Source organism: Polypterus senegalus, chromosome 5 (genome assembly GCF_016835505.1).
Source record: "Polypterus senegalus isolate Bchr_013 chromosome 5, ASM1683550v1, whole genome shotgun sequence".
In the NCBI taxonomy this organism is placed as follows: Eukaryota; Metazoa; Chordata; class Cladistia; order Polypteriformes; family Polypteridae; genus Polypterus; species Polypterus senegalus.
In genome coordinates, this window is record NC_053158.1 from 127,702,611 (window position 1) to 127,773,262 (window position 70,652).

A 70,652-nucleotide genomic window follows, 5' to 3' on the forward strand; every position below is an offset into this window, starting at 1 on the left:
GTGTAAGAAAGGACAGAGCCGACTATACTTCCTTAGAAGACTGGCGTCCTTCAACATCTGCAATAAGATGCTGCAGATGTTCTATCAGAAAGTTGTGGTGAGCGCCCTCTTCTATGCGGTGGTGTGCTGAGGAGGCAGCATAAAGAAGAGGGAAACTGGACAAACTGGTGAGGAAGGCAGGCTCTATTGTAGGCACGAAGCTGGACAGTTTGACATCCGTGGCAGAGCGACAGGTGCTGAGATGGCTCCTGTCAATCACTGAGAATCCACTGTATCCACTAAACAGTATCATCTCCAGACAGAGCAGCAGCTTCAGCGACAGACTGCTGTCACTGTCCTGCTCCACTGACAGACTGAGGAGATTGTTCCTCCCCCACACTATGTGACTCTTCAATTCCACCCGGGAGGGGTAAAGGTTAACATTATTATACAATGATATTGATTGTTATACCTGCCTTGCACTCTCCACCTTGCATTTTTTTTAACTTGCACTGCATTTTTATTTAATTAATATTGTTTGTTATCAGTATGCTGCTGCTGGAGTATGTGAATTTCCCCTTGGGAATTAATAAAGTATCTATCTATCTATCTATCTATCTATCTATCTATCTATCTATCTATCTATCTATCTATCTATCTATCTATCTATCTATCTATCTATCTATCTATCTATCTATCTATCTATCTATCTATCTATCTATCTATCTATCTAAGCTTATTTCTTTATGTGGTCATGGCTGCCTATTGTTGCTAGACTGATAATTCATGCATAAGCTTCAGTCAGAGAGAATATTGAACAGGTGTATAGCATATAATCAAGTGACAAGAACTAAACAGAAATGCATCCACACATCTACTTAACCTGCTTATACATGGCAGGGTTGCAGAGCATTTTGGAGCCTATCACAGGAAGCACTGAAGGCAAGACAGGAATAATCCCAGGATGTGGTGCCCATCCATTGCAGGGTGAACACACACAGACTCACGGGCCACTTTAACATTGCCAATCCACCAAATCTAAATGTGTTTGGACTGTGGGGAGAACATGCAAACTCCAGTCTCCTTCATTGTGCCAACTTGTTGCCCAATAAAATTATTATTATTATTTAAATAGAATAGTGTGCATCCAATGGTATGACCTCTTGACAAGCAGTCAGTGGCAAAGGAAGCCTTGCACCTCAGCCTACAGGGAAATTAGCCACATGGGCACATAAAGAAATGCTGGCCCAAACACTTGAGGGATCATATGCCCAAAATCAATGTCACTACATGAAAATGTCTTGGATCAGAACATGTGAAAAGCAATGTACTGAAAAGCAGATTCTGCATTACCACAGGATAAACAATAGGAAGAAGATGAATGTATTCATATATTTTCAGTAATAATATTAATGATGATAATAATCCACTCATTTTTCTTACCTGCTGTGACAGACGGCCGGGATGCCCTTCTGAGGAGAGGACTCGGGGAGAGGACATGTCATCAGCAGTACCTCCCCCAGGGCATGAGAAGGCAACTCCCCAAGTTGCATCAGCAGCTTAGAAGCTCAACCCTGCTGGCTCCTGTGGGCCCCCGACATGGGGTGCTTGGACAGCTCTGGAGCCTTGGCTGGCAGCACTTCCGCCGCATCCGGAAGTGCTGCCGGAAGTTGATCAGAAAGCACCTGGAGCACTTCCGGGTGCAATATAAAGGAGGCCGCCTCACTCCACTCAGGAAGACAGAACTTGCGAGGAGAGGAGTGGAGAAGGCAAAGAAGAAGAAAAGAGAGAGGACTGTGAGCTATTTGTGGTGTCCACACACAAACTTGGGACACTTCACAAGCACCATTTCACTATTATATTGAGTACACATCTGTCTCTTGTTACATGCCATGGCAGAACATAACTTTTGTAGAAACAGAATTGCAGAAGCAAAAGTAGGACAAGAAGAGAACAGAGCTTGGCGCTGGGGTCTTGTTGGGTCGGCACAACTCCATCCACAGTGGAGGCTGGGAGCAGACAAGTGAACAGGAAATGTATTCTTACCTCAAGAAAAAATGTTCAGAAAATCTGTGATAAAATAATTATTTCAGGTTTTCTTTATTTATCACAAAGATGCTTCATAAACACGGAAAGCTTGTTTCCTTAAATCAACACCTTTGCTACTTCAAAGTGGACGTATTTGGTAAGTTAAGGCTTTTTCATTCACCTCTTCACCCGTGTACCCTTCAGCCTTGTTGTAAGCTGCAAGAGCAGACAAGGTATTTTTAAAATGTACAAAAAGATGCTTCACTTCAGAAGACAATTTAATGTGGCAAATGGTGTTTTATGCCATGATTATGAAGAAATAACATTGACTTGAAAAATACAGAATTTATCCTTTAAGGCAAGATGGATTATTTATCACCTTAGTTGATTATTAACATATTTTCATGACATGTGGTCTTAAAAACTTTTAATGAAAAAATGGCATTTATTTGAATTTTATTTTAGTAACATAATGTATCCATTAGAGTGGGTCAGGTTCCACCAGCCACACCCATTGACTCTACTCATGACACACATATTCTAGGGATATCAAAACATTTTTTTCTCATTGATAACTCAAAGCTTATTTCATGGAGCAAAAAAAAAAAACTTTATACAGTAAGTAGAATCAGAAAATTAAAAGTTAATTAAAAAAAATCAGAAAATATGTCCTAGGAAATTGTGGAATCTGTAAAAGTAAATCACAGTTCACATGATGAAAACTGCACATATGCCACAATTCTCTGTAATGTTGGGATAGATTCACCCAATATAAAGTATAATATACTAAAAAATAATGTAGGTGCAATAAGTGCCTTGGAGTGTACTGTAATGGTAAATGTTCACTACAGCTGAGACTAAGTAGGGCAATATTCAGTGGACTAATAAGAATACAGGACGGAATGATGGCTCTGTCCTGGGTATGACATCAATCTGCATCCAGATCCTCCAACATGCAAGAAAACATAAGGGGTTGGTGGCAAGATTGGCACTGCAGCCACTGTAAAAAAACTCACACTGTTCATTGTGTGTCACCTATTGCATGGCTGCACTCGGATCTCAATCTGGGTGGTGGGGTGGATGCGGAAACCTGCTGTAATTGGAGCATGCTCCCAACCAAATAAGAGTATAGATCAGTACTAAGCACTATGTTTGGCACTAATATAATACAAAACATACATCTTGAGAGCACAAGCCCTTCCTTCTTTTTTTCTCTCTCTTCTTCGCCTCCACTCCTCCTCGCAAGCTTTGTCCTCCACCTCCCGACTCTGGTTCTCCAACGAGTGGTGAGGCGGCTCCTAATAGTGCACCCAGAAGTGCTCCAGGTATTTCTTGAACTTCTTTTGGCTGCATTTCCAGGTGTGATGGAAGTGGCGCTACAAAGGGCTCAGCTGTAGCTGCAGCACACCCAGGTGGTGCTCACAGAGTTCAACAGGGCTGATTCAAACTACAGTTCTCAACATGCCCTGCGGGGATCTCTGGAACAGTAGCAACCCAGGGCAACTTCCCTAACATGCAGGTTATGATTATTACAATATCTTTTTTAACTCAAAAGAACGTCACAATGGCACAGTGCATTTAGGTACAATCTTGTAAGTACTCAAATTACTAGCCTCACATTCTCACAGCTGTAAGCCTACTTTTACCCACCTTGGTGTATAAACACAGTTGAAGTGAGAAGTTATAGCTACAATCGAAGGACAAAGAATTCTGGGAAGCTGAGGTGCAGAGCCCCACCCATTGACCCTCACTATTTGCATGTTGAGAACCTGAAAATGAAAATGCAATGTGTAAAATGAAAATTCAATGAGCAGCTGGTGATAACTAAGCCACAGGGGAAGCACAAACCAGTGCATTTCTTTTGTGCCTGTCCCAAGCCCAGATAAATGGGGAGAGTTACATCAGGAAGGGTTTCTGGTGTAAAATTTTGCCAAATCAATATGCGGACAACAATACAAATTTCCGTACCAGATTGGTCGAGCCCCGGATTAACAACGACCACCACCAGTACTGTTAGCCAACAGGGTGCTAGCAGAAATTGGGCTACTGTTGGCCAAAGAAGGAGAAGAAGAGTGGGGAGACGTGTCTGGAAGCAGGAGGAGAGGAGGAAAGTAAAGAGAGTGGAACTGAGGGTAGAAACTTTGAATGTTGGCAGTATGACTGGTAAGGGAAGAGTGTTAGCAGATATGATGGAGAGAAGGGTTGATATACAGTATTGTGCGTGCAAGAGACTAAATGGAAGGGGAATAAGGTCAGGTTAATCGGAGGTGGATTCAAATTGTCCTATCATGGTGTGGATGGGAGGAGAAATGGGGTAGGGGTTATTCTGAAGGAACAGTATGTCAAGAGTGTTTTGGAGGTGAAAAGAGTGTCAGAAAAAGTAATGATTATGAAGCTGGAAATTGGAGATGTGATGATGAATGTTGTTAGTGAATATGCCCCGCAAGTTGGGTGTGCAATGGAGAAGAAAGAAGATTATTGGAGTGAGTTGGATGAAGTGGTGAACAGTGTACCCAAGGGACAGAAAGTGGTGATTGGAGCGGATTTCAACATGTTGGTGAAGGTAACAGAGGAGACGAGGAGGTGATGGGTAAGTATGGTGTAATGGGGAGGAATGAAGAAAGTCAGATGACAGTGGATTCTGCCAAAAGGATGGACATGGCTGTGGTGAATACGTATTTTAAGAAGAGAGAGAAACATAGAGTTATGTACAAGAGTGGAGGAAGATGCGCACAGGTAGATTACATCCTATGCAGAAGAGTCAATCTGAAGGAGATTGAAGACTGCAAAGTGGTGGCAGGGGAAAGTGTAGTTAAGCAGCATAGGATGGTGGTCTGTAGGATGACGTTGGAGATCAAGAAGAGAAAGAGAGTGAGAGCAGAACCAAGGATCAAGTGGTGGAATTTGGAAAAGGAAGACTGCAAGGCTGAGTTTAAGGAGAAGGTAAGACATGCACTGGGTGGTACTGAAGAGTTACCAGACAGTGGAGAGAATATAGCAGAAGTAGTAAGGATGACAGCAGTGCTTGGCGTGACATCTGGACAGAGGAAGGAGGAAAAGGAATCTTGGTGGTGGAATGGGGAAGTACAGGAGAGTATACAGAGGAAGAGGATAGCAATGAAGAAATTGTATTATCAAAGAGATGCAGAAAGTAGACAAGAGTACAAGGAGATAATGCACAAGGTGAAGAGAGAGGTGGCGAAGGCTAAAGAAAAGGCGTATGATGAGTTGTATGAAAGGTTGGACAATAAGGAGGGAGAAAAGGACCTGTACCGATTTGCTAGACAGATGAACCAAGCTGGGAAAGATGTGCAGCAGGTTAGGGTGATAAAAGATAAAGATAGAAACATACTCTCAAGCGAGGATGGTGCGTTGAGCTGATGGAAAGAGTACTTTGAGAGGCTGATGAACGAAGAGAATGAGAGAGAGAAGCAGTTGGATGATGTGGAGGTAGTGAATCAGGAAGTGCAACGGATTAGCAAGGAGGAAGTAAAGACAGCTATGAAGAGGATGAAAAATGAAAAGGCCTTTGGTCCAGATGACATACCTGTGGAAGCATGGAAGTGTTTAGTAGAGTGGAGTGGAGTTTTTAACCAGATTGTTCAATGGAATCTTGGAAAGTGAGAGGTTGCCTGAGGATTGGAGAAGAAGTGTACTGATGCCGATATTTAAGAATAAGGGGGAAGTGCAGGACTGAAATAACTACAGGAGAATAAAATTGATGAACCACAGCATGAAGTTATGGGAAAGAGTAATGGAAGCTAGGTTAAGAAGTGAGGCGATGAGTACTGAGCAGCAGTATGGTTTCATGCCAAGAAAGAGCACAACAGATGCGGTTTGCTCTGAGAATGATGATGGAGAAGTATAGAGAAGGCCAGAAGGAGTTGCATTGCGTCTTTGTGGACCTGGAGAAAGTATATAACAGGTGCCTTGAGAGGAGCTGTGATATTGTATGAGGAAGTCAGGAGTGGCAGAGAAGTATGTAAGAGTTGTACAGGATATGTACGAGGGAAGTGTGACAATTGTGAAGTCTGCGGTAGGAGTGACAGATGCATTCAAGGTGGAGGTGGGATTACATCAAGGATTGGCTCTGAGCCCTTTCTTATTTGCAATGGTGATGGACAGGTTGACAGACAAGATTAGACAGGAGTCTCCGTGGACTATGATGTTTGCTGATGACATTGTGATCTGTAGCGATAGTAGGGAACAGGTTGGGAAGACCCTGGAGAGGTAGAGATATTCTGTAGAGAGGAGTGGAATAAATGTCAGTAAGAACAAAACAGAATACATGTGTGTGAATGAGAGGGATTTCAATGGAATGGTGAGGATGCAAGGGGTAGATTTGGCGAGGGTGAATGAGTTTAAATACTTGGGATCAATAGTACAGAGTAATGGGGATTGTGGAAGAGAGATGAAAAGCAGGCTGGGTGGAATGGGTAGAGAAGAGTGTCAGGAATGATTTGTGACAGACTGGTATCAGCAAGAGTGAAAGGGAAGATCTACAAGATGATACTGAGACCAGCTATGTTATATGGGGCTGGAAACAGTGACACTGACCAGAAAGCAGGAAACAGAGCTGGAGGTAGCAGAGTTAAAGATGTTAAGATTTGCATTGGGTGTGACAAGGATGGATATGATTAGAAATGAGTACATTAGAGGGTTAGCTCAAGATGGACGGTTGGGAGACAAAGTCAGAACGGTGAGATTGTGTTGGCAGAGGAGAGCATATTGGAAGAAGGATGCTAAGGATAGAGCTGACAAGCAAGAGAAAACAGAAAGGCCTAAGAGAAGGTGTATGGATGTGGTGAGATAATCCACTGTGGCAACCCCTAACGGGATCAGCCGAAAGAAGAAGAAGAAGTTACAGTTTTGATTTTAGTTGTTATTAACTACAATAACCTTGCTCCCAACTGCTCCATGTGCTCTCAATATTTACTTTATTGGGTAAAGCTGAATGAAGAAGAAGAAGAAGAAGAAGAAGAATTAGCAACAGGTGGCGCTAGTGCTTATTTGAGTTTTAGGTTTCATTTTTGCAGCTTCACTGCTGTTCAGGCTGAAAATGAAATTGCAAATGCTGTTCTTTCATTTTATTTTTAATTTTTCCAGCATTCTTGAGCGTAGACTTTGTAATGAGTCTATTGTTGTCAGGAAAGAATACTATTTAGAGAAGGCACTTTAATACAAAGTAATCTAATATTCATAGACATAAAGTGCAATGGCTAGTAATGATCTATAAAGGCAGATGAGGTATTCTGGTTCTAAGCAGGAAAAAGCTACATGAGCCTTCCTCCATATAGCTTGGATTTTCGGACAAAAGAGAAAACGTTCACTGACTCAGAGACTGTTAAAAAATGCATGTTAGCTATTATAGAGGAGGTAGTGACAGGCAATAAAATGACGGACATCACAACTTCATCCATTCAGAAAATACCAATGTTCAATACTCCAGCCGTGAAAGGAGCTGAAGTACTAGCAAGTGATATTTTTCGAAATCCTTTTAGAAAGACTGAAAAAGGCCAGTGTAGTGTCACTTCTATCGACGAATCCACAGATGGAGGTCACAATTATGTCTGTGTGCAAGATCTTTTGATGAGGAGTTCTTTCACAAGTACTTGCTTAATCTAATTCTACTGGAGGTACAGACAACAGAGGAAATCACTTTTCAAATTGTTTTTTATTTTTTAACGAAAATAGATTAGATATGCAATGAGTAAACCTGCTAGTAACATTTGGTGTCCCTTCTGTTCCAACACTGCCACTTTCCCCAGGAAAGTAAACTGAGTCAGTGCCAGGTCTCCTTTCAATGTAATAGGAACCAAAGCATAGAGAGGTGTGTACATATTAACAGGTACACATGTTGTAAATGTAGGAAGGACGGTCCTTGCGTGTGTGTGAACTGTTAACATTTGAATTTGAGGATTGCATAATGCGCTAAACTGACCTTTCTGTACTATTCTTTCCTCTGCATGTCCTGGAGTACAAAAGAAACAGCCCCATACAGCAACATGTGGAGACTGCAAGATCAGGGGAAAAGAAAACATGCGGTCACTAATTACAACCGCAAGATGTCATGCGAATGAATATGAATAAAATGAATAATGTTGCATCCATGCCACAGTTTTTTCCGAAATGTTCTATACAGGTTAAAAAAAGAATAATTCCAAATATCATATATACCTGTGTCTCTGTTTTTGTTTTTGTCAGTAAGGCTTTGACATCATGGACCATAAGGCACATACTAATTCAGCGTTAGCAGGAACATTCAATAAAACTGAATAAAAAAAAAATCAAGTGACAGTGAGATAAAAAGAAGGCAGGCAGATTCACCGGCGTTTGTGTGTCAGCTTTTATCCATCTAGATCAGGGAATGTCCAGTTCCATTGTCTCAAAACACCACTCACATCTACAGTTATTCCCAGTTTCAAATAAAAACTAACAGCATACCCCCTGGGGGGTAGTATATATCGTGATTGTGACTGAGAGAATAAAAGTTAAAAAAAAAATGCTTACTTTTACAAGTACTATAAATGTACACTGGATGTTACAGACGCAAACCAAATGTATGTGTTTATTGTATAATATCTATACTAATAAAAGGCAAAGCACTGACTGACTCACTCACTCACTCACTCACTCACTCACTCACTCACTCACTCACTGACTTATCACTAATTATTCAACTTCCCGTGTAGGTAGAAGGCTGAAATTTGGCTGGCTCATTTCTTGCAGTTTACTGGGCAGGTTTCATTTCGAAATTCTAAGCGTAATAGTCATACCTGGAACCTATTTTTTCGTCCATATACTATAATAGACTTCTGCTCGATGGCTGTGGGAGGCAGAGTTACGCCTCCCACGTAATTTAGTGCCTGCCCATATAAGGCCGTCCGTCAGCGGCAATCCAATAGAAACACTGCCGCTAAATATTCACGGGTGAAGGACTGTGCTTATGCAGACGAAGATGAGATGGTCAGGGTGGTGTTTGGCACAAACTCAGCAAAACTGCGAGAGAAACTTTTAAGTGGCAGGTCTTAGCTAACATTAAATACAGCCGTGGACATCGCACGAGATGGCACCAGCACAGCTGGAAACCTTCGATGCATGTACACCGAGCAGCTCACGTGAACTGACGCAGTGCACAGACAAAAAGCAACAGTTCCAAAGAGTGCTGAACAAAAACCGAATTACACAATTGAGAAGGCAGCAAAAAAATATGAAGCGTCTGACACATACAAGCATATTCATAAGTGCAGCTACTGCGGAAACAAAGCACACGGTGGAAAAAGTCAATGTCCCGCTAAAGGAAGACAGTGTTAAAAAAAAACCTGTGCATGCAGTGTGTCAGGTCTCAGATAAAAAGGAAGACAAGCTGTTTATTGATGCAGTAAGAAACGAATCGATGAATGAAACCTGTTATCTTTACAATGATTGACAAACACGGAATGTAACTTGAACACATCCTACAAATACGAACCTGATTGAAAGAAATAATGATAATCAAATCCTTGATGACAGCAACACTCATAACACTCACAAAACAAATACTGTATATCGACAGTCATGTTACGTTATTTTTAAAATGTTCCCTTTTCTTTTCATAACTTCTTTAACACACTCCTTCTCCGCTGCGAAGCACGGGTATATATAGCGACGACGTCCGATCCCCTAGAGGGGGTGCAGTGAGTGTGTACGCCTGATGACCCCAAAATTAGGTTGAAACACATGTTGCGTACTCTTTGCATTATTTCACAGTAAAAATATTTCGATATATATATATATATATATATATACATACATATATATACACACACACACATACATATATATCAGCGTTTCCCGATTCATTTTACCCTCGCACCCCCTTGGTTTGAGAGTATGAAAAAATATGCGGTTAACGCAGAACGACAGATCACCAATTGAAGCTTTATGAATAATGGTTACTTTATTCGCCATCAATGATTGTTTTGGTAAAGCCATACTCAGTGTAATCATTAGATGAACGGTAAAAAAGTAAGAGCGAGGGGAGGGTGACTTATTGAGGCATGCAGGCGAAAGCACAATAGCACACGGACTCGATGAGTTAGTGCGCGTCAACTCGATCTGAATTACGCGATCACATTCGAAAAAATATATCTTTTCAAGTTCTATTTGGTCGACACAAATATCTTTGGTTGGAATGTAAGGCGAATTTACTCTTTACATTTCTATGGTGAAGAAAAATTTATGCAATGATGCCTACATTTAACTTACATTCCTACCAAAGATATTTCTGTCGACTAAATAAAAATTCCTTCTATTTAAAATTTAAATAGAACTTGAACAGATACGATAGTTCATAATATCCACGCAGACTTGCACGTAAAAGCGGGAGTCATCTGTTTTAACAAACAGCGTATTGCACTGATATGAAATAGCCTGCCCATTTAATTATTTAGAAATGGATAGATAAATTAAGATTTTGCACAAATAATGTTTTTGATTTTTCTTCCTTGATGGATTCTGGCACCCCCAGCAACAGTTGCTCGCATCCCAAAGAGTGTATATATATATGTGTGTGTATATGTATATATGTAGATATGTATGTATATGTATATATATGTTTATATATGTGTGTGTATGTGTGTATGTATATGTATGTGTGTATATGTAGATATGCATATATATGTACTAGCAAAATACCCGGCTTCGCAGGAGAAGTAGTGTGTTAAAGAAGCAATGAAAAAGAAAAGGAAACATTTTGAAAATAACGTAACCTGATTGTCAATGTAATTGTTTTGTCACTGTTGTAAGTGATGAGTGTTGTTGTCATATATATATACTGTATATATATATTTACACACACACACATAAACATATATATATACATATCTATACATATACACATATATCCATATATATATATACTACATATATACACACACATACATACATACACACACACATATATAAACATATATATACATATACATACATATCTACATATATACACACACAGCTATTTCGTATCAGTGCAATACGCTGTTTGTTAAAACGGTTGACTCCCGCTCTTACGTGCAATAACAAATCAAATCATTCAGTTGTCTTTGCTCATATGTCATTTTAGAGCTGGACGCCTGGCATCTTTTTTTGGCCACAAGTTCATTTATGTTTGGTGTGAGGTTTTGTGTTGTGGAGATTCTCAGGATGGATTGCAGGTGCTCATCAGTGAGGCGACTCCTGTGTGCTGTTTTGTTAGTCTTTATCACTGAGAAGAGCTTCTCACACAGATATGTGCTACCAAACATGCACAAGGTTCGAGCCGCATGTAGACGGACTTTTTTTGTTCTTCAAAGTCACCAAAGCGCCGTGCAAACTGCGCAATAACTATAGCTTCGCAATAACTTGTAAGTGTTCGGCAAGGCAGCTGAAGCGCTGCATTATGGGATCTGTAGTTTATTGTGTTACCAGCGCTTCATATACCCGGGCCATTAATAACAATAATACAGTATATAAAATGATCTCGGGGCGGATATAATTACACGCCGGGCGGATGTGACCCTGCCCTTGAGTTTGACACATATGGACTAAATAGAACTTGAAAAGATATATTTTTCAAATGTGATCGCAATTCAGATAGAGTTGACGCAAGACTACAGCCTGCATGCCTCAATGAGTCATCCTCCCTCGCTCTTACTTTTTTACCGTTCATCTAATGAATACACTGAGTATGGCTTTACCAAAACAATCATTGATGGCGAATAAAGTATCCATTATTCGAGTATGTAGAGCGGGATATATATATATACATATATATATATACTGTATATATACCCGCGTATCGCAGCGGAGAAGTAGTGTGTTAAAAAAGGTAGAAAAAGAAAAGGGAACATTTTAAAAATAACGTAACATGACTGTCAATATACAGTATTTGTTTTGTGAGTGTTACTGAGTGTTGCTGTCATCAAGGATTTGATTATCATTATTTCTTTCAATCAGGTTCGTATTTGTAGGATGTGTTGTGTTCAAGTTACATTCCGTGTTTGTCAATCGCTGTAAAGATGACAGGTTTCATTCATCGATTCGTTTCTTACTGCATCAATAAATAGCTCGTCTTCTTCTTTATCTGAGACCTGACACACTGCATGCACGGGTTTTTTTTACACTGTCTTCCTTTAGCGGGACATTGACTTTTTCCAACGTGTGCTTTATTTCCGCAGTAGTTGGATTTATGAATATGCTTGTATGTATGAGACGCTTCATATTTTTTGCTGCCTTTTCAATTGTGTAATTCGGTTTTGTTCAGCTCTTTGGAACTGTTGCTTTTATCTGTGCACAGCGTCAGTTCACGTGAGCCACTCGGTGTACATGCATCGAAGGTTCCCAGCTGTGCTGGTGCCATCTCGTGCTATGTCCATGGCTGTATTTAATGTTACCTTAGTCCTGGCACTTAAAACTTTCTCTCGCAGTTTCGCTGAGTTTGTGTCAAACACCACCCTGACCATCTCATCTTCCTCTCCATAAGCACAGTCCTTCACCCGTGAATATTTACCCGTGACAGTTTGCTATTGGATTGCCGCTGACGGACGGCCTTATATGGGCAGGCACTAAATTACAAACGCCAGCGGCAGCCTGTCTATGAACTTAATTTAAAGTGTAGGTTTACATCGTGCTTTGTTTCCGAAGTAGCAGAACTCATGAATATGGTTGTATATGTCACTCGCTCGCTTCTTATTGTTTCGCTGCCTTCTCAATTATATAATGCATGTTTTCTTGAGCGCTTTTTTGAGGTCTTCCTGGTTTTCTATGTACTGCGTGATTACGTGGGAGGCGTGATGATGTCACACGAAACTCCACCCCCACGGCATTGAAGCTCATCTCCATTACAGTAAATGGAGAAAACTGCTTCCAGTTATGACCATTACGCGTAGAATTTCGATATAAAACCTGCCCAACTTTTGTAAGGAAGCTGTAAGGAATGAACCTGCCAAATTTCAGCCTTCCACCCACACGGGAAGTTGGAGAATTAGTGATGAGTCAGTGAGTGAGTGAGTGAGTGAGTGAGTGAGTGAGTGAGGGCTTTGCCTTTTATTAGTATAGATATATGTATATATATGTGGATGTATGTGTATATATGTATATATATATATATGTATGTATATATGTGTGTGTATATATATATGTGTATATGTATATATGTAGATATGTATGGATATGTATATATACTGTATATGTTTATATGTGTGTGTGTATATATATATATATATGACAGCAACACTCATCACTCACAACAGTGACAAAACAATTACATTGACAATCATGTTACGTTATTTTCAAAATGTTTCCTTTTCTTTTTCATTACTTCTTTAACACACTACTTCTCTGCTGCGAAGCACGGGTATTTTGCTAGTTAACAATAAGAGCTGCTCACTACTTAAACATTAAATATACGAGGCAATCAGGATCCAACTGGGGGAGTCTTGATTGCAAGTCAGTACTTCTTACCACTGCGCCACGTAAACCTTTGTATCATCCTTGAACCTTTTGTGAAAGTATTTATTTGATCTTTGGACTTCAGGCTTCACACATTATATAGTTTATGCCTAAATTGTGTCATTTACTAAAATATGAAAAACATTTCTGTTTTAACAATGTATTTACACAGATTATTGTAGAAACGGAACACACATGAAATGCATATGTTCCAAATAACAATCTATTATTTCCACTCTAAAACTCCAGCACTTCACTCCCAGATAATCAAGACATGAGCTAGAAGAACTTTGTGCCCATTATGCGGCGGTGGAGGGATGGAATAGTAGGCTGCTTGCTGATTGTCTTGATTGGCACATTTACAAGACAAAAGAAGCTGACGGAGAAGTGCGAAGGTATTTAAGGTGGGCCATATTTACGAGTTTTTTCATAGGCTTTGGTAATTATAGTGTACATTTTTTTGATATATATATATTTATATACAGTGCATCCGGAAAGTATTCACAGCGCATCACTTTTTCCACATTTTGCTATGTTACAGCCTTATTCCAAAATGGATTAAATTCAGGTGCCTTTTGGCAAACTCCAGGCAGGCTGCCATGTGCCTTTTACTAAGGAATGGCTTCCATCTGGCCACTCTACCATACAGGCCTGATTGGTGGATTCCTGCAAAGATGGTTGTCCTTCTGGAAGGTTCTCCTCTCTCCACAGAGGACCTCTGGAGCTCTGACAGAGTGGCCATCAGGTTCTTGGTCACCTCCCTGACTAAGGCCCTTCTCTCCCGGTCCCTCAGTTTAGATGGCCAGCCAGCTCCAGGAAGAGTCCTGGTGGTTTTGAAATTTTTCCACTTATGGATGATGGAGGCCACTGTGCTCATTGGGACCTTCAAAGCAGCAGAAATTTTTCTGTAACCTTCCCAAGATTTGTGCCTCAAGACACTCCTGTCTCGAAAGTCTACAGAAAATTCCTTTGACTTCATGCTTGGTTTGTGCTCTGACATGAACTGTCAACTGTGGGACCTTATATACTGTAGACAGGTGTGTGCCTTTCCAAATCATGTCCAATCAACTGAATTTACCACAGGTGGACTCCAATTAAGCAGCAGAAACATCTCAAGGATGATCAGTGGAAACAGAATGCACCTGAGCTCAATTTTGAGCTTCATGGCAAAGGCTGTGAATACTTATGTACATGTGCTTTCTCAATATTTTTTATTTTTAATAAATTTGCAAAAATCAAGTAAACTTTTTTCACATTGTCATTATGGGGTGTTGTGTGTAGAATTCTGAAGAAAAAATGAATTTAATCCATTTTGGAATAAGGCTGTAACATAACAAAATGTGGAAAAAATGATGCGCTGTGAATACTTTCCGGATGCACTGTATATATTGTGGCGAGCGGCTGGGGGTGGTACCCAGCTGAGATACCTGGAAGAGGGATTACACCTCCTCCAGACCTCAAGGGGGCACCCGCCCTGGTTGCTATGGGGACCACGGGAACATAGCATGGAAGCTCAACTCTATAGAGGCCTGTGGTCACTGTCAGGGGGCGCCCAGATGCCTGTGAAGCCCTGGACATCTGCACTTCCTCCACACCCGGAAGTGCTGGGGAAAGGAATACCAGGTACACCTGGAGTGCTTTCAGTTACTCATCCGGCACTTCCGCCACACCAGGAAGTGCTGGCAGAAGTTCATCGGGAGGCACCTGGAGCACGTCTGGTTGAAGGTAAAAGGGGCCGCTTCCCTCTATTTGATAGCTGGAATCGGGTGGAAGAGGACGAAGCCTGGAGGAGAGGAGTGGAGGCGGTCAAGAAGAATAAAGGCATTGAAAGAGGCCAGGACTAGAGGGTGACTGGTGCAGGGGCACTGGGTTTTTTGTGATACTTTGTATATAGAAGAATGAATAAACGTGTGGTGGTGGGTAAACCTACGGTGTCCACCTGTCTGTGTCCGGGCCAGTGTCCACAATATATATATATATATATATATATATATATATATATATATATACACTAGCGACTGGGAGCCCAATTGAATCGGGCTACAAATTCTAAGTTTGTGAAATCCATACTTTCTCTGCAAAGAATTATTTGTTTTTTTAAGTCCTTGAAATGATTTTATTATCATGGCACTGATTTGTGCTTAAAATATACCTTTTCGGCCGATGTAATGAAGAGCTTCCAGTTTAAACGTAGCTGCAAGATGTGAAGTCAGCTCTTTGGCGCACCTCATTTGATTTTTTCCAGAAAACAAATTTTCAAAACAAACCGTATTTTACGGCTCTAATCAGAGTCGGAGTAATAATTATATTGGCGTGGTCATTTTAGATCTGAGATTGACTGAAATTTAAACAATGACCGTTGTTAATGCCCAGCCGTCATTACTCAGTTTGCCAATAGATATCAGAAGGACGGATACCAAAACTAAACTGCCCAAAGATAGATTTCGACGTACCAAGCAAATGGCGATACATTCTAAATTACGGTTCCAGAGTTGTCGAAGGGTTTAAGCCAGTCGACAATGTTAGTCCTGGAAAGCACGCCCCACCAAACAAAAGTTCCAAAAACCAACTGAATTTACTGTTATTTGCTTGAACCAACACCGACTTACTATACTCGGCCGTCCAGCGGCGTCACTGAAGCATTCGTAGAAGTAAACTTTTTTCATGTTGTCATTATGGGGTGTTGTATGTAAAATTCTGAGTAACAGAATGAATTTAATCCATTTTGGAATAAGGCTGTAACATAGCAAAATGTGGAAAAAGTGAATACTTTCCGGATGCACTATATATAAATATATATATATATATATACTAGCAAAATACCCGCGCTTCGCAGCAGCGAAGTACTGCATTAAAATTTTTATTAAGAAGAAAATTAAACCTTTTTAAACTGAGGGAAAATATGCCAATAATTATCTGTTAAGGATCTCTTTGTATACCATGTTGTCAGTTCGGCCCTCCGGTTGTAACATGACCAAGCTGTGCGCTGAGCTTACTCTTGAGCATGCAACTTACAGTTGGCCATGTGAACAGTAATCTTGTCTCAAATCTCACAGCTTGGATTGCTGCTGTCATAATCAGTTTGAGTTTCATGGTTTGTTTCAATTACGACAGTATTTGCAGGATTTGTTGTGTTGAAGTGACATTTGGCATCTGTCAAGCGTTGTAAGCACACAACCGGTTTCATTGATAAAATCACATCCAGCTTTTGAGAGTTTAAACATTCATAAACGTCAAAGTGTCCACTACTGAAATCGTCACCTGTGAATCTAAGATGTTTAAGAGGCATTGGCGGTTGTCGAAAGGTGTAAACTATTTGACCATTTCGTACACTTGAAAGCGACAACCGAACAATTCAGTGGCAGCCATCAACTCACATGCAGAACCATAGGTGAAGGGCTTAAGCATTTCACTCTTATAGTGCTCCTGTGTAGTATAATTATCTCCTGTATCGTAATCAGTCCACACCTTGAACCTGTCCCAGTCATTCAATACATAAGACAGAATCTTCCTCAGGATATCAGGAGTGAGCCTGATATGGCCGTGCAATATGTAACAAAGAGAATGGAAAAGGTAGGTGGTATCTCCGGGCAGGAAACCACTCGGTAAGTGACAGTTCTTTGATCGATAGTGATCATCTCGATAGACATGTTAATGGGGTTGGAATGATAAAGGAAATGGGTACCTGAGCAATGTAAAGTAATTGTAAAATACCTATACAATACCTATAATTGTAATAAACAAACAATAAAACAGCGGAGAAGCCGTGGATTAAACAAATTAGGGCTGTAGTTATCAGTAGGGAGACGTGAATCCCGTGGCGAAGCAAGGAAGGGAATGTAGAGACCGGAGCGACGGACAGTCTTATATAGGCAGGCAGCCAGCCAACAACGTGGGAGGCGTTGGGATGGGGGACACAACGCCACCTCACGCAGTGACCGAGGTGCAGGCTATGGACGTATATGTACGTAAGTAGGATTCAGTCAGCGTTGGGAACCTTTGTACCAAATTTCTTGAAGATGGGCCCATAAGTAACAAAGACTGTTGAAAAGTTCAATATGGCCGCCGACAGTGGCATCATACCACCGAAATAAGTACGTACATTGGTTTCAGTTAGTGCAGGGAAGCCACCTACCAAATTTCGAGAAGATGGGGCCATAAATAAGAAAGTTCAACATGGCAGACGTTGTTGACCGTTATGACCATTATGCATAGAATTTCAAAATGAAACCTGCTTAACTTTTGTAAGTAAGCTGTAAGGAATGAGCCTGCCAAATTTCAGCCTTCTACCTACATGGGAAGTTGGAGAATTAGTGATGTTGGAAAGTTCAATATGGCGGCTGACAGTGGCGTCATACCACCAAAATAAGTATGTGCATTGGTTTCGGTTAGCTCAGGGAAGCCACCTACCAAATTTCGTGAAGATGGGGCCGTAAATAAGAAAGTTCAACATGGCGGACGTTGTTGACCGTTATGACCGTTACGCGTAGAATTTCGAAATGAAACCTGCTTAACTTTTGTAAGTAAGCTGTAAGGAATGAGCTTGCCAAATTTCAGCCTTCTACCTACACGGGAAGTTGGAGAATTAGTGACGTTGGAAAGTTCAATATGGCGGCCGACAGTGGTGTCATACTAACGAAATAAGTACGGACATCGGTTTTCGTTAAAAGTTCAATATGGCGGCCAACAGTGGCATCATACCACAGAAATAAGTACCAAATTTCAGCCTTCTACCTACACGGGAAGTTGGAGAATTAGTGACGTTGGAAAGTTTATTATGGTGGCTGACAGTGGCGTCATACCACCGAAATAAGTATGTACATTGGTTTCGGTTAGCGCAGGGAAGCCGCCTACCAAATTTCGTCAAGATGGGGCCATGAATAAGAAAGTTCAATATGCCGGACGTTGTTGACCGTTATGACCGTTACGCATAGAATTTCAAAATAAAACCTGCTTAACTTTTGTAAGTAAGCTGTAAGGAATGGGCCTGCCAAATTTCAGCCTTCTACCTACACGGGAAGTTGGAGAATTAGTGACGTTTGGAAAATTCAATATGGCGGCCGACAGTGGCATCATACCACCGAAATAAGTCCGTACATCGGTTTTGGTTAGCGCAGGGAAGCCACCTACCAAATTTCGTGAAGATGGGGTCAGCCTTCTACCTACACGGGAAGTTTGAAAATTGGTGACGTTGGAAAGTTCGATATGGCGGCCGACAGTGGCATCATACCATTGAAATAAGTAAGTACATCGGTTTCGGTTAGCGCAGGGAAGACGCCTACCAAATTTCGTGAAGATGGGGCCATAAATAAGAAAGTTCAACATGGCGGACGTTGTCGAACGTTATCGACCGTTATGACCGTTACGCGTAGAATTTCGAAATGAAACCTGCTTAACTTTTGTAAGTAAGCTGTAAGGAATAAGCCTGCCAAATTTCAGCTTTCTACCTACATGGGAAGTTGGAGAATTAGTGATGAGTCAGTGAGTGAGTGAGTGAGTGAGTGAGGGCTTTGCCTTTTATTATTATAGATATACTGTATATCAAAAAAATTAACACTAGAATTACCAAAGCCAAATACGGCCCATCTTAAATCCCTTCGCACCTCTTCGTCAGCTTCTTTTGTCTTGTAAATGTGCCGATCAAGACAATCAGCAAGCAGCCTACTATTCCATCCCTCCACCGCCGCATAACGGGCACAAAGTTCTCCTAGCTCATGCCTTGATTATCTGGGAGTGAAGTGCTGGAGTTTTAGAGTGGAAATAATAGATCATTATTTGGAACACATGCATTTCATGTGTGTTCCGTTTCTACAATAATCTGTGTAAATACATTGTTAAAACAGAAATGTTTTTCATATTTTAGTAAATGACACAATTTAGGCATAAACTATATAATGTGTGAAGCCTGAAGTCCAAAGATCAAATAAATACTTTCACAAAAGGTTCAAGGATGATACAAAGGTTTCCGTGGCACAGCGGTAAGAATTCTTAGCCAATCATTAAATACTCTGTCCACATCTGCCAAGTTATGTTCTAACTACAGAGGCAGAGTCCCATTGCATGTTTCTACCTTGTATTTAGTTGAGGTATTGACGCGAACACCATACATACGGGGTATTGACACGAACATCATACATACGGGGTATTGGTGCAAACACCGTACATTTGAATAGTATCAAATTATATATAAGGATATACACAGTGATCCCTCTCTATATCACGCTTCGACTTTCGCGGCTTCACTCCATCGCGGATTTTAAATGTAAACATATCTAAATATATAGCACGGATTTTTCGCTGGTTCACGGATTTCTGCGGACAATGGGTCTTTTAATTCATGGTACATGCTTCCTCAGTTTGTTTGCCCAGTTGATTTCATACAAGGGACGCTATTGGCGGATGGCTTGGAAGTTACCCAATCAGAGCATGTATTATGTATTAACTAAAACTCCTCAATGATATACGATATGCTTCCCACGCGGTGCTTGATTGTTTGCTTTTCTATGTCTCTCTCACTCTCTCTGCCTGACGGAGGGGGTGTGAGCAGAGGGGCTGTTTGCACAGAGGCTGTTTGCCTAGAGGATACAGACGCTCCTCTAAAAAATGCCGCTTTATCACGGTGCTTCGGCATACACAAAAGCACGTATTGATTTTTTGATTGTTTGCTTTTCTTAGCGAGCGCTCTCTCTTTCTCTGAAATTCTCTGCTCCTGACAGCGCTCCTTTGAAGAAAAGATATATTTGCATTCTTTTAATTGTGAGAAAGAACTGCCATCTCTGTCTTGTCATGGAGCACAGTTTAAACTTTTGACTAAAGGGTGTTATTTCATGTCTAGAGGGCTCTAATAATGTTAACAGTGTGGGAGAGTTTATAAGGGCTTAAAATATATAAAAATAACTATACAAACATATGGTTTCTACTTCGCGGATTTTCATCTATCGTAGGGGGTTCTGGAACGCAACCCCCGCGATCGAGGAAGGATTACTGTATATATTGTGAACGATAGGGGGCGCTCTCACTCCCTTGAACCCCTGTCCACGACTCCAGACACCAGGTAAAAGTCCTCAAGTTGACTTTATTTTGTCGCCACAGTGCACAAAGCACACTCGCCACCACAATACTCATATAAATCACCAATAATACACAATAAATCAATCCTCCAGCTCCCAGACGCGTTGCCACCCTTCCACCCAGCTCAGCTCATTGTCTGTGAGTTCCCATAGTCCTTTTATACCTCCTGACCCGGAAGTGTTTCTGCCCAATAGTCCACAAGTCCTTATTCCTTCCAGGTCAGGGTAAATATTCCCTTTCATCAACCCGGAAGTCCGTCACTCTTCCTGTGACGAACCTCCGGGTCACAGGGCACGAAGAAGCCCTCGTTCCTCCCTGCAGCTCCCTCCTGTGGCCCCACGGCATCCAGCAGGGCTTTGCATAAAACTCCAATGTCCATGATGCCCTGCTGGTCTTCTGGGGACCTCCACGCTGCAAGGAGGGCTCCACCTGGCGGCTTGGGGGTATTGGCCGGGATCAATGGCCGGCCATCCATCACAATATATACAGTATATATACAGTGGAACCTCGGGTCATGAACGTCTCGGAAACACGTACAAATCGGGTTACGACCAAAAAGTTCGCCAAACTTTTGCATCTGTTCACAACCACACACTCGGGTGAAGATCAAGCCAGTTTCACTTCCGGTGAATCCCGCACATGTTCAGTTTCTCCCTGTACAGTACATTGTTCTCGGTCAGACATGCATTGCTCAGAGGGACTTTGTGGTATAGCGGGTCCACAGCTCACGTCTAGAGGCCAGTTTTAAATAAATAATCGCCGCGCTTGCAGCTTAGCGAAGGGGCATGGTGGTTGAGTGGCTGAAGCAGTTCCAGGGGAATTCATGGTGTGGGTATTTCTCATCTAAGTGCACAGGTGGGAAACCATCCACATCCGTAATTGGTCCCTGAGCTGCTGATTGCTACAGCTGCCACGTCCTCTTCATAAATAGAAGCACAAGGTGGCTAAAGGGAGGAAAAAGAAAAGAAAGACAGAGGTTGCAGAGTGAGAAAATAAGCAGGAAGCAGTGTGGAAAGAACCGGTGTGAACGAGCGAACGCACATGTTCGCAGGCAGGCAGGCAGGCAGCTGGACAGTGAGCCCAAGTAGGGGTGTTTGGCCGACACTCGGTGAGGGAGAAGAAAGTGGTTGCTCCAGCTGAGCAATCAAGGAGCTGGAGTGACCAGAAGATGGATTGCTGGCTGCGTAAAGCCAAGAAGACAGCGGGAGTCATGAGGCTTGGGCGGTGAATTCCCTGACGTGGGCGTACTGGTCGCCAGGAAAGCCAAGTCTCGGTCTGCAGAGTGTGTGACCGAAGCCAGGGATTGGGAGGCCTCCAGACTAGTAGGAAGAAGGAAGGACAGCTGCAGGTAGAGTGGCTCCCCTGTTGTGAAGCCTGGATAGGGAGAAACATGGGGGTCACCAGTTAAAGAATGCACCGGGCTTGTTTTTAAACAGACTGCTCCAGCATTGTTTTAACCTCGTTGTATTTAATGAAGACTTTTTTCTATTGGATTTTAACCTCCACTTCACTTCTGCTTTTGTGGGATTATTTATTTATTGAAGGATTCTGAAAGCACTGTACTTTATTTAATTTGGACTTTGTTTTTGATTGTTTTTTTTGTTGATTTTAATAAAAGCACTTGGCACTTTTTGCACCATCTGATTGCTCCATTGTAGTGCCACACTGTCGTGCTCATCGGTAACATTACTGACAGTGACGGGTTTAAGGACTCCCAGAAGCAAGATGGGAGCATGCAGCGAACCCGCATCTTCACAGACTTTACCTCAAAACTGTAATCTCCTCTCCTCTCCTCCACCCAGTTCCTCCTCACTTCCTTCATGCCAGAACTCGACTCATGCAAAGTTAGTTTTCTTGGTTGTTTATGGTTAGTTTTTTGTATAAATTATGGATTTTTCAAATGTTCATTTTTTTCCCTGTGCTTAAAATTCATTAAAAAAAAAGTGTTTACAGCAAGCGGTTTGTAAGACTGTAGCATGAACTCTTGCAATGTTAGTTTTCTCTGTTCAAGGTTTTCTCAGTGTTATTCAATGTTTTTACATTTAGTTTACTATTAGACTGTGCATTCTATGGTATAATTAACTATTTTTGGTATAAAAAATATATTTACATACAGTTCGTACGGTCCAGAATGGATTAATTGTATTTACATACAATTCTATGGGGGTAATTACTTCAGGTCACGACCAAATCGGGTTGCGACCAGAGTTTTGAAAGGGATGCTAGTCCTGGGTATGATGTTAAACTGCATCCGGCCCTGCAAGCAGTCCTCCAACTTGCAGGGAAACCATGGGGGTTGGTGGCAGGATTTACACTCCAGCCACCGTAAAAAAAACTTCACAAAGCTCCAAAACTACAGAAAGGACTCCTTTTTACTCTCTGCGGGAGTAGCTCTGCTGCAGCTGCCCAAAGGAGGGCTGGTCGCATCATGAAGGGGATGGGGGAAAGCCCTCAGGAGCCCCATCCCAGGAAGAGTCGAAAACCATTGGAGAGCCAACAGGGTCAGGTCTGTTAAGGATCGGAACTGGTGTGGTGCTGAGGCATCGCCCGATGCACGGTAGCACTCAGGTCCCAATTTGAAGCGGCCCATATGGGTGGGCGCATGGAATTTCTTGTCTCTCTGACAAGATGATCGTCTTCCTCTGCTGTCAGAGGACCTGCGTAAACTCTGCATTTCAGTGGCAGCACTCTGTGAGGTTCGCAGACCAGGGATTGGCCAGATCTCAGTAGGATACACCTTTTATTGGTCTGGTCAGTCTGATGGCTGTCATACTCGGAGAGAAGCTGTTGTTGTAGCGGATTGGCTTCTTCTGATGGTGTCCGATATCACTCCTTTCAACGAGCGTATTATGGGACTCAGATTACGGCACTCTCTGGGTGCCTTGTCTGTTGTCTCAGTGTATGCTCCAACTGCAGTGAATGATGTCTTGGCGAGGGAGACATTTTATTCGCAGCTTCACTCAGTGGTTGATGGGTGCCCACCCATTCCTCTGGTCATGGGTAACTTCAATGCAACCACTGGCACTGACAGGGCTGGCTATGAGGATTTTCTCAGTCCCCATAGGTTTAGTGACCATGGTGAAAGTGGCTCCATGTTCCTTGACTTTGCAAAATGTCAGGGGCTGTGAATCACTGGATTCTGGTTCCAGCGCCCTGAACCGCATCGTTGGACTTGGTACTCCAACACTGGTGGTGGAGATTGATCACACCCTCGTGGGCAGATACTAGAGGCTCTTGCAAAACTGTAGGGTCTACAGAAGTGCTCAGTTTGTGAATTCTGACCACAGACTTGTTGTTGCTATTCTTAGGATCCAGCTTAGGTCCAATAGGTTACCACCTACTAGGAAAATGAGCCTGGACTTGGCCCCTATAACTTGCCTGAAGAAGGAGTCTGAACCGCCTCAAAAGCCTGCATATTGTAGCCTGTTCAGTTAGTCAATAAAAGATGTCATTTTATTTCACTTCCCAAAGGCTGCTGTGGAAATGGTGAGCAGGTTTACATTTCTGAAAGTAACCATCACTGATGAATTGGAAAGTGGAAACAGCACATCTTATCATTTGTCAAGTTCACCAATGCCTCTGCTTCCTCAGATGTCTCACAGGAGTGCAATGGAGACCTTCTTCACTAGATGCATCACACACTGGTAGGACACACATGGCTGGTTTACTGCAGAGGCTGGTGAAAACCACACAAAATATCACCAGCACCCAGCTGCCTTCTGTTCAGGACATCTATAACATACGTATGGCTTCAAGATTATTACATACTCAGCCATCATGCACAGTTGTTTTTCTCATTCCTTCCTTCTGGCAAATAGCAAAGGACTAAAGACCCTCACTACTTTAGATTAGTAGAAGTTACTGAACACGCAATCATAATAACAAATAATGTAAGAAATAAAAAAAATGATATATAAATATATGCACATATATAATTATCTATTCTGTATATTGTATTCTATGTATATGGTATTTTCTGTGCTTCATTTTATTAGTATCAGTGTTCTGAATAGACATGCAAGTAACAATATCACTGTACTGTTTGCACATGACAATAAACTTGAACTTGAAGTGTGCAATGCAACAATGCTAAATGTGTATACCAGTCTTAAATATGTAATATGATGGGATCACGCTGGGATGATTCTGTGCTGAATGCACACTGCAACTGACCCATCATTCTTTATTATTAGAAGTAAGTCAATCATGAAGAATCCACTGCATCCACTAAACAGTATCATCTCCAGACAGAGGAGCAGCTTCAGCTACAGACTGTTCTCACTGTCCTGCTCCACTGACAGACTGAGGAGATCGTTCCTCCCCCACACTATCAGACTCCAGTTCCACCCGGGGGGGTAAACGTTAACATTATACAAGTTATTGTCTGTTTTACCTGCATTTTTATCACTCTTTAAATTAATATTGTTTTTATCAGTATGCTGCTGCTGGACTATGTGAATTCCCCCTTGGGATTAATAAAGTATCTATCTATCTATCTATCTATCTATCTATCTATCTAGAAGTAGTTGTATTAATAGTATGTGATATTTACACTGTATTTTTAAAGAAATATTTAAACAATGTTTGTTTTTATGCTGATCTACATTTTGTCTCAAAACTGCATTTGCAAACTAGTTAATATTGTTAGTCAGTCTGCTTGAAACCGGTTTAAAAGGAACCAAAGTTGTCCAAAACTCAAACATTATTCAAACAAGTTGAATTATGTGAATATCATGGCAGACAGATACCAGTCCATTGTTGTGGGCATTGTATATTTCACACATACAGCTTATAGTCATGAAAACGTTGATGGATCAAATAAGTCTATTAATGGCTCTATTTACTAAAATTTGTTCCTGTCATTTTTTTCAACCAATTTAATTTGTAACACTGTTTTAAAAATCATTTAAAAATATATGAAGATTAATATTGTTTTATATGTATATGATTTTCTGGTGGGAATGCAAAATATATTTATTAATTAGAAATCTTTAGCTAGAACTGTATTGTATTGTTCTCCTGGGGTACGCTCTGTTTGAAACACGGAACCACCACCCATTACCCTGCACATTGTCGGTATGTACAAGTCAAGGAAATGAATACCAGCACCATGTACTGATATGTGAGAAGGCACTGTGAAATGTGTAATTTGAAACTTTAAAGTAAAAATTTTAAGGTAGTATACTCCATCCATCCATTATCCAACCCGCTATATACTAACTACAGGGTCATGGGAATATACTGTATAACATAATACATACGAATAATACATTTTTGTATTATTGTTTTGTAATGTAAAAAAAAAAAAAAATTAAATGAATATGCCGCCCTGACCAAAACACTGCCTGACACGCTCGCCTTGTTGCCTGCTCTGGAATGCAGCAATATTTTTCAACACATTATACAGGCCACAATAATCACAAAAATTAACATATTAACTTTCCCAGGCTTATATTAATATAAAGCTTAGTCCATGGAGTTATTTTAGAGACCATGTTGGTCCTTGAGAGATTTGTATAGAATGTACAAATAGCAAAAATATATGAAAAAGATTTTGCTAATACTAGATGTTCTAACCAATTGATATCATCTTTAAACTTTGAACCTTGCTTCCAAATGCCTAATATGCTATTTTTAGAGTAACATTAGTTTAATTTGTCAACCTATACAAAAAAAGCTAATGTGATTCAAAGTTAAAAGCAAAAAAGAAACTTTATTCATGACAATGTGTGAAAGAATCTTGACAATGTAGCCAACATGTTTTTCCTTTAAATTATCTCAACTGTATAAACCGGTCCAATGTAAGACAAGGGTATGCTTCTCCGTCTCATGTTGCTGGCATTAAGGCATTTGGCATGTACAGAACTGGAAGGTTGAATTTCAGATTTTGATGGCAGCGTAACTGACCTTGGCGAGTAAAGTGTTTGAGAACTGCAGAAAGTTGCAGACAATGAATGCTTGGTAAAATTTGATCTTTTTGAGTTAAAACTTGGTTTCCTGTTGCTTATTTTGCGAGATTCGCATGCAGTCCTTGGTCGCCTAGCTGAATGATTCCTTGCACTAAGTGTGTTAGAACAATGGCCATTGTTATTTGAAACCATAGGAGCTTTGGAACCTGTAGGTTCATAGTCATATAGAGGAAGACATATTTCAGTACAATCTGGTTGCCTTTGTCTTTGTCTCTTGAGTTTGGTTCCATTTTTTGTATAACTTCCCTTTTTACTTCTAGGAGTTGCTATCTGGGAGCGGAGCTCCTTAGATTTCTCTTTTTGTATGGTAAGTTGTTGCAGCTTCTCCATTTCCAATAAACGATTTATAATAGATCCAAAATGTGTGCCTGAATACTCAAAAAGTTCTTTTTGTTTTGGTTCTGTTGACAAAAACTTTAAACTCAAGGAAGGAGGGAGAAATTCTGGATAAGGAAACACTGCGCTTTCAGGTACAGGTGACTTCATGTCTGCAATATTCCTTTCATCTAAGCCAAAACTGAAATGAAAAGGCTCCTGGGGTGAATAAGATTCTCCTCGTTCATAATCTGACAAATCTGTATCATCTGACATGAAGTCACTTAAGCTACTGGGAGTATCATCTGAGGTTTCATGATTTGTGCTGGAGTCTGGACACTTGGCATGCCCTGAGGCAATAAGTTTAACTTTCCCACTTCTGGGTTCATCAGTGGCATCTGTTGGTTTTGATGAATTCTTGACATTCTTGGAAACTGTTTCCTGAACCACTTCAGGTTCCGTATGTATTACATTGTAAAAATGGTAGGGAGAACTGCTTATCAAAGAGGCTGAGGTAGTTAGATCTGCAGAATGTTCTGAATCTTGTTTGATGTTTCCAATGCTTCTTAAACTACAAGAAAAAGAATAAACTATTAGTTACATCCTCAGTTTTTTATTATTTTTCTCTAATTAATTTATTATACAGTTTATTCTTTCTTTGAAGGAAATAGAGCAAAGGATACGGCATCTAACATGTATACCTAGTGCCAAGCAAACTAAAACATAAATAAACCTTTGGGAATTCAATAGTGATCCTTAATTGTCTTCAACAGTGATGCATGCTTCAACTCCACCCATGAAGGTGTTGAAAATGAGTTGCAATCATGGGTAAGATTAAGAAGCTTTCACAAAAGCTGAGAGAGGAAATTATTTCATTGCACCTGAAGGGCATCGGGTATAAGAAGATCTCCCAAAAATCGAACATTCCAAGAGGTGCCATTGGGAGCATTATAAAGAAGTTTAAAACTTATGGCTTATCTGCAAACCTGCCTGGCTGAGGGAGAAAGCTCAATGTTTCATCAACAACTTACAGTAGTCGGGACAACTAAGAAAAACTTCTGTGTTACTGCAAAATGCGTACAGGATGACCTGATGCAGGCTGGGACAAGTGCTTCAGCGGCAACTATAAGACGAGCACTGAATAAATAAGGAATTAATGGCCGCACTCCAAGATGCACTTGACTCTTGACCACAGAGAACATCAAAGGTTGACTAGAATATGCCAGGGGAAATTTGGATTGGCCTGCAGGGTTTTAGGAAACACTTCTATGGACCGAGGAAGCTAAATTGTAACTGTTTGAAGACATGGACTAGAGGTATGTCTGGTGTGACAAAGGTCAGGCTTATGACTAAAAGAATACCATCCCTACAGTCAAGCATGGAGATAGGCCATTGATTATGTGGGGATGTTTTTCTGCTGCAGGAACTGGCAGTCTTTATCAGGTAACTGGCATCATGGATTCCCAGAAATACCTGACCTTTTTATGGAGGAACACGATGCCCTGCTTTCAGAAATTATATCTCGGAGATCATTGGACTGTCCAGCAAAATGATGATCCCAAGCACACCCCCAAGTTAGCCAAAAGCATGGTTGAAAAACAGATCCTGAAATGTCCTGGAGTGGCCTGTTGAAAATCTTTGATGGGATATTAAGAAAGCAGTTGCAACACAGACGCCATCAAACATTAATGAGCTGAAAGCTTTTGCCCATGAAGAATGGGCAAAGATTCCAACAGAGAGGTGTAAGAAGCTTGTCAGCACATACCGAAAACAGTTATTAGAAGTTATAAAGGCTGAAGGGTGCTCCACAAAATACTGAAGCTGGGGGTTGAATAATAGTGCACATGCACATTTATGAAATGAGCTACATTTTTCATTTTAACTCAAATTTAACTTAATTTAACTTAATTTATAACATTATGAGTTATGTTCTCACTATAACTCAATAAATACTTTTTTTGTTTAATCAGGCTTTTTCTCATATTTTCATTAACTTTGATTCATATCATTTTAATGTTTTTGGAAGTGAGGGGGTTGAATATTTTTGATTGTAACTGTACTACTATGAGGAGTCTTGACTTGGAGAAAACTGATATGGATACGGGGATTGGCTTCATGACTCTGAATTGGAATAAAAGGGTTCAGGAAATGAATGACTAATATACCAGTTAAGATAAAATACATACATTTAAAAACTGCTGCAAGTGATGGATAAATTCAGACTCAGCTAAAAGCAAATGTTGCATTTTACTAATTGCATTGTTGTCTTTGTATTGGGAATAATCAATCCATTTATACAGTACATTTACTGAAATCATATAGTTTTACGGTCATCAGTAGTAAGTCAATAAGGAGCTCTGGATGGGGCGATAGTCCATCACGGGTGTCCTTACTTATACATTTACATTGACTTACCAAATGGGGCCAATTTAAAGTCACCAAAATACCCTAACATGTACTGAATGTTTTTTTAGTCTGGGATGAAAAAAAACGGGTGGCACAGTGGTAGCACTGCTGCCTTGCAGTTAGGAGACCCGGGTTCACTTCCCGGGTCTTCCCTGTGTGGAGTTTGCTTGTTCTCCCCGTGTCTGCATGGGCTTCCTCTGGGTGCTCCGGTTTCCTCCCACAGTCCAAAGACATGCAGGTTAGGTGCATTGGCGATCCTAAATTGCCCCTAGCGCGTGCCCTGTGGTGGGCTGGTGCCCTGCCCAGGGTTTGTTTCCTGCCTTGCACCCCGTGTTGGCTGGGATTGGCTCCAGCAGACCCCCGTGACCCTGTAGTTAGGATATAGTGGGATGGGTGAATGGATGAAAAAAAGCAAAAAACACATGGAAAACGTGTCCATCGATGAGAGTGCTGCACTAACTACTGGCAACACCTTACTACCAGAAATAAACAAGGTTACTCTGGGCTGAAGTTCTAAAAATTTAAAGCATTTGGCTTTTGGGAACAAAATTCAAACCTTATGAGATAATCTTCCACTCGCCTCTGCTGAGGCACATGAATGCAGGACATTATAATCAGTAAGGCAGACTTTTTCAAGAAATATGTTACTTCTAGCCTTGTGAGTGTTATTTCTAAATTATAGTGAACACTCAGATAATAGACTTGATTCAGCTAACCATGAATTAGAAAAAGTGGGTAGAGAAAATGTATGGCTCTATAGATATTACACAATATAAAGAAAAGAAAGTATGCTTAGTATGCAAAGGCTCAGCTAAATATCTGTACCACAAGGTTTTATTTAACTTGAACATTTTTGTGAGCGTTATCTTTAAATGTCATAGTAGCAAGTAAAAAAACATTTTTATCTAGTATCAGTTGCTTTTTGTTTGCCATGGTGGTTCAGCCATTCCAGACTAAATATTTACTTGCTCTCTTTTTGGAAAGATGACAATGAAGCCACAGGGTATGTTTCAGAGGTTGAAAATCAAGTTTAAGAAGTCTGAATTAACGAACACTGTTCAAATTTGGGATGTTTATAAGGAATGCAATGATTTACTTCATGAGATAGAAGTACTTAATAAACATAAATACTTGCATGAAATATTTGGAAAACTACATTTTGTGCTTCAATTTAAATGTTTCAAGTCTAAATATTCTCAATAGTGGTAGAAATCTGTAATTGTTTCACCCTCTGATAGAAGGGTCGATCCCTAGTAAAGTAAATGTCTATAATTAGGGACCTTAAAATAGTCTTAAACAATAACCCACATGCTTAAGTTTGAAATTTATTATATTTAACCTTCTGGGATAGACTCTTAGAGGGCTAGGACCACCAGTAAAGAAAATATTATAATATTATCATATTCATGATCAGCAACATTGACATAGCGTGAAACAATACAAGAAAGGAGTATGGAGGGAGCACCTGAGGTCGGTTGATGTGGCATGCACAACTTCACGTCCTTTTGATCATTTTCACTGAAGACACCTATTGGTTTACTCTTTATATTAACAGTCTAATTTCCTGCATGAAATATGGTCCAAAATGGTCTAAAAATGAGGGATTTTCAGAATTAGAAGGCCAAAAATGGGGGAAATTCAAAGGGCATATCTAGACATCCAGATAAGTTGAACGGTGATATGGGGGGATTCTCGTATAGAAGAGCCAGGAGGCATGGGACAGAAAAAATGCTGAAGTAATTTCAAACTGTTCATAATTATGAATACTACTTTTTACATGCGACCATGACATTGGAATTCTTATGCCTGCTGATTCCATCCATCCATCCATTTACCAACCCACTGAATCCAAACACAGGGTCACGGGGGTCTGCTGGAGCCAATCCCAACCAACACAGGGCACAAGGCAGGAACCAATCCTGGGCAGGGTGCCAACCCACCGCAAGACACACACAAACACACCAAGCACACACTAGGGCCAATTTAGAATTGCCAATCCACCTAACTTGCATGGCTTTGGACTGTGGGAGGAAACCGGAGCGCCCGGAGGAAACCCACGCAGACACGGGGAGAACATGCAAACTCCACGCAGGGAGGACCCAGGAAGTGAACCCCTGCTGATTCCCTTTGTAGCAAATGAATTAAAAAGGATGTAAAAAACAGCAATAAAATATACCGTAATGCACAAAAACAGAATATTAAAGGGCAGCATTGAAACATTTAGGGCACTCCAGCTATTCGTGGCACTCCATGGCTTTGGCCTCCATTGCCTTATGGCAGAGGTCAGAACAGTTTGTGCTTGGGCTGAGGGTCCTCTCGTGTTGGTAGAATTTTCATTTGACATCAGGAACATGCAGTACACCAATAACACAATTGGAATTCAGTATTTCTCACCTTTTTAAGGATTCTTGGTACATTAAACAGTTCTGTGATGGAATCTTCATAGCTTTAGGGGAATATAACATATTTGGATAAATCTGAAAAAACAATAATGCAAAAGGGTGCATTTAAAGTGAACAAATTTATGTAATTAAAAATTGTCAAGTTCTGTTACCCTTTTTGGAAATTATACCACATTTTCCAAATCACTCAATTACTTGGTCACAAATGAGTACGTTAAAGGAACGTCCATCCCTCACTAGATTTTATTTTTGAGGAAGCCTCTAAGTCTTAGTGTAGAGAACTGAAAGCATCAAAAACAGATCAAGGGCAAACTCCTAGAATATAAAACAGGCTAATTTATTAAATCTATAGAACTAGTTAACCATTCTTCTGAATCTTTACAATCTTAATTTTTCATTTAAGCAAAAGAACGCTTCAAATGGTTAAGTACAGCCATCCATCCATCCATCCATCCATCCTCTTCCGCTTATCCGAGATCAGGTTGCGGGTGCCACTTCTTCTAGCTCTTCCGGGGGAATCCCGAGGCATTCCCTGGCCAGCCGGGAGACATAGTCCCTGTAGCATGTCCTGGGTCTTCCCTGGGGCCTCCTCCCAGTTAGACGTGCCCGGAACACCTTACCAGGGAGGTGTCCAGGAGGCACCCTGATCAGATGCCCAAGCCACCTGCGGAGGAGCAGCGGCTCTACTCTGAGCCCCTCCCAGATGACTGAGCTTGTCATCCTATTTTTAAAAGAAAGCCCAGACACCCTGCGGAGGAAACTCATTTCAGCCGCTTGTATTCACGATCTCGTTCTTTCGGTTACTACCCATAGCTCATGACCATAGATGAGGGTAGGAGCGTAAATCGACTGGTAAATTGAGAGCTTTGCCTTATAGTTCAGCTTCTTTTTCACCACGACAGACCGATGCAGAGCCCACATCACTGCGGACGCTGCACCGATCCGCCTGTCGATCTCACGCTCCATTCTTCCCTCACTCGTGAACAAGACACCGAGGTACTTGAACTTCGGCTAAGTACATGTGCGCACAAAATTAATTTTATTATTAGAGTTCTTACATTGATTTCCACAGGAATGACTTGTAGATTTAGAGTCTATAAAAGACGCTATACAGTGAATGCCATCTATAGAACACTAATCTATACAGGCCTCTACTATTAATATGGGAACTTCTATTAATTTGTGTAGACAGACAAGAACAGCCCCCTTAAACAACCACAAAAAACATAAAAAATAAGATGAAATATCCAACCTGGCTAATCATTACAGATTAGTCACAGTGAGGTATTTAAAAGGCTTATTGCCATAGGTATGGTGGAGGCAATGTATTGTTACTTGACACACTTCTGCTAAATAATTTGTTGCCTATTATATCACAATGTAAAAAAAATAAATATATAAAAAAATACTGCTGCATGAAGTGCTGTTGGAGACAATTACTGCATTGCTTCACCCCTCATCTGCCCTTGGAGAACAGGCCCTTTATGGCCCACAAAAGATTCATGACTACACTCTAGCTGGGTATTCCTCTGCAATTACAGAGATGCCCACTAGATCAGAAGTGATTTGGGAATGTGGTAGAAAGTAATTCCATGATGGAGCATAAAGCCAGGAGGAGAGTTGGACTCAGTCACTGAACTGGTGGGTACAAGAGATGCATGGTATAAGAGAGAGAGGCTAGAGGTGAAATAACCAAAAGAAAGGTGCATACTTTGATGGGAAAGTGAAGTCGAGACCCCACTTGACAGAAAAAGGGATCAACCTCATTGAAAGGCCACTATGGTCTACAAATCTTTTTTCCATTTTTTCTTAAATTGTATTATTACTTTCTGAATATTCTTCCTCGCATTCTTTTTTTGACTAATTTGCATTTATTTTATTTTGGAACATTTCTGCGTTATTACGGATTTGTGCAGTACCCACATCTACAGTACCACAAAATGCTATTTACCACTGGGTAGTGAACATATGTACTGTGAAATTATGGAAGTAATCAGAAAGACCCTGCAACTGCTTGGTTACAGTAGCTATAATGAGATATTGGAGCCCTAAATCATCTCTGTATGATTTTATCTATTTACTAGTTATTATTAACCAGTAAACCTCCAATTCTCTAAAGAATCGCAAATCCAAGAATGGCAATCATTTTCTGTTCCCTCTGATCTTTGGAGGGATGAAAAATCATGGAGGGTGGGATTCTCTGTACTTTATAAACTTATTTTAAAATATTACTGACTAGCTCCTGCCATGTTTTGAAAAAAGTCTGTACTGATCCTCTAACTGAGTATTTGATTTTTTCCAATTTCAAATAATATAACACATCGGTTTCCCACTGACTTAAAAGAGGAGAGTTTGGGTTCTTCCAGTTTATCAGAATAAGTCTGCGTGCCAACAGTGTAGTGAATGCAATCACAATTTGTTTGTCCTTCTCCACTTTAAGCCCCTCTGGAAGAACCCCAAACACAGCTGTTAATGGGTTAGGAGGGATTGTGAGTCCAAGGCTGTCTGAAAGGTAATTAAAAATTTTTGTCCAGAATAATGTTAATTTGGTGCATTTCTAACATTACTGCTGTACACTTCCCGATTGCCCAAGTTTTTGGATACAAACTAAAAAAACACTAGTGTTATTTTCAGTATGTTTATATTGATCTCTGGGAACAAACTCTTTTTTTTATCCTTTGGATAATCCTTGTGCTGACATTTTGCCTCAGGTACACATACTATTCTGGTTTTGACTCTTTTGCTACGTCCCTTCATTATGATTTCTGTCTCATTTCTGGGATTTGTTTACTTGATTCTCATTCTCCTGAATTTGATCTTCGCTGCTTTATATTACCATGACTCTTCAAACCATCAGCTAGGACTGGTATCATAAAATCGCTTGACGTCTTTGAATAGGAAGTGTAAGCATAAGGTTAAAGATGAAGCATGGTAGTGGAAAAATAAATTTGTGCCTGGATGGACCAGTGGAAGCTGAGAGTTGGGAACTGTTCCATCCCCCTATATGTCAAGTAATGGTTGTCCTCATATGGCAACCCTATCGGGACACCTGCAGTGATGCTTGGGAGTTGAAGTCCGGAAGTGTAGCCCTGTTGGGGTCCTTGAGTACTGCTAGAGGGCGTTATTGGTGGAGGTATAGCTTCAAAGGGGGCAACACTCAGCAGGAGGTAAAGAGGAGGAAGAATTTATTTGGTTTTGTATACTAAAGTAGTGGCTAATCTTTGAAGAGGTAATTGAGAAGTGCTTTGTGTGAAAAAATATCCTATTTTATCACAATAACATGTTGGGTATTATTGTGTCTTGAGTTTTGGGCTTAGTGGTGCCCCCTTGTGGCCACAATACCTAAAAGGTTTCAAAGGGAACACTGAAAATAAACGAATCCAAAAGCAAAACCAATAACAATAGCATTAAAGTCCAGAGGATCAAAAACACTAACTCAAAATGTAAAATTTTAAATCCAACAATGATAGCCATGCAATATGAGCAAGAACTAATGTCTCATAAAAAGACCAAATAGACTGAAGCATCATTAGTGTTTAATATAAGTCTATATGTATGTGTATGTGTGGTGGGCTGGTGCCCTGCCCGGGGTTTGTTTCCTGCCTTGAGCCCTGTGTTGGCTGGGATTGGCTCCAGCAGAACCCCGTGACTCTGTAGTTAGGATATAGCGGGTTGGATAATGGATGGCTGGATGTATGTGTATTTAATGTTTTATTGTTGATTTTAAATTCTTATTTTTTATATTTTTATGTGTTCTCCATTATGTTTCTTACGTATTGTATCTTTTAATGATGTGCTGTTCCTTGTGCTTTTTGGGTGAAGCCCAGTAGGTGCGGCCACTCTGACATCACCACTCCTGAGCCCTTGCTTTAAACTTTTCAGATCAGAAGAATACTGTATTTATTGTAGTTCTGTGAGTATTGCTGTTTATCTGATATCTCTGACTTTCTTCCTTCTGTTTCAATTATTATTATGGATTGTGGATTTCGACTTGTTTGTTGTTTTTACGTTGTAAGACGCTAGGTGTTGCTGTTGCCCCTTTAACCCTAACAGACAGGCGCTCAGGACACAGAGTAAAAGCAATAAGAAGTGTTTTTAATCCTTTTCTCCTATAAATAGTTCCTAAAGCACCACAGCCACAATATTACTGGCAATAAAAACAATAATCACGATTCTTTTTCTTCTCCTCCACACCCCCCATCAAGCTTCATCCACCTCCATCTGACTCTGGCTGGGTTCCCAGCAGTCCTTTAAATAGTCCTTCTGTTCTTCCTCCCATGTGACTTGCCAGTACAGTGGAACCTCGGTTTACGACCATAATTCATTCCAAAACTCTGGTCATAAACCGATTTGGTCGTGACCCGAAGCAATTTCCCCCATAAGATTGTATGTAAATACAATTAATCCGTTCCACACCCTACAAACTGTATGTAAATATATATATTTTTTTAGTTTTAAGAACAAATATAGTTAATTATATAATATCATGCACAGGGTAATAGTAAAATAAATGTAAAAACATTGAATAACACTGAGAAAACCTTGAACAACAGAGAAAACTAACACTGCAATAGTTCACGCTATAGCGCTAAGAACCGCTTGATAAAACATTTTTTTTTATGAGTTTTAAGCACAGGGAAAAATGAACATTTGAAAAATCTGTAATTTAATAAACCACCAAGAAAAGTAACATTGCAACAATGCACGCTACGAACCAATCGCTGGAAACAGAAGTGAAAACATGCATGCCCAGTGCATTCTTGAACTGTCTTCTCTACCTTATGCATCCAGCTCTCTCTTGTGTGTGTGTGTGTCTCTCTCTCTCTCACGCGTGCTTGGGTGTGTATGTGTCGCGTTCTTTCTCGCTCGCTCGCTGCACAGGAAATGCACAGGGAGAGACTGAACACGTACAAACTGAAAGGGAAACTGGTTTGTTCGTATACCGAGTGTGTGGTTGTGAACAGAGGCAAAAGTCTGGCAAACTTTTTGGTCATAAACCGATTTGTACGTGAACCGAGACTTTCGTGAGCCGAGGTTCCACTGTACTTCCGGGTCACCTGGAGAATTCAAGTTCGTTAATCAGCCTGGAAGTACTTTGGGGCTTCCATCCTCATGACTATCTAATACTTCCAGGCTATAGGGAAAGCATGAGTCCCCAGGTCCTTCAACAGCTACCCCTGGCAGCACCCATGGCACCCAACTCCAAGTCTCAGGATGCCCTGTGGGAATCTGGGGCACCGCTACACTCCAAGGGAGTTGCCACCTAGTGTTTTAGGGGAGGCAGTGTAGCCAGGTAACTGCCTTCCTCATCCTTCCATTTTAGGGGCACCCCGGCTGGGTTGAACTGCCGGCCGTCTCTCACAACGTTTTTCATGCTCTTTTGAGCATTTTGCTATATTTTTTATTTTTATGAACAAATCCTTAATTTACAGTATAAAGATCCTTTTTTGCCCTTTTATGCACAAGATGCAGGTTCACGGTTATCCTACTCCTTTGTGTTTCTTTTGAGATATTTTGGAACTTTTGTAGTTTTTTGCCAGATCTTCTTCTTTGGGGCTTGCTAAACCAAACTGATTATAGCTTATTAAGCTCGACAGGGCGACCCTCATCTGGGCTGGCCAGTGAAACCTCTGGCCAGCCTCTTGTCTTATTTTAAAGGTGTCCCATCCATTTTGCAATGTTTAAAACTCCATTTCACAACAATTGGAGTCATGAGATTGGTATGACAATGGTCCAACTGGACAGAAATAATAACTCATGACATTGAGGGAAAGTAATGAGTGGAAAGTGAAAGTGAGTGGCCATTTAGCCCAACAAACTTGTCCAACCTATTCACCTAGATTGTCCAAAATAACATCATTTTGAGATTTGAAGGTCCCTAAAGTTCTACTCTCACCACACTTCTTGGTAATTTATTCCATGTGTCCATAGTTCTTTGCATGAAGAGAAACCTTGTAATATTTGTATAAAATCTGCTCTTACCAGGTTTCCAGCTGTGTCCCTTTGTTCTTGTTGTGGAATGCATCTTAAAGTAATAACTGGAATTCACTGTATTAAGTCCTTTAAATCTTTTAAAGACTTCTATGAGGTCCCCTCTTAATCTCTGTTTGCTTAAACTGAAAAGGTTAAATCTCTCCTCATAGGGCATGCTTCCTAATCGCAGAATCAGCCTAATCAGTTTTCTCTGAATTTTCTGTACTGCTGTTATGTCTTATTTGTAATATGGTAACCAAACGTGTACACAGTATTCCAGGAGAGACCTCTTTAGTGTGTCATGTAACTTAAGCATAACTACCTTTGTCTTCACACATTGTGCTATTCAACTTGAAATCCTGTTAAGTTTTTTGATCACTGCTGTACTTTGTCTTGATGTAGATATTGATGAGCTCACTATGACTCCTAGACTCTTCTCATAAGAGGCACTTACAAATTGGAGACCTCCAATGGAGCATTCAAAATAAAATATTTTTTACTTCATTCATATAATATTTTACATTTACTTACATTAAATTTCATCTCCCATAAATCTACCCAAGCCTGTGTGCTGTCCAAATCTCCTTGTAATAATTTGACTGATTCTACATTATCTGCCCTTCCACCTAGTTCTGGATAATCCGCAGACTTAACCTGCATATTTTATTTTTTTTCCTGTCCACATTGTTTACATATTGTATATTAAAAACAAAGAGAGGGCAGGAAACCTGTAAAAGAAGCCCCAGAGATGTAGTAGAGTTTACTTTTTTCTTTTATCCTGCTCTTTGGATTCTTCCTTTGTTCAGTTTTCTGTCATAATTAGTTTTATAATGTTACTTATAGTTTAATTGAAAGAATTAAGACTTGGGGAGATATTTACCAGATGAAAATAAATTAATATACACATAAAATATTGCACACAGTATAATATATATAAATACACAATGAGGTAAAATTGAAAGTATACCTTATGAGTAGGACTTAGGGAGTCTTAGTGGACTCTTCACTATCTACTGGGCATGCAGACAGTGGAGCAAAGTCATTAAGCAGATCACAGTGGCTTATCCCAAAGGACAGATTTTACCTGTTTTGACTGAGATATTAAAGTACCACAAATGAGGTGAGAGAAAGAATGATCGAGAGAAACAGGCAGAGATGAAAACTGGGAAAGATTAATGAGTATTAAGAATACCAAAGCCCAATATGCTTACCAAATCAAAATCATTGAACACACATACAAATCCCTGACTCTGTAATAAGATTGTTTATGAACTAAAAACATACAAGAACATTCCATGATATCCAACAATGGGACCACAACAAGCTTAATGACCATAAACAACATGGCCAAAGTCATGCAAAACATGAGAAATGGCAGAGTCTATGAGAATAAACCAAAACACAAAATGATAATACAAAAAGTATAATGATAATAGTTTATAACTGAATACATAATGAAAGCAGAATATGTACAAAGCCAAAATCAGGACATACTAAAAACAAAATTATTAGCAATAAGAAAATTCACAGAATGTTAGATTATATAGCTTGATGTGTGCATACAATTTCAGGTCACAGTAATAGAAACAAAAAAAGACAGCTGCACTAGAAAAGGCACAGGAAAAAACACCTAGACTGTTGCCTGATCAGTGGGGTATGAGGTAGGAGGAGAGGCTGTTTTAGTTTAAGCAAACAGAGATTGAGAAAAGACATGATATAAGAACTCAAAATTTTTGAATGGAAATAGTACAGTACTAAAAATATGTTCATCAACAAGAACACAAGGATGCAAATGAAATCAAAGTCTGGTTAAAGGTATGCTTTACAGAAATGTTTGAAGGTTTTTCTTCATCCAGATAAAATTGCTCTTATATTCTTACCTTCTTATGCCGGGGACAGGGCAAATGTGAGGGATAAGCAGAGAGGGAGTGACAAATAGTTTAGAAGCCCATCATGTGAAATATATGTGTTAAAATAAATGTCTATATTTAAAACACATTACTTTCCCAGATAGTTTTTTATTTCAGATATTGTAATGGCTGCTCATGTGTATGCATCGGTCTGTCTGTGAGTCACATTGTGGACAGGACAACTCAAACCTAAATCACTCAGTCTGAATGAAGCTTAGCTCAGTCTTTTAAAAGCATGTTGATTTTAAACAAAATTCCAGTAGCAGATTTTAGTCACAGAGATAACTACGAGTATAATAAAAATACATAAAGAAAAAATTATGATTGGGTGAAACTTTCAACTTTAAGTTTTTAATGAATTTAGATATTTTAGGCATGTCTTAACAAAATTTGGCTGACTTTGTTAGCGATGTCTATGTGTGTTTCTGTGGTTGAATGTGAGTTCATTTAAACATAAACCACTCAAATTGAGTGAAACTTGGAACTATAGAATTCTAGAAGCCTTTTGTTGAAGGAATGAGCAGGATCTTACTAGAAAGAAAAGGTATTTTCTTGTAATGTTTTAAAAGGCGAACCTTTACACAGTTGTCAACAGCTTGGTGTGTTACTTGACTACTGAAAATGTATTTTGTCCACTTATGTTTTGGTGTTTGCTTAAAAATGATCTGATAATTAAAGTACCAAGTGCTGCTCTGTTATATTTTTTGGCTGTGTAAGTTTATTTTGCTATCTATAATGCAAAACTGAGTATATGTTTTCATAAGCTATGTCTAAGATATAAATGCATGCTGTGCTGTTGAGGCTATAATGTCAGAAATGTGAGCTGAAGGAGCTGAATTTAGAAACATGATTTTAATTGTGTGAACTTTGGATGGTTGTATAAGAGTGTTCCTAGTTACACAAGCACATCTCACTATAGCCTTCTGACTCTCATGGCAGAAGTGTGTGAGCTCTAAATAATCTTTTCAGAATTAAAAGAAATGTAATTACGGTGGGCCGGCGCCCTGCCCAGGGTTTGTTTCCTGCCTTGTGCCCTGTGTTGGCTGGGATTGGCTCCAGCGGACCCCCGTGACCCTGTAGTTAGGATATAGCGGGTTGGATAATAGATGGATGGATGGAAGAAATGTAATTGTCTTGGAAACAGAATGACCACAGCATACCCATATTAGCTTTATAAAATCAGTAAAAAAGCTGATCAGAGAGAGAAGAGAAAGGAAGAAGGAAAAGTCAATCTAAGAATTCTTTGACTTCCTACTGACACTTGAAAAAAACAAGAACTGGGCCACCTGGAAACATTAAATATCTAGCAATACAATGTTTGATGGTGTTCACCACAGTGGTGCAGTGGTAGCGCTGCTGCCTCGCAGTTAGGAGACCGACCCGGGTTCGCTTCCTGGGTCTTCCCTAAGTGAAGTTTGCATGTTCTCCCCGTGTCTGCGTGGGTTTCCTTCCACAGTCCAAAGACATGCCTGTTAGGTGGATTGGCGATTCTAAATTGCCCGTAGTGGGTGCTTGGTGTGTGGGTGTGTTTGTGTGTGTCCTGCGGTGGGTTGGCACCCTGCCCAGGATTGGTTCCTGCCCTGTGTTGGCAGGGATTGGCTCCAGCAGACCCCTGCCCACTAAACATTAGACGCCGTATGGACGTGCAGATCATGTCTATATTGCGTCCGTCGGTCCAAGACCAATTCTCGACTTCTACACGACGTGCAAACTATGTCTGCTATTTGGACGTCGATCTATGACCCCACTTAGACGTCGATAAGACGTTAAAAATCGGACGTAACTTTTTTGGACGTCATGGGGACGTCTAACACAGGTGCAGGAAATTTAATGAATTAAATTAAGTTTTTTCATTAAAAAAAAAGGTAATTTTTTTTTTTTACATTTTTTTTACATTTATGACAAATATCTAGTTAATTAATAAAAAAAATTATGGTGGGCATGATTTCATCCAGTCAATGCCACTGATTTGCTGAGGCAGCGCGTCATCATATTCCAACGCCACTCTGATTGGCCGAGGCAACACCCCAAGGCATTCGGCGCGAATCACTTTGTTCACTCGATCGGCTCTGCCAATGCCGTCTCAAAAAACAAGGCCCGCTCATGCCTGTGGTGACGTCACATTCGAGGTGCTACAGCAGCAACAGACGCTTATAGAGAACCTGTCGCGTTGTACGCGTGTAAATAAATTATTCCCATGTAAAATTGATTAATGCAATGCGTGAAATAACAAAGGCAAGACAGTTGCGTTATGCATTTCATTTATTTTTATATAAAACGTCACACATAACGTTTAAATCACATATTTGACATACTTAACAGCGACCATTATATAGGTATCAGCAACTCAACATTAATGCAATTAATGCCTTAAACATGAGATTAACCCAAGAGTAACACTGAATACTGTATTGAATAAAACAATGCAATACTGAATGTTCATATATGAAAATGACTATGATAAAGTAAGAAAAAAAAATAGAAAATCACAGCGACGAGTGGTTGGCACCATATGAAAAATGAATATTTACATGCATCTCAGGAAATCACATATTCCTGGATTATACAGAAGTAACGTGAAAAATAATGCAGATTTACCCGCTAATAATCACAAGAAAAGCTACATTTAACACTTTGTTAATGCAGTTAAATCTAAAAAATAACAAGCAACACCAAATAAAATACAAACAGCCATTATTTTGAAATGACTAATGATAAACGATGATTTTGTTCATACCATCATAAAATAAGTAACATTAACAAATGTGCTGATATTAATCTGTACGAAAGCAGAACGTTATATCAAAATAACTGGCTTATTAAGTTACCTCTTTTTTGTCAATGTAGCCAGTTTACGTTTGAGGTTAGCTTTTTCCTTAAAAGTACCACGTTTATCTAAAGTACGCTTGCAATGCTTATTTAAACAGATGTTGGCCACTGTAGACATGGACAACTTCAGTAAGTCACAGATACTCTTCCCAGAACCACAATTACCAACTTGCAGTCCACATCTGTTCAGGCGTTCGTTAAACATTGAGATTAATGCAGATTTTTGATTTTTTAACAATAAAAAAATTGACTCATATTCAGCATTAGTAACAATTGACTGGAAAATCAAAAACATTTGTGTAACACATTCAACCAACAAATCTGAGGGCCATTTCAGACCACCCCTGTCTGAGTCAAGCAGGTAATTATATTCCTGTGAAAATTCTAAGACTTATCCATGACTAGCTCATTTCTGCACATGTCACACTGAAGTGACTGAACTGCGCCTGTAACCATTTTAAACCCTACATAACCAGCAACAAATATAAGTGATTTTACCTGCCCTAACCTCCATTTGCAGCATTATCGATGTTACCCGGCACGCGGTGCAGTTGTTCTCCATTAAAATAAACAAAACACATCAAAATATTACCTTGCACTGCACGCGAACATCTGAACTTATAACCTTTACGACTGCAATAACTTTATATCAAAAACTAAAACGCCATTAACTTTCTTTACAACTTCAACGACGATCTTAGACGGAAAGTTCAGCTGGCACTGTTTGTAAACATAGCACCTCGATTGTGACGTCACCGGACCAATAAGTAACGCATGAGCGGGCCTTGTTTTTTGAGACGGCATTGGCTCTGCTCAGTTTGTCTTGCAAGAAGCGGAAGAAACGCTCGGCCAGGTGAGTTAATTGTATGTTTATTCATGTATTTGTAAGTGTGAGTTGTTTATTTGTGTTAGGGTGTTACTTATTTTTTGTTTTGTCTTCTACTATGTTTGTTAATTGAGACTTATGATCTGTTTGCGAAAGTGTTAGCTGTTTAGCTTTAGTGGCCATTTTGCATTGCCTCTTTGTTAGCTTACATTAGCGAAACATTGGCCATAGTTAAAATGGCCGATGATTCGAGATGGCATTGATAATTTGGTCAGCACAGCAGAAAATCTTAAAGTAATCCCTCCTCGATCACGGGCGTTCCAGAACCCCCCGCGATGGATGAAAATCCTAGAAGTAGAAACCATATGGTTGTATGGTTATTTTTATATATTTTAAGCCCTTATAAACTCTCCCACGCTAGAGTCCTCTAGACATAAAATAACACCCTTTAGTCAAAAGTTTAAACTGTGCTCGACAAGACAGATATCTTCTTTCTCACAATTAAAAGAATGCAAATATATCTCTCTTCAAAAGAGTGCCCGCATCAGGAGCAGAGCATTTCAGAGTGAGAGAGAGCTCGCAAAGAAAAGCAAACAATCAAAAAATCAACACGTGTGCTTTTGTGCTTTTAAATATGCCAAAAGCACCGCGATAAAGCTGCATTTATTAGAGGAGCGTTCGTATCGAATAGGCAAACAGCCCCTCTGCTCACACCCCCTCCGTCAGGCACAGAGAATGTCAGAGAGGGTGAGATAGAGGCAGAGACAAGCAAACTATTAAGCACCACGCGGGATGCATCTTATATCATTGAGGAGTTTTAGGTAATATATGCTCTGATTGGGTAGCTTCTAACCCATCCGCCAATAGCGTCCCTTGTATGAAATCAAATGGGCAAACAAACTGAGGAAGCATGTACCATAAATTAAAAGACCCAGTGTCGGCAGAAATCCGCGAACCAGTGAAAAATCCGTGATATAGGCCTATATTTATATATGCTTACATTTAAAATCTGCGATAGAGTGAAGCCGCGAAAGTCGAAGCGTGATATAGCGAGAGATTACTGTACTCACTGTTTTGATTCACTCTGATTGGCCGAAGCAGCACGTCATCATAGCTCAACCAGTAAACGCCACTCTGATTGGCCGAGGCAGCGCGTCATCATATACCAACGCCACTCTGATTGACCGAGGCAACACCCCAAGGCATTCGGCGCGAATCACAAGTTTTCTTTGTTCACTGGGCTCTGCTCAGTTTGTCTTGCAACAAGCGGAAGGAACGTTCGGTCAGTTGAGTTAATTATATGTTTATCCATGTATTTGTAAGTGTGAGCTGTTTATTTGTGTTAGGATATTGTGTGTTACTTATTTTTTGTTTCGTCTTCTACTCTTATGTTTGTTAATTGAGACTTAAATATATATCCAAGTCAAAATATTGTTTATATATATATATATATATTTTTTTTTAATGTTGAATTGTAGCCAGTCATCGTGAATGTGACAATTACAACCTGACCAGTCAGGCAGAGGACGACAACGATGATGAGGTGCCATTTAAATTGACGAGGAACCGCACTAAAAAAGGAACTCCAGAGGGCTTTGTAAGAAATGGTATGTTTCTCACTCTCAAGTAACAAGATGTATATCAATTTTGAGGTCAGTCAGATGGATGGTTTGAGAATTATGCATGGAAAACACACAGAGACACTCGCACACAGGCAGATGTTTCTTGCATGTATTGATAGATGACATTTGTAATCTGACACATTGGGCCTCAAATTTTTGACTTAAATGTGTATCAACATTTTTTTGCAGAATTGACAGATTCAGATGAAGAGTACATCAGGGGTAATGGTTTTCTATAATGACTTTGTCACTTTGTTTCAAGATTAATAACTTTTTTTTAATAAGGTTATTCCATTTTTTTTTGAGATGCATATGCTTATTTTCACTGTATTACCTCTGTATAGGTGTTAAGCTGCCCAAATACCCTACTGCACCAAAAAAGCTGTGGTCCATTCAAGGTACCAACTTGAATCTCAATGCATGTGGGAATAATGACAACTTATGAAGCATGGTACTGTCTTGTGTATACACACAATTCACACTGATTCATGTGTTTCAGCCTCTGAAGATGAAGCCAGGTCTGTGGAGCGTGCGGACAGTTCTCAGGGCAGTGAAATGTCCACTCCTTGTGAGTATTTACTTCTCCCCTCGCATCAACCATCCCATTGAACAAAGTTAAAAGTCCATTCAAGATGGTGAATTTCTCACTGCTTCTGAATTGAGCATAAAGGGGAAGGGACAAAAAGAGGGCTTAAGGGTAAAAATGGGATTCAGCCCAAGTGTCCATCACAGCTAAAGGTCATCTTTTTGTTTCCTTTCAATAATTTTGCACCTTTGAATATTCTGTCTTTTTCAGGCCCTCAAACTGCAAGCACAGCACCTCGGTGTGGAGATCTGTCGACACCTAGTGAGAATTCATCTCATCTCACTTTAAACAGTCACTTTTTTATTTTATCATCTTTGTGTAAGAACATTCTTTGTGGTTTTTCAGGATCTCGACATGCAGCAGGAGGTTGTCCCATGGATGGCTATCGCTCTAGGTAAAGATACAGGATAAGGCATAGTATTGGCTAGCTTCTACTGGTTGGTCTCCAGCACATATTGTTCGCCAACCAGTAGGTGTTAGTCTGTTTCCGTGTTATGGTATTATGTCCAAGTGATTTAAAATAAATTTAAATGGTACTATGTCCAGAGGTAGGTCCAGCAGAGGATCCAGACACAGGTCCAGGTCACGGCACGGTGGTTCGAGGCACACGGACAGGCATGACGGGTCACACCGTACTGATGCCTACAGATGTGATGAAAGATCCCGGCACAGTGATCTTACCAGCCCCCCCTATGACGGGCCAAGGCATGGTGAGTTGTCCAAAGGCCGCAATTTCATCAAAACACTTTGCAATTCAGTTAGTCGTACTGATGAACCTGTAATTGTTTTAATTACGTTATTTAAGATTATTTCTCTTTTAATCCTGCCCGAATCTGTTAAAGTTTGTCATTTGGTAATTTCTAAATTAAACTTTCTGTGGTGCAGATGCAGTGACAGATCTAAAATGGACATTCCCATTGCCTACGGATGGTAAGTATTTGATCTATTGGCAGTGTGAGATGAGCGAGAGAGAGACTTAATACTACAACTTTCTCTCTTTGTCTACTGTTCTCTCGGTCTACACAAACTGCTTTTCAGTTATAGCAGTGGCTTGTTTTTCTACCATCAATTGTAGGGTAGTTTCAATCATGTTATATTATAACATTTGTTTGAACTTTTTTCTTTCTCCAACACTATCTACTGTATTGATAAACACTGAAACTGATTACAAAAATAATTTTAAACCAGCTAGCTAGCCTTGCTATTCTAAGGTAATCATAGTAATCAACAAATGTATTTCAGTGTTTCAGAAAAGGTCTTAACCCTGCTGTTTGACCTGCGATCAGTACAAAAAAGCAGAACCTGCCTCTTCAGCCGTGCACATTTTGAGGATGGAGACTATGGTGGATTTTGAGGCAGAGGAGCAACGCCTCTGTGATGCGCAAGCTTTTGATACCCTGGTAGGTTTTACAAGTCTGAAAATAATGGAGTCTTGCATAACACAATACAATACAGTGCAGCACTGTTCAGTTCCTCTGAGGAGTGTCAGTCAACTTTATAATGGACTTATTCCAACAGGTGCTGCAAATTACACGTATTGGAGGAAGAACACCAAGGACTGTGTCCACAAAGTCCTTGACCGTATGTTTCTACATACAGTATGAATTGTGGGTGGGTGGGTGCTCTGCTTGAACTTTTTTATTCTGGGTGTGGACCAGCCTACATGTTTTCATTTGCCTTTTTTCTTGCTTAACCCTTTTGCCCTTGATAAATTTTTTGCATTTCAGTTTTTTATGAAATTTTGAATCTTGGATCTAATAATAGGACTATAATATACTGTAGAAGAAAAAGTTCCATCTTTTACCCTGCAGACATTTTTTGCACCATTGACTCCCATTATAACATTAATTTCTGTTTGCATAAAACAATGTCTGAGTATGTCATAATAGATAAAAATTAAGTGAAATTATAAATTCATAATGCATTGTGGTCTTATAGACCAGCACCAGCTGTTCTGAAAAGAGGGGGCCAACCTAGGGTACACTGATCACACGTCATAAAGCCTTTATACTACATTGATGTTGTTCCTATGTATATCACTCACATTGATTTATAAATGTCTTTTTTTTTAGGCTCTTCAGTAATGCCCTGATGGCGAGGTTTAATATGAAGGGGAAGGGGAAAAAGGGCAAGAAACCTTTGGAGAACACAAAGGTTTATAGAGCAATACAAGGTAAGCCCATATTTCATGTTGACTAAGGCAAGAACATTACCCCTTGCCAACCTGTAATAATTTGATTTATAACTTGATTTCAGCCTAATGTCTACTAGCTGTGACTATCTTTAACAGTTGCAGACATGGTTTTGTAATAATCCAGTATTGGTAGTGGATGCATAGGCAACCAAGTTTTGCTTTCAAATATGGGGACTTGGTGTATGACTGCAGATTACCTTCATAATTCTAATCACTTGTCTTTTTCTACTCGTGCAGATGGAGTCATGAAATTTGACCCGGCAGCCACAGAGGGCTTTATAAGGATGTGTGCTTCAGAGCATTTAAAGCATGCACCACAAAGATGTGGAGGTCGAGTAGACACACTCATCTCTCATCGATCATGACTGATTAACTTTTTAATTTTTTGTATTCAATATGGTGGATGGAATTAATAAAAATGGAAAGAAATGTGTGATGAGTGAATTGTGATTTTTTTTCTTATTTGAATAAGAATATGATGACTGGAAATGTATGCAAAATGCATACAAAAGTGTAAAGCATTTCCAGTTCAAATCAGCTGCTGAGTCAAATGAAGCTACAGGAAAATAAACTGGTACAGTAAACAGGTCCTCCACCTTCTGAAATGGAACTATAGTGTACAGAGAATAGAAACAGTAGACCTGTAAAAACAGTTTAAATATGTTTAAATTTTATGTCGAGATAATATTTTTATTAGAATTAGCATAACATGCTATGGTAATTCTAATCCAAACGTCCACATTTGGACCTCACAACGACCTCATTTCGACTAGAATTAGCCCTTATCTGGAGGTCCTGGGGACGTCAATACTTGACGTTCTGAAGACGTCGAAAAAAAGACGTCATCTGGCGTCACTATCTGCACCTTCAGAGGACCAAAATGGTACGTGCAAAAATGACGTAGAAAAGACGTCGCTTCAACGTGTCTCTGCGCAGTGGGTGTGTTCGGATTCAGCGGGTTGGAAAATGGATGGATGGTGTTCACACATTTTGCTTTTCCTTATGTCTACTGTATAACAGGTGAATATATGGCAACCTTTTTCTCCTGTCTGTTCTGGTGCTCTGTCTTATTGTCTTGGGTTACAGAAGTATTAAACCACCGCTACAGTCAATCCTGATAGACCGAGTAGAGGATTTTGGGACATGTTGTTAATGTCTGTGTATAAATGAGAACAAAGTCACCCTCGGACCATACCATGACAAAAAATGAAACTTTAAAAACTCACTTAAGCCAGAGTTGTGTTCAGGAATGTTAATTTGTTTAGCATGAAGATATTAAAACATTCTTAACACTGTGATGGGTAGATACATTTGCTGGTCACAACAGTAAGACCAAAATATTAACTAATAATTAGAAAATCATGCAATTATGTTGTACAGGGTGGTCCACATCTAATTATGCAGATCCAGATTGTCTGGGTGACTTTGATTTATGGGGGGACTATTCCAGTTCAGCACAAAGACAATTGTTTATGTCGTCATTTTGCACACTTCTCGATGGTCCAGAATTTTTTGGGTGATTTTCTATGTAATAAACTTAATAAGTCAATTATATCTGGACCACCCTGCAGATATCACAATCCTGGTATAATCTTGTTCTGGGAGTTCATTTTGAATAAACATCACAATAAAAAAAAGAACTGAATGTTAATTTTGCATGAAGAAAAACATTTGGGATCTGTGATCTTTTGTACGTGTTATTTACTATGCAGTACACATTATTTTTTCTGATAATATCAATTAAGCTGTACAGTTTACACTTCAGTCATACAATGATTACCTTTGGCCTTCTGCAAATTGTTTTTGGCAGGCTGAGTTCTTTTAGCTGATCAACCAATATCCTGTAAGTTTCCTGTAGGAAGAAAAACATTTCTAAATGAGAACAAAATGGTATGATATCTTAATACATATGCAGTACAACTATGAATGTGTATGACAGTGATCACCATACCAGAAAAAATTTAAAAAGCCAAATTTTGTTTGTAAATGGATAAAAACTCATACTTTAAGAAAAGCTTACTGTTCAAGCTATTCTTCTGTCAGACAAAAACATGATCTTACATGTGTAGGTTTCAAAGTCTTATCTTGATCACAACACTTGACTCTATACCACTCCACCTTATCTATCCACAAGTACATCAACACTGCAAACTCAATGAAAAGTTTAAGACCTCTTATATGTAAATGCAAGGACAAAGTTTTGGTACCGTGTTTCACTGAAAGGTAAATACCTGAATTATTCCTGTTTAATCAGAAGTTTAACTACCTGGAACATGGAGCCTGGTCATTCTACAAGGGTTGCTGAGAATGGGTTGAACATTGTCAGAATTTCTGGCTCGGGGACTTAGAACTTCACTTATCTATTGCTGGCACTGCCTCCTTTGAGGTTTGCTTGTCCAATGGGTTTGAAAGTTCTTAAAATGATACCTTTCACTGAGGTATAATTGCACATTCCATTTTTTTTTACAGTGTTCTAAAACCTCTCTCTCCTCCATGTTTTTGTACCTGCAACCCCACTCTACATAAAAATCTCTGGAATGTCACTTACTCTTTTTTCCCTTGTTATTTTACATTTTTTCTTTTCTTCTCTGACTCCTAAAGATCTTAGTTCTTAGCAATACATTTTACAATGGAAATTTGTCTGTAAAACTCTTCCCTACACTTTGGTTGGCTACATGATCTTCTACACTCTATCCTCCATCGTTTAAAAGTGTGACGTAAACTAACTTGTGGACTTTTAAAACGACACTTTTCCTTTTCTAAATCAGTCTGTTATGTTATAAGCAAAGTGTACCTTGTTTCTAAATGCTTTTTGTATTTAGTGGAGAATTATTTGAATATTTTAATAATTATTCTAAATAAAAAAGTCAAAGATTTACAGTATTGTAAGTAGAGTTTTAGGAATGTTGCTGTGTTGGATGGCACTTGGCTTTGCATGTTTCCTGTCTCTGATAAGAGATAAGAACTGCTTTAAATCAAATGTATAGGAACTGCTACACCAAAGCACATATACATGAAGAATTGGTGCTCAAGGGAAGGATCGCACCTACTGAATGGGAGAGTGGGTGTGATTGTGGAGGAGTTTGCCCTAGGGATCTGAGGGACAACTATGAGTGTGAAAAAGAAGGTGGGAGGACAACCGACCCCGAGCGGTCTGGCAGATGCCAACAGAGGCAGCCAAGACAGGGTTGGTAGTATGAGTACCATGGCGGCTGAAGTCTCTCCTGCTGAGCATTCCTTGGGTGAGCTGGAGAGACTGGGAAGGAGCTGTGTTTGGCTGGAGTGATCCCAATGTCTGCAACAGGATTTTAGTCTCAATTAGCCTTGTTTTAAACGTCTGGATTTTACCTTTTTTATGGATTATTTATTTGACCATTTTGAATAACAGCACTGTTTTGGACACTGATTTTGTTTTTTTGTTGTTGTTAATAAAAGCACTTCTGCACTTTGCACCTTTCCCCTTGCTTCACTGGTGTCCTCATTGTCCAGCTCATCCGGTTACATTACTAATGACGTCGTGTTCAAGAGGCTCCCAAAAGGGAAGTGGGAGCATGGAGCAGAACCCGCATCATCACAGTGGACCATATTGGTGCAAGTGCATTACACCTGTGAACTATATATCCCCAGAGGCTGACAGGTTTTAGAACAGGTAGACAAAAGTCATGGCAGAGGTTAGACATTGCACTGTGTGGGCACATTAAAAAGAATATGCACAATTAAGAGAAGATATGCATTTGGAGGAGTGGTGTCACAAAAAGACTTTGCACTCTAAAACAGGATACCAAACTGAAGAACATACGCTGTTGCTCAAAGAATCCTAATCACAAGTATACATAACTCCATTACTTCCATATATTCCACCTGACCTCTTGTAAGTAATGTTGAATTGTCCTTATTCTAGACCTCCAATAGCCCCTTGCTTCACTGCTGTGAATGGAGGTTTCTTCAAATACTAAAGTTCTCCCTTAGTCTCCTTGTCCTTCTTCAATTTCTGTTCCCTGTCCTCAATACTAAACTTTTTTTTCCTAACCTAACCAAATTATTGGAGACATATCATGAAAAAATATTTAACTGCAAAGACATTATGAACTGATTGTGAATTAGCAATATTTGGCAGTTGTACAACAGATCTGATAATTAATATTTTTATGTAATATAAAGAGAGAACTAAAAAGAGATCTAAATATGCGTTATCAACTGTGCCTAAATTGCATATGCTTTGGTAAAAAATGTACAAAATTACTCACTGTGTCAAGAAACATGTCAAAAATAATGGCAACAAATGCCACATATAGAATAACAAAGACAAACAGAGGTGACAAGTTGAAACTCACTGACTGGGATATACAGACACTTCACAATATTGTTGCTAAAAGTACAGCCTCAAAAATCACGCCAAAATTGAATCAGCAATTTTTTGATGTAGTCTCAACATAAACTGTGTGCTGTACACTTCACAAAGCTGGAATTTATAGATAGGGCTGCTGTTTGGAAACCACTTATATCCAAACCCAGGAAACAAAGGTGCATAAGCTGGAGTAAGGAGCACAAAACCACCAAGTCATAGAAACAGTAATATGGTTGGAAGAGCCATCCATCACCCTGTTTCTTAATCCTGGAATGAAATTACGTTGGGAGAAAGTCAAAGAATATCTTCAACTTTCAATGTTTCCTGCCAATCTCAAGTTAGGGTTGCAGAAAGTAAAAGTGAGTCAAAATATTCATGTACCTCATTATAGCATGAAGATTTTAAAATGTAATTGTCATCTACTGTAAATATTGAAATATTTATTGTATCTGACCACGCAGAACTTATTACACACCAAAAAGACAGTGAATGAGATAAGAGAAAGTAAAACTGCATAAAAGAGTGGATTTCATAACACTATTTAGAGGGAAGGTGACTATAACTTAACTCAATTTTTCATTTGTCACATAGTTCAAGGAAAAATGGGTAACATTTTACTTTTAAATAAATAAATAATTATTTTTAAATTTACTAATAATTCATTAACAAACAGCATACCGCTTAACAGATTTTTAGTTTATGTATATTCAAATAGTTATAAATGTTATTAAATGGTAATTCATATGCCAGTAACACTTTATGATAGGTTTATTAACTAATAATTACCAAACATTATATCCCTTCCTTAACTCAAACTTTGATGTGGTGGAGGGCTTGGTTGCTTCTGAGACCCAATGGGCTATTCATCCATCCATCCATTATCCAACCCGCTATATCCTAACCACAGGGTCATGGGGGTCTGCTGGAGCCAATCCCAGCCAACACAGGGTGCATGGTAGGAAACAAACCCTGGGCAGGGCACCAGCCCACCGCAGGGCGTGGGCTATTGTATAAACTAGTAATTCCCTGCAAATAAAAATATCAAGTGGTATACAGTCAGGCTTTCTGGAACTTAGACTGTTATAGTATCCCTCACCAGGCTCAGAAGGTGCATTACTTCTTCTGAATTCAGGGCTGATCTTTTGCATAGTGTAAAATAGAAAATCAGCTGCAAGCAATACCTTTTGAAGCACAAAAGGTTTTTGTCTCTCTCCATTTATTTAGTACTAGCAGAATACCCGCGCTTTGCAGCGGAGAATAGATATCTACATATACATACACATATATATATATGTGTATATATATATACACATACCTATCTACATCATATATACATAGAGAATATAGAAGTGGACAATATGGGGATAGCAGAAACACATTAGAAAGAGAAAATAAAATTCATAACATCATTTCCAAGACTGGATTATAAAAACAAGACAATCTATTCTGGGGGACAGGAAGGTAAGAAAGGAGTGACTTTCATTTTAAATCAAAAAAGTAGTATGAAGTCTTTGGCCTACTAACATGCTACAAAGAAAATGTAATAGTCATCAAGCTAAAGAGAAAGATTCATGAAATGGTGATATCCCAAATGTATGCCCCAAAATGTAACAGCAAAGGAAGAGGAGAAGGATTACTTCTATGAAGACCTATGGAAAGTGATTAGAGAGAATAAAAACTTTATGGATAAGTTGATAATTAATGGAGATTTTAATATCAAGGTAAGAAACAGAAAGATCAAGAGTATTATTGGAGAGAATGCAGAGAAACTGGTAGAATTTTCCAAAAAGTACCATATGGTAGTCACAAATATTTGGTACCAGCAGAAAGAGAGTAGAAGACAAACATGGATATCACCAGATGCAGTCAGAACATCTGTAAGATGTGTTGTAAGATTGATTACATATTGCTGAATGAGAAATCCAGAAATGGTGTAAGAGACTTGAAAGTAAGACTTTTGGGCAGGTTTTATATCAGACCACAATCCGGTCTTGTGAACACTAAAACAACCCTCAAAAGGATGATTAAGAAATTTCAAGACTGAGTAAGCTTATGCAGTGATTTCCAACCTTTTTACCTCCAAGGACCACTTTTCCAACCATATATAAGTTGTGGCCCACCAGCTTATATGTTAAATCATAATGCTACAAACCTTTCATTGTTTTTGTTATTTTGAGATGAACAGGCGTATATTAATTAGCACAAGTTGTTAATTAGTTTCCAGATGACAAGGAAATTGTTAGGTGACAATAATGAAATATAAATTAAACATACTGATTACAAGCAGTATATATTGGTTAAATACAGTACTATACACATACTGTATATTCATACAATTCAATTGTTTGAGTCATTGCTTTTCTCTCACTAGTTTTTCAGTATTAGGCTTCACAGAAGTTAAAGACACTGTCAAACTGGTTTTACTTGAAAATGGTTTCTGTGTTTTGTTTTTATAGCACTAAAAATGCACACATGTACTGTAGGTTGAGTGAAAAGAGAGAAGAACTTTAAGATTCTTTTTTCACTCAGAGATGGATATTCCTCACAAATTTGAATCCTGAACGTTTTCACATTAATGCAGTTACTTTGAAGTTGCTTAAAGATACAGGACAGAAGGCAGTTCAATAATTTGTTCATGATAGGTTGTAAGAACCATACATACACAAATAACAATTGCCATAAATTAGAAACAGTGAATGTTTCCTTCCATTTAGGCATATTTCTTAAATAAATCCCTCTATTATAAAAAAAAAAAATCTTGAAAGGCTTGGAATTAGATGAGACATGATTTTCTCGGAGACACTTTAATGTCCCACACAGCACGCCCGGGGATAGCGGGGGCTTTAGAGGTTGGGGAGCGAAGTGAGCAGGGGGCAAAGCCCTCTAGTATTACTTAAAGAGAAAAGTGGAAAGCAAACATATTTTTAATAAAGCAATAGTTATCATTCAAAGCTGGGAATAGACTCTTGAAGTGCCAGTGTAAATGCTTAGTGTTAAGCTTTAGTAAAGTGGAGAAAAAAAAATCTTTAGAATGGGCGCCCCCTAGAGGATGTGTTGATTTTTGAAAGGATAGTATAAATGGCCGCTTAACTTTGTCACTTAGCTCATGACGGATAAGGAATAAAATGGTAAAAATAATTAATCAATTCAGTTTTTTTTTCTTTATCTTAATATTTTTTGAAATAACATTTTTCAAAAGAGCTCCACCATTAATAGCATATTTTTCTAAATAAATCTGCAGATAGTTCAACATACCAATTTTAATCTAACAAATCAATAAACTGTGTAAAAAGTTGAGTCATGCAGATAAATTGTTACTAGCAAATATGTATTCATTATTTGTATTTTATACAGGTGATAAAATAAATCTTGATGAATAATTCAGTGAATGTCTAATTTGAAACCAGATCTAACTGACATTGTGCTGAATTGTCAGTGTTGAACCAGAAGCTCCACTCTGTAGCTCGTGTCACCCTTGTGATATTTTCTGGTTTGAGATTTATCAAACCACATTAAAATGATGTCATGAGAAGCACATTAAACTGATAAAAAATGATAGAGATTTATGCTGTAACAGTGAATATGTGATGAGGCACCGACTAGTTAGCTATGACTGCTGAAACTGTTTTTAGTATACAACCAAGACCAGACTCCTGCAGGGGCTAATGTAGGCCACAGGACCCCTGAAATTGATCAAGATTTGAATGAAATATTCATGCTGCTAGACCTGTAGATCCAGTCCCATTTAATCCCTGTACTATTATCTGTGTGATATCTCGTCCACGGTATGGACGCATACACACCACAATCTCTCAGTTTATCAGTCTCCAGTGACCTGCTGGTAGTGGTGGAGAATGGCTGCTGGACAGCATTTGTGCCAGCAGTAGAGCTGAATATGGGCTGTTGGAACAGAAAGTGTTACTACACAGTCATGTGACGACCCATAACAAACATTGATTAATGATCCATAGTTCAAGGTACACCTTAAGATGGAAAGTAAGGAAATGAAAGAACAAATAGAAGAAATATGAAAGGGTATAAATGAAAGTATACTTGAAGCAGTGCAGGAATTATGAGGGGGAAAGGAGCAAGAATGGAAGCAAAAGTGGATGACAGTAGAAATACTGGAAAAGATGATGCAAAGAAGGAATGTAGGGAATATGGAAGGAGAAGAGTATAAACAGAAGTATAATGAGTTGAAAAAACAAATACAGAAAGGAAAAACTAAGAAGAATTTCTTTAGAAAGAAAAGTGAGATGGAGAAATCAATGTTCAACCTTTTATACTGTAGAAAACAGAAGGAGATGAAGTCAAGAAAATATAGAGAAGAAAGACTAAAGAAGAAGAATGGTACACTGATGGCATATGATGAACAGATAGGGAGAATATATTGAGAAAGAGTTGAATAAAGATGAAAGACAAGAACTGCCCCACTTTTTTGTGGAGGAAAATGTGAAGAGAATAACTGAGGAGGAAGTAAAGAGATCAATCAGAAATCTGAGGAAGAATAAAATAACAAGTGAAGATGGGATCTACAGAATTTCTACAAGTAATAGGGGAAGGGGAGTGAGATGTTTGATGAGGCTGATAACTGAAATATATGGAAAAGAACAATTCCAGAAAACTTTTTAAAGACTATCTGCATGCCAACACCTAAGACAATGAGGGCAATGAAATGTGATGAATGATTGTAGAACAATTAGGTTGATACCACAAGCTTTGAAGATGCAGCTGCAAGTAGTAAACACAAGAATAACGCCAATAATTGAGTAATGTCTGGAAAAATGAATCTAGGTTTCAGAGAAGGGAAAGGAATACGGGATGGGGTATATATGGTGAAGATGATAGTGTAAAGACTGATAGAAGAAGAAGAAAAATCCATATATGTGCTTCATCGCTTATGTTAAAACGTGTGAAACATGAGAAACTATTTGAAATACTGGGCAAAATAGGTATAAACAAATTATACTCATTTCGTACTGGAAAAAGAAAGCAAAGATGAGGTCTGAGCCAGGAGAAACAAACAAAGTGGCTATTAAGAGAGGAGTCAGACAAGAATGCCTACTATTACTAGTACTATTTAACATACTGTATATAGTGAATTCCTAAAAAAAGACACATTAAAAGGAAGATGGGGGTAAGGATAATGGAGAAGATTGCAAACGTACATTATGCAGATGATACTGTAATATTGGCATCAAGAGTGGAGGATTTGCAGAAGATGGTAGGAAGGATCTATGAAGTATACAAGCAGTATGGGATGGAAATAAATGCAAAAAAGACTAAAGAAATTGTAGCTAGTAAGGCGGGCACATCATAAATAAATATAAAAGTGGACGGTCAACAATTAGAGCTGGTAAAGGAATATAAATACCATGGAGGCTGGATTACAGAGCAAAGGGATTGCTTGAGGAGATAAAAAAGAAGAAAAGGAAAGGCAAAAGAAAGCTTCTGGAACTTCAAATAATTTGTAAGAAAAAATCTAAGCATCGACCTTAAAAAGAAATTACTGAGAAAATTAAAATATTGGGTTATAGTGGCAATACATGGACATATGAGAGCAAGTATTAAGAAGATGACAAGCTTATTATTAGCTTGAGATAGAAGGTGTCAAATGAAGAAGTAATGCAAAAGACTGGTATAGTGGAAAGTGTATGGTGGCAGAAATGAGGAGAAGAAAGATGACATTCATGGAAAATATGTTGAATGGGTCAAATGGGAAAATGCACAATTGGTGAAAGAAGCTAGAACAGATAAAACTATAGAGACAAAGGAAAGCAAAAAGGAACAAAGGGTGATGATATAAAAAATGGCCAGCATCAAAAGAATGGGAGAAGTTAAAAAAAGGCTGAAAATAAGGAGTAGTGAAAAGCCGTCATTGCTATCCTTCAAATCAAATTGAAGAAGGCATATAAGAAGAAGAAGAAGAAGAGACACTATAAAATGCATGTTTGCAACTACTTTATTTTATTGGTTATACATCTTTTTGCAGTACCTAATCTAAAGTTTAAACTTTTCCATTGTAAATGTTTGTAAAGGTTTATTAATGAAAGTAATAAAATAAGTTCTACCGAAAAAAGTGACCTTAATGAACAAAATGCTCCCATATAGCACTTAACAAAACATTCGATCAGTTTGACATGTACAATATTATCACAGCTGTGAAGACAGAAAGAGGCAACAATGGCTGCTTTTCCACAAGTACTGTTCCATTTACTGTACATAAAATTATTGAAGATTAATTTACTATATTTACTAGCTAACAATCCATAATTCATTCATTTTGGACTCTATTTGATTCAGCTCAGGGTGGTGCCATTTCCTTTCTGGTAGGGCACACTTTCACGTTACACTCACTGACTTCTTACCTGTTAGTCTATCATGCACATCTTTGGGATATGAGAGTCAAATCAATGTACCTGGAGAAAAACCCAACAGACACTGCAAGGACATGTTTAAGTGCCACACAGCAACTGAGATTCAAACCCACGTGAGGCAGCAGTGTGATAATCTAACTGATCGCTCACTTTACTCAGTCATTATCATTGATGCTCACTGATAGGCACTACATGACACAATGCAGATATGGAGTGAGTACAACACTGACTCTTCTAATGACTTTCTGGAGATTACATGATTCTGTTGAAGGAGATGATTTCCTCTGAGTAATCTCTTTTAAAAAGTAAACTATTTCCACATCATCTAATAAACCATCTGTTACTTGGAACAACTAAGGCTCACTTAATGTGTTACAAATGTGCCTGCTTACCTGGCTCATTTTCCCTGCTGATGCTCCTGCAATGATGAAGATAATGGAAGTAAGATAAACTTGGCTTTACAAAAAACTTGGATTCATTCAATAATCCAACTCTGCTGATATTTACTTTTTATATTTAACTCACAAACAGGAATACACTTTACTTCTTTCATCTCTTCATGCTGCCACTGAAAGGTAAAGACAAAAGAAGATTTTTTTAGCATGTGACTGCTACATTACGCTTGACAAAATAATATGCAAAAAAAGAGAGCATTAAAAAAGATTAAGGTCTTTCTTTTTTTTGGCAGCAGTAAAGGAGAATGTATTTCCTCATGTGTAATATTTAGTTATTTGACTATTAGAAATAATTATTAAACCTACCTCCATAGATCGCCTTCCTCTGCTAAAATCTGAAAAATCAGATCTAGTCAAAACAGCATTGCTCCTTCTCATGGTAAAAAAATGTCAAATGAAAGGAGGCCCTCATGGAAGGCCTTGTTAATAAACTTCTGTTGTGTAACTGACCGGTTACAAGGCGAGAGTAAACTCGCCATAAGCTATCTGCTGTCTCCAAGTAACAAACTGCTTCACAAGGTACTCGGATTACTTTGCCACCTTTTATCTCCTATTATTTCAGGTAATGTGTCTGCTTCCAAAAGCAGGACTCCCCACAGGCATGCAAAAGCTTTTAGTGTGACTGGATTGAGCTTATTGGTTGCTTCATCCTTAATGGATTGAAACAGGCTGTATTCAGAGAAAATAAGTTCTCTTTTCTCAAGCTTGGAGTTCTTTTTGTTAAAAGTCAGGCATGGACTTTTCCCTTGATGTTTTAGTTTTAAGTTACTGGTCCATGGCAACAGTCACCCATGCCTTAAGTCAGCATGAAATTTTAGTTAATTATTATCTCTTTTCATATATCTAAGAAAAAAAAACCCACTAATTAATGTCAACATAGGAACATTATTGTGATAATGTTATTAGCCAATGTGGTTGAACAATATCGTGATACATTAGATTTGGAGCAGTAGTGGGCTAACTGAATTATTCATGATTACACAGCAAATCAGATGCAGAAATTGAATTGGCAACCTTGTAGTTAAAGTCCACAATACATTGTACTGCATGCCCACATAATGGGTGGCACAGTGGTGTAGTAGTTAGCGCCTCTGCCTTACAGCTCCAGACTTGTGATCAATTACTATCTTGGTCACTGTCAGTGGGGAGCTTACATGCTATTGCCATGTCCACTTATTTCCATTCACATCCTGAAAAGGTGTGTTCCCTGCAATAGACTAGCAACTCATCCAGGGCTACTTCCTGCCTTGCATTCAATGCTGTCTCCGTAGGCTCCACTCCTTGTAACCCTGCATTTATTAACATTTAAAAATTGTTAACATTGTTAAAGATAAACAAGCTACACTGTGGCACATGGGGGATTTATTGCAAATGCACAGTGCATTGTTTCTTTACTTGTTTTTTAAACAGTCCACCCATCTCACATTGTATTCTCTTTTGTTTATTATCACTACCATGTAATTAAAGCACTTGGCTTGAAGCCATAAGGCTAAAAATATAAAAGTTAAAAAATGAAACACTAAAAAAAAGAGACAGTACAAAGTGCATTGAGGTAGCGCTCACTGTGCTACAGGAATCTAAGTACATTGGTTGGGAAAGGCCCCCGCAATGACAATAACTTGTGCACTGGGTGTTGGGAAATGTTTGTTAAATAACTGAAAACATTTTTTTTATAATGGGTACACACATTTCTCAATACAGTTTTCATTTTTTCCAAACTTTTCACAGTTTTCTCACTATAATGCATTTAACACCCATATTCATTTTGCCTCTGTAATGCACTGAAACCACTAAAACATATCACATATGCTTTGCCACTAAAAGGCAAAATGACTGAAAATAATGGTAATGGTATGGAACATCCAATAATGGTATTCCAAGATATAGCATGATATGCTTGTAGTGTCGGGAGAAGGAAACTAATAATGAAATGAAAACTTTAGATGCCAACATGAAGGGACTGGAATCCCAACCAGAAGCATGGGTGGTCTCTTACCTGGACAGATGGCCATTTGGGAAGGCTTTGGATGGACAGGCGAGACACAGCTGGTTTGGTTGCGTGTACGACTCCTGGCTGGGGACATACAATAGTAGGACAGAGAATGACTGTCTCTTGAGGCCATGTACTCCCCAGTACACCAGGTGGCAGCATTCCTTGAGCACATGATGGACAAAAAATTTACTTTATTTGAACCCTTGAAACTTTCATCCATATCACATGTCCTCTTTTGCTATACAACTGGGAAAAAATGTTTTTGCATGCTGGATCCATCCATGGCAAACTTCTGAAGATACCTCCAAAACCTGAGCATGTATTGTGTCCATATGATCATGTGGACAGTGGTCAGAGACCTTCCACTTCCGTAATGCACAGAACTCTGCTATGGAATTGAGGAAAGGAGAGTAAGGTGAGTTAAACAGTAGCATCATACTATCATGGGCTTCAAAACACTAAGTGACAGCAGCAGAATGATGGTATGCTACATTGTCCCTTATGACGACAAAAACTTCCGTATTTCAGCTTGCTTGCCCTTATTGATCAGCTGGGTTAGGCCTAGCATAGAGGTCATCAAGAAAGAAAATGAGCTACTCTGCGTTGTATGGCCCAGACACTGGTTTGTGTGGCAGGAGTGCAAAAGAAGATATCGCTCACACTTTGTAATATTGGCTCCCCTCTGACCAGGAAGATTAATGGTTGCTCTTCTGCCAATAAAAGTCCTTCCTCTTCAGTGTATTTTGACTATGATGAACCCAGTCTAATAAACAAAGACAAATATATGGGGTGTTTGCTTCAAGCTCCATAACTCTCTAAATATAGAAATATAGAAAGACCATAACACAAAAAAATTACATACAAGTCATGTTATGTCTTACTGTAAAACAGAACTGGGAATACTGTGTCATTTCGTGTTGATCAGAATCAGTATAGACATCTCACTTGAGCATAATGATATCTCAGTTCCTCCACATATTCAGAATTTGTTTCAAAAGGGAGAGTGTGCAACTCTTTCATCCTTCTTTGGTGCTTTGTTTAAGACTTCAGAAATTGTTGTTATGCTTTCATGTTGGATATTCCTAAAGACAGTGTTGTCTGCCAACACTCTCTCCTGAATTTCTTATAGTTTTAATGACAGTTTCTTCCACAGCAGTGGTAATGTTTGTGCTCCCACCAAGGAAGAAGTAGTCGTTATGTTTTGTAGTAAAGCAGAAACCCAAGAACATCCTTCTGTAGGAATTTCTGTTTTTAAAATTGTACCTGTAAATGATGTTCATTCATATGTTCTTGCAGAATATACTGTACATCTTACCTGCATGGTAGATTTGTCTGTACTCACAGACCAACCTTTCTCAAGTACAAACTGTGATGTATAACAGCCTGCTGCAATAATCTCATTTGAGGCTATGGTTTTCGACCTTCTTCTCTGACTCTCATCATGCATGTGTGAACCTCTCTCTCTCTTCCCATCCTTGGTGTTTTTCGTTTTCTGTCACCTACTTGTCTGTCTTGTCTGGAGCACAGCCAAGTCATGTGACTTGCTCGTGGTCACACTGTGTCAGTAGTGGGATTTAAACCCATAACCTCAGGATTTGAAGTCCAAAGCCTTAACCATTGTATCACTCTGTCTGCCATAAACAACAACTTAAGCAAACACCTGGCTAGATATGACCTGGGAAGATCATGGGCTTAAATTAATATGAAGGGTTGGTGTACTTTTATATTTATTTATCAAAGCAGAGTCAAAGATATTGAATGTATCAGGTACAGTGCATCCGGAAAGTATTCACAGCGCATCACTTTTTCCACATTTTGTTATGTTACAGCCTTATTCCAAAATGGATTAAATTAATTTTTTCCTCAGAATTCTACACACAACATCCCATAATGACAACATGAAAAAAGTTTACTTGAGGTTTTTGCAAATTTATTAAAAATAAAAAAATTGAGAAAGCACATGTACATAAGTATTCACAGCCTTTGCCATGAAGCTCAAAATTGAGCTCAGGTGCATCATGTTTCCCCTGATCATCCTTGAGATGTTTCTGCAGATTAATTTGGAGTCCACCTGTGGTAAATTCAGTTGATTGGACAGGATTTGGAAAGGCACACACCTGTCTATATAAGGTCCCACAGTTGACAGTTCATGTCAGAGCACAAACCAAGCACCAAGTCAAAGGAATTGTCTGTAGACATCCGAGACAGGATTGTCTCGAGGCACAAATCTGAGGAAGGTTACAGAAAAATGTCTGCTGCTTTGAAGGCCCCAATGAGCACAGTGGCCTCCATCATCCGTATGTGGAAGAAGTTCGAAACCACCAGGACTCTTCCTAGAGCTGGCCGGCCATCTAAACTGAGAGATCAGGGGAGAAGGGCCTTAGTCAGGGAGATGACCAAGAACCTGATGGTCACTCTGTCAGAGCTCCAGAGGTCCTCTGTGGAGAGAGGAGTACCTTCCAGAAGGACAACCATCTCTGCAGCAATCCACCAATCAGGCCTGTATGGTAGAGTGGCCAGACGGAAGCCACTCCTTAGTAAAAGGCACATGGCAGCCCGCCTGGAGTTTGCCAAAAGGCACCTGAAGGACTTTCAGACCATGAGAATCAAAATTCACTGGTCTGATGAGACAAAGATTGAACTCTTTGGTGTGAATGCCAGGCATCACATTTGGAGGAAACCAGGCACCACTCCTCACCAGGCCAATACCATCCCTATAGTGAAGCATGGTGATGGCAGCATCATGCTGTGGGGATGTTTTTCAGCGGCAGGAACTGGGAGACTAGTCAGGATAAAGGGAAAGATGACTGCAGCAATGTACAGAGACATCCTGCATGAAAACCTGCTCCAGAGCACTATTGACCTCAGACTGGGACGACGGTTCATCTTTCAACAGGACAACGACACTAAGCGCACAGCCAAGATATCAAAGGAGTGGCTTCAGGACAACTCTGTGAATGTCCTTGAGTGGCCCAGCCAGAGCCCAGACTTGAATCATCTCTGGAGAGATCTTAAAATGGCTGTGCACCGACGCTTCCCATCCAACCTGATGGAGCTTGAGAGGTGCTGCAAAGAAGAATGGGTGAAACTGGCCAAGGATAGGTGTGCCAAAATTGTGGTATCACATTTAAAAAGACTTGAGGCTGTAATTGCTGCCAAAGGTGCATCGACAAAGTATTGAGCAAAGGCTGTGAATACTTATGTACATGTAATTTCTCAGTTTTTTTATTTTTAATAAATTTGCAAAAACCTCAAGTAAACTTTTTTCACGTTGTCATTATGGGGTGTTGTGTGTAGAGTTCTGAGGAAAAAAATGAATTTAATCCATTTTGGAATAAGGCTGTAACATAACAAAATGTGGAAAATGTGATGTGCTGTGAATACTTTCTGGATGCACTGTAGCAAAGTTAGCATTTAGAAGCTGGGAATGTGGATCCTAAGTACACCATTTTTCACATTCTGTATTTGGATTAATCTGTTAAGCTTCTAAAGAAAAAAAAAAAAGAAAACAGCATTGCTGGCTGTAGCAAGCACTGGCAGAACCTGAAAAGCAGCTGTTATTGATCTTGTAGGAGGAAGGAGGAAACATGTGAGTATCACCTTTATATCTGAGGAGGACGTTTTGCCTTTCTTGTTGCCTCTGGCCAAATGACCTTACTGCAGAACAGCCTGCCCAGCCACTTGAGGACTCACAAGTTTTCACTCTGATGAAGGCCATTCCAGCACCTAAAGTCAAAGCACAAAAAAAGAAGTCAATGTAAATAAAGAGTGATCTTTAAACCCTGGTGAGCACATTTTAACAGCTGTGTCTTTGAAAAAGCTCCATGAGGTAAGCAAGATTAAGTTCATTGGTAGTGTTCCCATCGCTGATCATGAACTGCAAAGACCTCTAAGTTTAGAGTCAAACAGCTTTTTGGTGTAGAAGAACAAACCACAATAATTCTCAAAGAATATGCAGACTACACACATACTGCCAATCCAGAAGCAGCACTATAACTACAATGCAGCCAGGTGTCTGTTGGTCAGTGTGAGTCCAGCAAACAATTAAATTAAGATTTTCTACATACATAACTGTTTTTTCTGCACCCGAGCTCTACTCTTCTTTGAAACAAGAGCATCTGACTGTTGGCTTCTTGTTCACAAGGCGGTAAGAGTATATGTTGGCTTAATTGGTATCTTTTTCACATCTCCTCAAAATCAAGATCTAGTGTAATGTCATGTGCACGATGTATTCCTAATATTGATTCTCTTTCTTTTTGTGGCTAAATAGTACTTTTCATACCTTTTCACTGTTGTGTGCTGCATGGCTAAATCTGTCAAAAGCTTGAAATGGAAGTGCAAACACAAGATTAAAAAAATAAAACAGCAATAACAGGAGGTCTTCAATTGAATATGGGTGATGACCTTCAAGCCCCATCACTAAACTGGACAGTTCAGGATGGACATGTGAATACAGACCAAAGGTTATAGAGAACACTGTAAGGCCAATTTGTTCAGCCCTTCAGCTGGAAATAGGTTTGTAGCATGTGGCATGAAGGCAATTTCTTGCCTAACAAGAAGCTATATTTTCTTAGATAAATAATAACACAGAGTTTAAGATAGAAATCTGGAATAAATGCCTAAGAAGAAAAAGCCGAGAGTTATAAATATTTTAATAATAAATTAACTTTTGTGAGAAATGTCTTACTTATTCTGCATAAAATTTAGTGTAACTGTGGCCCACTGACTTTTAATGTAGAAATACCTCTGCATCTCTCTCTTTTTTATGTTCACTTCCTATCTGTCAAGTCTGAGGTGTACACTACATATAGTGTTTATTACACTAGTACCTTCCTAACCCACTCTCACCTCAGAGTACTGCATCCTCCACCCATCCTTCTGCTGATACCAGCATAGGAACTTCGTGCCAGCAAGGCAGTGGGTCCAGATGGAGTATCGCCACGACTGCTGAAGGCCTGTGCATTGGAGCTGGGGAGTCCTCTACAGCGCATCTTCAACCTGAGCCTGGAAGAGGGGAGAGTCCCAAAGCTTTGGAAAACATCTTGCATCACCCCAGTCCCAAAGGTATCACATCCTGGTGAGCTGAATGACTTCTGGCCTGTCACCCTGACGTCACATGTGATGAAGACCAATGGAGCGGCTGTTGCTTCACCACCTGATGCCACAGGTCCGCCACGCCCTCGACCCTCTGCAGTTCAGATACCAGGAGAAGGTGGGAGCGGAGGATGCCATCATCTATATGCTGCACCAATCCCTCTCCCACTTGGACAGAGGCAGTGGTGCAGTAAGAATTATGTTTGTGGACTTCTCTAGTGCCTTCAACACCATTCAACCTCTGCTCCTTAGGGACAAGCTGACAGAGATGGGAGTAGACTCGCACCTGGTGGCATGGATCGTGGACTATCTTACAGACAGACCTCAGTATGTGTGTCTTGGGAACTGCAGGTCTGACATTGTAGTAAGCACCACAGGAGCGCCACAGGGGACTGTACTTTCTCCGGTCCTGTTCAGTCTTGTACATCAGACTTGCAATACAACTCGGAGTCCTGCCACGTGCAGAAGTTCGCTGACGACACAGCTATCATGAGCTGCATCAAGAGTGGGCAGGAGGAAGAGTATAGGAACCTAATCAAGGACTTTGTTAAATAGCGCGACTCAAACCACCTACAACTGAACACCAGCAAAACCAAGGAGCTGGTTTTGGATTTTAGGAGGCCCAGGCCCCTCATGGACCCCGTGATCATCAGAGGTGATTGTGTGCAGAGGGTGCAAACCTATAAATCCCTGGGAGTGCAGCTGGATGATAAACTGGGCTGGACTGCCAATACTGATGCTCTGTGCAAGAGAGGTCAGAGCCGACTATACTTCCTTAGAAGGCTGGCATCCTTCAACATCTGCAATAAGATGCTGCAGATGTTCTGTCAGACGGTTGTGGTGAAAGCCCTCTTCTACGTGGTGGTGTGCTGAGGAGGCAGCATAAAGAAGAGGGACACCTCACGCCTGGATAAACTGGTGAGGAAGGCAGGCTCTGTTGTAGGTATGGAGCTGGACAGTTTGACATCTGTGGCGGAGCGACGGGCGCTGAACAGACTCCTGTCAATCATAGAGAATCCACTGCATCCACTGAACAGTAACATCTCCAGACAGAGGAGCAGCTTCAGCGATAGACTGCTGTCACTGTCCTGCTCCACTGACAGACTGAGGAGATCGTTCCTCCCCCACACTATGCGACTTTTCAATTCTACCCAGGGGGTTAAACGTTAACATTATACAAAGTTGTTGTCTGTTATACCTGCATTTTTATCACTCTTTAATTTAGTATTGTTTTTTATCAGTATGCTGCTGCTGGAGTATGTGAATTTCCCCTTGGGGATTAATAAAGTGTCTATCTATCTATCTATCTATCTATCTATCTATCTATCTATCTATCTATCTATCTATCTATCTATCTAGTCCCAGTTCAACTATAACTCTATATTTTCATTGCATGTCTTTCTTAGACTTGTGATAGCAGACATTGTCAATAACAGACAATTAAAATATTTTGTACTTTTTTCAGGTAAATTACAATGTACTCTTGTTTGCTCTGTCAAGTTCAGTGAAGCTGTAGCTATAAAGTAAATATTAATTGATCATTTTTGTGAATCCTGGAATAAATAAACCCAATCCTTGCCCAAAGCATACTTTTTTCTGGTTCTTTGACCAAATTTTTCACTCATATTATCAAACAACTGGTTGTACTGGCAGCACAGTGTGGCAGCAGTTTAAAGTGGTTTGTGCCCTTGTATTTGAATTTGTTGAACCATTAAATACCCCTGTAACACACCTTTTTGATAAACGTAGTGTTAAACAAAATGTAAGAAACAGAAAAAAGTTTTGAGTGTCAGCCAGTGATGCCCATATATTGTTGGCAAAATTGTAAAAGGTTTGAAAATATGCATAATAGTAATACATCATCTCAGACGCAAGTCCATATGTTGACTGGCTCCATGTTGCAAGATTTTGCTTTATAAGGCTTCTGGACTGGATGAGGTGGGTTTAAGGGGAGGAAACAGAAATGATGTCATGGTTCCTCAACATTGGGGGATTCTGATCTGCAGATGATGAACAACATGATGTGAATAACAGCACCCCATTTGAAAGATGGTCCGTGGCATCAGGTAAATTTTAAATAAATGATCGCACCCCAAGAAAATGCAGGCACCAAATGGGTGCAGGTGTGTATGAGTGTGCTTCACTGCTCGGTTAATAGAGAAGCTGGCTGACAACACTACATATACATGCGGAGGTGGACAGATGAGTAATACGCGTCAGTAGTGCTGCGGAGGGCACATCTCATCAAAAATGAGCCCAATTAGGAAGCAGGGTATATAAGGAGCCTGTACAGACAAAGAGGAGGAAGAAACAGTTTGGCAGAAACAGAGAGAAGGAGTTGGAGGTTTAACGAAAGAATGGAAGGGAAAGGTAGGAGCCGGACAGAGCCAGTATGTGAGTGAGAAAGAAAGAGAAAAAGCAGACAGCCTGGAGGAGAGCATGTTGATGACTCTCAGGAGCTGAAGAAAGCTATTCTAGTTGAGTAATTATAGAGATGAAGTAACCCATTGGTGGGAGTCGCTTTATAAGTGTGGGAAGGCAGCAGAAGTCAGGGAAGTTCAGATAGGGAGCCCTGCTGGGAACCATGGGACATGCTAGATGGCTGTAACTGTTGATTGAGCATCTCCTCCTTCTGCAAGGTCCAGACAGGATAAGGGGATGAGATGTCAGGATAAAAGGGTTGCACCAGGGCTCGGAGTTTTAAAAGATGGCTTCCTGCCTAGGGTTTTTACCCTTGATTTTAAAGAATTATTAATTAGATATTTCATCCTCCACAATCACAGACTTTTAATGGTTTATTTATTTTTTTTGATTGCACTGGACTTATTTGGACACTATTTTGCTTTTGAAGTTTTAATTAAAGCACTCTTCACCCTTTTGCACCAACCCCTTGCTTTGTATGTTCAATGTATTTGCCCGGCTAATCTCGATAACATTATCAAATGAGGCAGGTTCAAGAGACTCCCTAGCCATAGCCAGCCCACACCATCACACCCCTCTTAACTTGGGATGGATTAACAGTCAGAACACAGGCCTTTAAAGTGCCCCCTCTTCACACATGTGTGATAGTTGTTTATTATAAGAAGATTGTAATTCCAAGACCATTAATCTTAGGAGTCATGGTTTCTACCAGAACTGTAAAGATATACTGTAGTTTGGTTATGATTGGAAAGACTTAGGTAGGTCCTTACAAGCTGACTGTGAGTTAAGCACCCACATACTGCATCCACGTATCCTCAAATATTTCGTTCTAATAACACAAATATCTAATGTGGACTCCTCAGACCAGTGATTTTTCTTACTCCATCAGTTTTGGTCAGTATTTTACTAATATATTTCTACATAAACAGTTCTTTGATTCCACTACTTACAGACTTTTGTGGGTGTCACCTTACTACCTTACTCAGCCAGATGACCTCCCTTTTCTAGAAAGTAAGGGTGTCATTAACTGAACTAACATTTTCAATTATTATTTTGAAGAACTTATATTACAAATTTTAAAATATTCTTAGGCTGTCAGTCATTGTCTATTGCTGTTAATCACTATGTTGTGTGTGGATCAGTAGAAGTAATTTTTTGTTAGACGAAAAGCATCAGGAGATAAAAACACACAGCAAGACAGGCTAGGTTAATAAAAAAAAATAAAAAAGACAAGAGAGTCAAGTTTCAAATTAAAACAGAGAAGCAGAAAGAATATCTAGGAAAACTAAAGCGAAAGCTGAAGAAAGCCAAAATGGACCTCATTACTTTTACTCGTTGTGTATATATGTATTGTCAGAGATGGCTGGGGTGATGACTCGGCCGGGTTGCCCAGAAGGACTAGAGGAGGGCTTGTGTCTTCCCCAGACCATGTGGGGGCGACCACCCTGGTACCTTTGGAGGCCACAGGTACAGAGGTTTGAAGCTCCACCCTTTAGGGGCCCGTGGTCACCACCAGGGGGTGCCCCTATGCCTTTGGAGCCCTGGACCTCAGCACTTCTGCCACACCCGGAAGTGCTGGGGGGAAGAAGAGCAGGGACACCTGGAGTGTCGGTGGGAGGTTGCCGGAACACACCTGGAGCACATCCGGGTGCTTATAAAAGGGGCCGCCTCCCTTCATATGATGGGTGGAGTCGGGAGGAGGACAGACAAGGTCTAGAAGGAGAGGGAAAGAGGTGACCTGAAGAAGGAAGGCATTGTTGTGGCCAGAACTTTGTGGGGACTTTGGGTTTGCGTGGCACTTGAACTTTGTATATAATGGATGTAAATAAACGTGTGTTGGGTGACATTGACGTGTCTGCCTGTTTGTGTCTGGGCCAGCTTCCACAGTGTATATATAGAGAGTGACATGAGAGTTGCTGTCTTGCACTTGAAAGACAAGGCTGAATCCAAGGGCTTCAGGAAAACCAGCTTCATTTAGTTCAATTCCAGTTGAGTGAACGCTGGCGTGACTGGTCGCCGCTGCTCGCCGGTAACTAGAATATTGATTTTGCTAGACTAATGATTTTGATGGTATTTCTTTTGCCATATTGCTGACATCTCTGCATGGCTATATATGCTATATACTATATACTGTGTCTGCATTTAGCTTCAGCCTAACCTCCGTTTCGTTTGAAACTTACCGGTTTATTTTCTGGACGTCTGAGCTGCATGCAGCCTCCTTGCCTACAATGTGGACTGGTAGGATATTTGCTTGGTTGTTTGTTTGGAGTCTTCTGTCGCTCGTTATTAAACCTGCGACTGGCCTCCTCCAGTACCCAGCTGCTGAGCTGCTTCAACTGCATCTTCTCCAGTCTGTGCCTCTGCTATTGGTGCTATATTTTGACCCGG

The 70,652-nt window shown here is 39.7% G+C and overlaps 1 protein-coding gene and 2 long non-coding RNA genes across 3 annotated transcripts; 2 read left to right on the forward strand and 1 right to left on the reverse strand.

Moving 5' to 3' along the window:
• Positions 1 to 26,312: 26,312 nt before the first annotated feature.
• On the reverse strand, positions 26,313 to 58,748 carry LOC120529901 (protein FAM217A-like). The gene is made up of 4 exons (XM_039754113.1): positions 58,694 to 58,748; positions 49,357 to 49,428; positions 31,629 to 31,711; positions 26,313 to 27,399 (listed from the first exon to the last, which is right to left on the reverse strand). The coding sequence occupies exons 1-4, from the start codon at positions 58,700 to 58,702 to the stop codon at positions 26,313 to 26,315; spliced, it is 1,251 nt and encodes a 416-aa protein (XP_039610047.1). The 5' UTR covers positions 58,703 to 58,748.
• LOC120530001 lies at positions 45,165 to 45,778 on the forward strand. Its single transcript, XR_005633863.1, has 4 exons — positions 45,165 to 45,194; positions 45,296 to 45,364; positions 45,593 to 45,643; positions 45,728 to 45,778. It is a non-coding gene; the product is annotated as an uncharacterized LOC120530001 (long non-coding RNA).
• On the forward strand, positions 46,669 to 47,905 carry LOC120530002. Its single transcript, XR_005633864.1, has 3 exons — positions 46,669 to 46,782; positions 47,455 to 47,555; positions 47,814 to 47,905. It is a non-coding gene; the product is annotated as an uncharacterized LOC120530002 (long non-coding RNA).
• Positions 58,749 to 70,652: the final 11,904 nt, after the last annotated feature.

Excerpts from the sequence above, each read along its gene's own strand:
- LOC120529901 (XM_039754113.1), bottom strand. Across the intron at positions 31,712-49,356 it reads CAATTTGCAGAAGGCCAAAG|ATTTATCCAAATATGTTATA; the intron begins GTAATCATTGTA and ends TTGTTTTTTCAG. Across the intron at positions 27,400-31,628 it reads TACCAAGAATCCTTAAAAAG|TTTAAGAAGCATTGGAAACA; the intron begins GTGAGAAATACT and ends TTTTTCTTGTAG.